Source organism: Schistocerca gregaria, chromosome 11 (genome assembly GCF_023897955.1).
Source record: "Schistocerca gregaria isolate iqSchGreg1 chromosome 11, iqSchGreg1.2, whole genome shotgun sequence".
Lineage (NCBI taxonomy): Eukaryota > Metazoa > Arthropoda > Insecta > Orthoptera > Acrididae > Schistocerca > Schistocerca gregaria.
Genome location: NC_064930.1, coordinates 22,692,262 through 22,764,350, shown reverse-complemented (window position 1 = coordinate 22,764,350; position 72,089 = coordinate 22,692,262). Strand labels below are relative to the sequence as shown.

The window sequence follows — 72,089 nt, the reverse complement described above, 5'->3', positions numbered from 1 at the left end:
GGTTCATAATGTTTGAATACAGTATATGCTCCAAAACCCTACTGCAAACCGACGTCAATGATATAGGTCTGTAGTTAAATGGATTACTCCCACTACCCTTCTTGAACACTGGTGCGACCTGCACAATTTTCCAATCTGTAGGTACAGATCTATCGGTGAGCGAGCGGTTGTATATGAGTGCTAAGTAGGGAGCTATAGTATCAGCGTAATCTGAAAGGAACCTAATCGGTATACAATCTGGACCTGAAGACTTGCCCGTATCAAGCGATTTGAGTTGCTTCGCAACCCCTAAGGTATCTACTTCTAAGAAACTCATGCTAGCAGATGTTCGTGTTTCAAATTCTGGAATGTTCCATTCGTCTTCCCTGGTGAAGGAATTTCGGAAAACTGCGTTCAATAACTCCGCTTTAGCGGCACAGTCGTCGATAACAGTACCATAGGCACTGCGCAGCGAAGGTATTGACTGCGTCTTGCCGCTTGTGTACTTTACATACGACCAGAATTTCTTCGGATTTTCTACCAAATTTCGAGACAATGTTTCGTTGTGGAACCTATTAAAGGCATCTCGCATCGAAGTACGTGCCAAATTTCGCAGCGTCTGTAAATTTTAGCCCATCTTCGGGATTTCGCGTTCTTCTGAACTTCGCATGCTTTTTACGTTGCCTCTGCAACAGCGTTCGAACCTTTTTTCTGTACCACGGGGGATCCGTTCCATCTCTTACCAAGTTATGAGGTATGAATCTCTCAATTGCTGTTCCTACTATATCTTTGAATTTGAGCCACATCTCGTCTACATTCGCATAGTCAGTTCGGAAGGAATGGAAATTGTCTTTTAGGAAGGCTTCTAGTGGCACTTTATCCGCTTTTTTAAATAAAATTATTTTGCGTTTGTTTCTGATGGGTTTGGAAGAAATGGTATTGAGCCTAGCTACAATGACCTTGTGATCACTAATCCCTGTATCAGCCATGATGCTCTGTATCAGCTCTGGATTGTTTGTGGCCAAGAGGTCAAGTGTGTTTTCGCAACCATTTACAATTCGCGTGGGTTCGTGGACTAACTGCTCGAAATAATTTTCGGAGAATGCATTTAGGACAATCTCGGAAGACGTTTTCTGCCTACCACCGGTTTTGAACAAGTATTTTTGCCAACATACCGAGGGTAGGTTGAAGTCCCCACCAACTATAACCGTATGAGTGGAGTATTTATTTGTTACGAGACTCAAACTTTCTCTGAACTGTTCCGCAACTCTATCATCGGAGTCTGGGGGTCGGTAGAAGGAGCCAATTATTAACTTAATTCGGCTGTTAAGTATAACCTCCACCCACACCAATTCGCTCGGAGTATCTACTTCGACTTCACTACAAGATAAACCACTACTGACAGACACAAACACTCCACCACCAATTCTGCCTAATCTATCTTTCCTGAACACCGTCTGAGACTTCGTAAAAATTTCTGCAGAACTTATTTCAGGCTTTAGCCAGCTTTATGTACGTATAACGATATCAGCTTCTGTGCTTTCTATTAGCGCTTGAAGCTCAGGGACTTTTCCAGCGCAACGACAACAATTTACAACTATAATTCCGACTGTTCCTTGATCCAAGCACGTCCTGTAATTGCCAAGCACCCTTTGACATTGCAGCCCATCCCGCACTTTCCCGAGGCCTTCTAACCTAAAAAACCGCCCAGTCCACGCCACACAGCCTCCGCTACCCGTGTAGCCGCCAGCTGAGTGTAGTGAACTCCTGACCTAATCAGCGGAACCCGAAACCCCACCACCCTATAGCGCAAGTCAAGGAATCTGCAGCCAATACGGTCGCAAAACCGTCTGAGCCTCTGATTCAGACCCTCCACCCGGCTCTGCACCAAAGGTCCGCAGTCGGTTCTGTCAACGATGCTGCATATGGTGAGCTCTGCCTTCATCTCGTAAGCAAGACCGGCAGCCTTCACCAAATCAGATAGCCGCCGGAATTCAGAGAGAATTTCCTCAGATCCAAAATGACACACGTCATTAGTGCCGACATGTGCCACCACCTGCAGCTGGCTGCACCCTGTGCTCTTCATGGCATCCGGAAGGACCCTTTCCACATCAGGAATGACTCCTCCCGGAATGCACACGGAGTGCACACTGGATTTCTTCCCCTCCTTAGCCGCCGTATCCCTAAGGGGCCCCATTACGTGCCTAACATTGGAGCTCCCAACTACCAGTAAGCCCACCCTCTGCGATTGCCCGGACCTTGCAGGCTGAGAATGATCCTCTGAAACAGGGCAGGCAGCTGCATCTGGCTCAGCCAGAGACAGTGCCTGAAACCGGTTTGTCAGACGCACCGGGGAGGCTTTCTGATCAGCCTCCGGGGACGCCTTTCGCTGCCTGCCACGCCTTGGAACGACCTCCCAATCAACCACAGGCGAGGGCAGCAACCGGGGCAACCACAGCGGCAGACCGATCTGGGGACAGACGGGACGAGGTTGACATCCCCGTGATACCCGAGTCCGGCTCCCCACAGTGGTGCCCATTGGCAACATTCCATCCTGGATTTTCCACTGTTTCAGTTTTACGTACTGCATAGGTATTTGTACCAATTCAGAGAGACGCACCATAAAGAAAACCCATAGGGGGACCAGGGGTTGTGAGTAAGAATTTCAATATTTTAAGTGGTTTCTGCCATGCCCAATTTAATTGCCAGTAAACACTGTTTGGCACTTAAGTTTAAGTTTACCAATCATGTTATCTTAGAGCATGCTGAATAAACTATCATTTTTGTCTTCAGTACAGAAATGAGAAATGAGTGGAAATAATTATGAAGAGACTAAGCAAACCAAGACCAAGTTATTACTATCACCATTCTCACAGCATTACAAGACACACAAACTGGGATAAAAATGACAAGGCTCATACTGAAACCAGTTCAGGTGCTTTTCACACATCACAAATCTGAAAGCATTAGACAACTTCCAGTTTATGTCATTCAAATAAAATTGTGACATGTTGCAGTACTAAATTCAATGATTGTTGCTACTGAAGTTTAGACTGCATGAAAATGTTAAATTTTAAAAGCTTTATTTACTGGTACAATACTGGGTGCCCTACATTAATGTGTATAGATCCTTTAAGATTTCAGTTACACAGGAATTAGGCTGCAGTCAGAGGCATGTTTATAAGCTTGCTGCTGCATCTTTTAATGCTATGGACGTCCTAAAAAGGTTATAAAGACATTTCTGAAAATCCGTGCAAGCTTCTTTGAGTTTTATAAGGTCTAACAATGTCTTCACAACCTCTGAGGATGTCTGGCATTAAGAGACAAATGGATAAAAGGATGATAACAACACACTGCTACTTCAAGAAAAAGTACCCTACTAAAGGTGTAATGTGCATTAAATGTAAGTCAGTGCACCACTACAGCTGCGTGAATGTGGAATGCAAACAAAAAACCTGGAATGTTGCTTGGAATGTGGCCATGACAATTTAGGCCTAAAATTTTGCAACACAGGTGACAAATCTGAAATTATATCTGTGCTAATTGAAGAAATACATAATTTAAAGCATCAGTGTGAATTATTATGGAACAGAAAAGAGAAAAGCCACCTGAAGAACAAAGTTAATGCCTCAAAGAGCAAAACACTACAATTGACAAATACAGTCCTACACAAATCAGAGAACTTGGTGTGAAAAAAAAAAAAAAACAGTAAATAATGTAAGCAAAATTATAGTGTTGGTAGTCATGAGTGTGAACTAGTGGATATTCTTAATCAGTGTAAACAGCTAAAAGCAACCTGTTTTATTGAGCCAAATGCCTCACTATCAGAAGTAGGGAAGGTAACACAATCTGCTGAGAGTGCAGAGCTGAATCAAAATGATTTTGTCGTTCTGTTACGGGGATTGAACAATGTAAAGAAAAATGAAACTAATGAGGCCACACAGAATCTGAAAAGATACCTGAGGCACCTTATCCACACAAATGTAATAGTTTGCTATTTACCTCACAGGCATGACTTACTTCAATGGTCGTGTGTTAATAGTGAAATCACAGTAACAGAAAAACAATCTACAGGCATTTGCAAATGTTTCAGAAATGTGCAAATTATTGGCATAAATTATATTGGTCATAGATTTTATACAGAACATGGGCTATATCTAAACAAGTTGGGAAAGCAGGTAGTAGCCAATTAAATAGCTAATACTGTTTCAGAAAAACAGTATAAAACATCTGAGAAGACACTGGCACTCAATTAGTACTACCCAGCCAATCAATATAGTGTTACACCAACTGTGGAAACACCATCAGATCAAAATTTAGTAGCAGCTGAACCACCATCTTTAACAAGGATGGCAGCAACACCGCCTGCAAAAACGATAGCAGCAAGGTCTGCTGCAGCACCTCTAACAGCAGCAATAGCAGAAGTTCAGCCAGCAGATTGAGCAGAAATGCCAACAGCAACAACTGCAGTACCAACATAAGCAACAATAGCTGTAACAACAGTATCAGCAGAAGCTCCAGCAAGAGCAATATTAGAAAGTACATCTGCAGAATCAGCATCAATGACAGTGTATACAATAAGAATCAGTGAGAAAGAAAATGTGACCACCTTGCAAACCATGGAAAACAGTGCCTCCCATCACCTGAGTAATTTTTTAGTTGGAAGCAGGATAGGGAGGAAAACCAGAAGAAAACAAACAGCAGAAGTTGCCTAAGGTAAGTGATGTGTCAGAAATGAGGAAGATGTGTCAAACTGACAGCCAGTGCCAGCTGTCAATCAAAATTGTCTACTCTTTTTGCATGCTAATATCCAGTCAATGAAAAATAAACTCTCGGAACTCCAAAATCGACTAGAAAAACTTAATTGTATTGTGCTTTTGGTAAATGAACATTGGCTATGTTATACAGAAATAGATTTGACTGCACCCAATGGTTATGAACTAGCTATAGGGTACTGTAGAATTAACATGAAGCATGGTGCTGTAGACATATATATTTGTAAGAGACTGAAATTAATATATGAAGCTACAGATATAAGTAGTTTCTGTACTGAAACATATTTTGAAACAGCAGTTGTATTGTTTCCAAGTGTTGATATATTAGTTGTAACTGTGTATCACACCCCTAATCGAAATGAGGACTTGTTTATACAGAGTCTTGAAGAACTCATAGTATTGCTCCTTAAGAAGAAAAAGTGCAGAGTTTTGATATTCAGTGATATACACAAATCAAAAAAAGTTTTGCATCACGCCAGTTCCCAGACCTCCTGAAGATAGACATTGAGTGTGAATAATGTATCACAGACACAGTGCCTTTCACAGTTCAGAGATGTCACTAAACCTGGCTAAAGATGTGAAAAACCATGCACGAGCAGTGCCAATTAGACGGAGGGGTTCAACAGCTGATCAGCTCCAGTCATTCCACCAGAAAAGAGTTACACAGCTCGTGTTGCCTGTAATTCAACCATGCCTAGACAGTCAGTACTGTGGTTTAATTGCATTCACATTGTTATTTTGTGCCTGGAATGGCTCTCAACAAGGGAAGTGTCCAGCCGTCTCGGAGTGAACCAAAGTGACGTTGTTCTAACATGGAGGAGGTACAAAGAGATAGGAACTGTCAATAAGATGTCTTGCCCAGGTGACCCAAGGGCAATTACTGCAGTGGATGACCGCTACCTATGGATTATGGCTTGGAGGAACACTGATGGCATCACCAGCATGTTGAATAATGCTTTTTGTGTAGCCACAGGACTCAAACTGTGTGAAATAGGCTGCATGATGCACAACTTCACTCCTGACATCCATGGCGAGGTACATCTTTGAAACCATGATACCATGCAGCGTGGTACAGACAGACCCGACAACACGCCGAATGGACCGCTCAGGATTGGCGTCACGTTCTCTTCACTGACGAGTGTCGCACGTGCCTTCAACTGGACAGTTGTCGGAGATGAGTTTGTAGGCAACATGGTCAGGCTGAATGCCTTAGACACACTGTCCAGTGAGTCCAGCAAGGTGGAAGTTCCATGCTGTTTTGGGGTGTCATTACATAGGCTGATGAACGCCACTGGGTGCCACGGAGGCCCCCTAATGGCGATACGATACTTGAACGTCATCCTCCGACTGATAGTGCAAACATATTGGAACCATACTGGTGAGGCATTTGTCTTCATGGACGACAATTCGTGCCCCCATCATAAACATCTTGTGACTGATTTCCTTCAGGATAATGACATAGATCGACTAGAGTGGCCAGCATGTTCTCCAGACATAACCCTGTCAAACATGCCTGGGATAGACTGGAAAGGGCTGTTTATGGACCATGTGACCCACCAACCATGCTGAGTGATCTACACCGAATCGCATTTGAGGAGTGGGACAACCTGGACCAACAGTTCCTTGATGAACTTGTGGATAGTATGCCACAACGTATACAGGCATTCATCAAGAGGACGTGCTGCTGGGTATTGGAGGTACCAGTGTGTACAGCAGTCTGCACCACCATCTCTGAAGGTCTCACCGTAGGATGGTACAGTGTGCTGCGATGTGTGGTTTTCATGAGCAATAAAAAGGGTGGAAATGATGTTTATGTTTATCTCTATTCCAATTTTCTGTACAGGTTCCAGAACTCTCGGAACTGGATGATGCAAAACTTTTTTGGATGTGTCTAAATATAGACATTAGAATTAAAAGCAAAACTGTAAACTGTCTACTTAACACATTAAGAGCACTTAACGTTTACTGCATAAACAATACACCCATGAGACAGAATGTATGTCTTGACAACATAATCAGTAATTTTCAAATAAATGAAATTCAGAGCATGATAATTAAATTAGGTATTTCACATAATGATGGGCTTTGGCTTAAACTTCCACTAAATAATAAAATAGGATGCTATTCAGATGAGCCAGGTAGAGCAATAAGATGATTACATGAAAAAAAGCTCTTTTATTTAAAATCCAGGTCAAAACAAATAGGCTGGGATGAAGTAATCACAGAAGCTATGAAAGCTAATGAATCAGCCATTCAATTCCTAGAAGTAGTAGTTGAAATATTTGAATAAATCTGCCCTAAACAGTACCAAAGAACCCAAAAGTATAACACCCACCACAAAACCAAAAGAATGAAAGAATAGTACACACCACAATTAAACAATTTGTGAACAGTTATGCTCATGTATTGTGACAGGTCTCACCACAGTGAAGCAGATGAAAATATGTACAAATTAGCAATAAAACACTGTAGTCCTGAAATCAAGATAGCAAAATGCAAAGCCAATGACACATTCATACTCAATTCCACAAATAAATTCAAAGCTGCATGGAAAGTCTTTAAATAAGAAATAAACTGTCAAAAGAAGAAATCAGTATACAAATTCCTCCACATATATTAAATGCACATTTTGCCAATCCGGTCTCTGACATTAAGATAGATGAAGATGTGAGGAAGGCAGAAGCACTGCTACCTACAGTACACAGAAAGCTGAGCGATAAATTTGAATGGGCATTAGTAACTCGTAGACAGGTCAGTGAATCAATAGCCAAGCTCAGTAACTCCAGACTACTATGGTTTATCTAATTATGTTATAAAAAATATAAGAGAAGAAATAATAATCCCCTTAACAAGGGTAATAAATAAGATATTAAATGAAGGTGTTTTTCCAGATTGTTTAAAAATTTCTGTTATCACACCTTTGTATAAGAAAGGTGACAAAGATTTACCAGACAATTACTGATCCCTCTTGCTAGTTCCCATAATTTCAAAAATAATGTAATACTGTATCCACCAGCAAATGAGTCAGTATTTTGAATCAAATAAACTGCTATATTCCGCACACTATGGGTTCAGAACTGGTTTCTCAACTGTGAAGGTAGCAAAGAGCATTGTCACTAAAGTATATGAATCCTTTGAGAATAAATCCATAATCATTGTGAGACTGTTGGACCTTAAGAAAGCATTTGATACTGTATCCCACAGTATTATTATAACAAAACTACAGTATCACAGAACAGGGCAGAGTACTCTCTAGGTATTACAATTTTACTTATGCAATAAAAACAAACAGTGGCTATAAATGAAGAAAGATACAGTTTCTTGCCAATTACCAAAGGAGTACCACAGTGCTCCATACTAGGACCTTTTCTTTTTGTAGTCTACATAAATGATTTCCCTTCTTCATTACCTTGTGGCACGGCACTGTATGCAGACGATACAATGCTAATTTCTCAGGGAAACAACTTGGATGAATTATAAAATAATAAAAGAATAGCAATGAACAGATGCACCAGCTGGTTTCAGGCAAATTCATTACAGATAAATAATAAGACAGAAGGTATTGTATTTAATTTGAATGCCTCCAAACATGAAAACAAATCTGTAAAACTACTAGGGTTACATATCAACCAAAAACCTAACTGGGAAACACACACAGGCTTGTTATATAAACTGAGATGCTCTGTCAGTAGAACACTCCTACTTGACAAATTCTTTGCCTTCTTCCACTCTCATCTTGCTTATGGGATTATACTATGGGGAAACTGCTCAATTTATAAGACTGTGTTTAAATGACTAAAAACAACAATCAGATACCTTGTAGGACTACCACCCAGAGACTCATGTAGTCAGCATTTTAAAGAATTAAATATAATGACAGTCCTTGGCTTGTATATTTATAGTTGCCTGATATATTCCAAAGAAAACATAAATAACTTTGACCTTAGGATGGCAATGCACTCATATAATACAAGAAATGGACATACAATTGACATTCTGTTTTCCAGACTATCAGAGATTCACTGCAGTTACAAGGATTTAGCACCCACATTTTTTTAACAAATTACCCAAAAGTGCACATACTGTGCCCATGGACAAATTTAAAGTAAAAGTAGCAGAATGGATAAAAAGGAAAGTATTTTATACAGTTCAAGAATTTCAAGAGAGTGCAATAAATGATAATGAATTCTGATGGTACATTTTGTGAAAGGAGTACATATTACAAAATTATAAATATACTATTATGCAGTCAATTTGTCTTGTCAGATATATATGTATATAGATGTATACAATCTGTAACTTTTGTTACTATATGACACCCATTACATGTAAGATGTTTAAAGGCGAATAAATATGAATATGAAGTTATTCTCCATCTGATATAATGAATTGCACTGTTTAATCCGTGCCATTACCTTGCGGAATTATGTGTTAATTTCTGTACAGCTAATGCACCAGTGTGCGGGTTTAAAAACACTGAACCTCGAAAGAAAGTGGTATAGGCATGCGTATTCAAATACAAAGATACGTAAAAAGACAGAATACAGCATTGTGGTTGGCAATGCCTATATAAGACAAGTGTCTGGCACACCTGTTAGATCAGTTACTGCTGCTACAATGGCAGGTTACCAAGATTCAAGTGAGTTTGAACGTGGTTTTATAGTCGGCAGATGGGACACAGCATCTCTGAGATAGTGATGAACAGGTACGACCATTTCACGAGTGTACCTCGAATATCAGGAATCCGTAAAACTTCAAATGTCTGACATCACTGTGGCCAGAAAAAGACCCTGCAAGAACAAGACCAAAGACGACTGAAGGGAATTGTTCAAAGTGACAGAAGTGGAATGCCTCCACAAATTGCTGCAGATATCAATGCTGGGTCATCAACAAGTGTCAGTTGTGGGGCGGCGAAGAAGTTGTCGAATGAGTTGTTTGAATGTTCATTTCACGTAACAGACTATTGCCGATGCAACATATGTGGGACGGCGAAGAAGTCGTTGTTTAATGTTGAATGAAAGTTGAACATTGCCACCTTAAATCACGCGAGCCTGGCAACTAATTTGGTGGCCAGTCAGAAAGCGAAGGGAAACTTACTGACCTTAGTTCCCAGTCTGCACGGCCACATTCCTGTACAGCCCAGCTAAACGAAAAATATCCATAGTTCTTCACGGGATTAGGGCTGCTTCAATAAAATTTAAAGTTCCAAACAAGATTTTATTATCTTAAAGGCTCACACAAATTACTCGAAACTTCTGAAAATGCTAAAGACATTAAATATTGTTAATTCAGCCAATCGTTTAATAGTTCAGAGGCGACTTCTACAGCAAGTTCCTCCCGAATAGTTCATTACTCTAACTAACGGTGCTCTATTAATAGTTCGCAATAATGTTAAAAAAAAAAGATTAATGCTCGCCTTAAAAGTGGAGTTAGTCACCACTTGCCACGCGGAATTATACTTCACACGGACGGCACAATAACAGTTTGTTACCGAAGTCTAAACGATCCAGGACGGTGTACAGTCCTCGCGATTTTCAATATCCGTTTACATTGCTAAGTACGCGCATGTCACAGCCCGCTATGACGTCACCCGAGGCGAGGCGCGATCGGACGTTAAGCTCGCGTGGACTAGGCGTTGGTCTAATGCGGAGTGAGCTTCCTACTGCCTCTGCCGCTCTTTTTATATAGCTCCGGCGCGTACCGCCAAGAGAGCATCTGTTCTTTCCGTTCCTATGCAGATGCCTGCAGCCTCCAAATGATCGCTATCTCAGGCACATAATCTTAAATATCACATTTAATAATAGCTTTACAAACTTCTCAATTTTTGTATACATACATCTGAGCAGTACAGAAGCACGTAGAAAATCTCAGCCCGCTAAAATTAAAACTTTACTCTCTAGAATTTTTACAATGGAACTAACGGTAGATTGTTACCTCTGAACTATAGCTTTATCAAGACTTGTATCAGCTGTTAATTATGCTACAAGACTAAAACTTGGTGTAGCTTTGTTAGTTGTCCTATCTGATCATTGGTCTTAAAGAATTTGTTTTATCATTAAAATTTAAAGTACTTAATCTATAATGCTTATGTACATTTTACTCACAAAAGTAGTTTTTACTAAATTACTAAAAAACTAGAAGAGGTAACTGATTGTGGTATTTCCATTATTATTATTAGGGTGAACTGAAGCATCCTACCAATTTTCAATATTGTAGCTCTATTATTTCGCGCCTCTGATTTTTCCGAAAAACGCGGATTCTGGAGTCAATTTTAGTTTTATGGTTTTGGAAACCAGCACCACTCATTAATGACTTCTTACTGCACCTTCTCACCAAATTTTGGCTTCCTAGCGTCATTATTTAGCGCCTCCTATTTTTCTTTTAAAACGTGAATTTTACGTAAACTACTAATTTTATAACATTAAGATTTGTTACCTGAAACATTATTACATAGAACTATACTTTAACAAAGTTTTACACACAAATCTTAATTTTTACTTTTATGTTAAATGTGGTGCAATACTATATGCAGGCGCGTTACGATGACGTGACGCTACTAGCAGTGAACTAGGGTAAGTCCCGTGCACTCGCTCGCCTCTGTATCTTATACATGATACAGCGCTTGCTTTGCTTCATCACCCCCTTTTTAATTTTCGTGAAAATCTATTTTTGAACAAAATTAAATTTCTAAAAGAACAAACAAGCGATGGATTACTTTAGTATACCTCTTTCAACTTAAGTTGCTTCTTCTTAGGAAATTCCTTATTACTACATACACAAAATAACCATACTCATATACACATAGAAAACCTAGTACAGAAGACATTCACAAATTATTTACATACATTTACATGGAAATATAAATTTTTCAATGGTTACAAAATAGTTATTTTTTTTTCTTTAAAATCAGTCTCTTCCTGAAAAAGAAAATACACACGACTTTTATCACTGCAACGCACTCACATTTTTCTTTTACTATAATACTCGGCACTGTGGTGGGTGTCCTATTGTAACACTCATTTAATTTCACTGATTGACAAAATTGTGGGAGGAAATTGTATTCACAGTGGTTTGCGTCTCTACTTCCAATCTCCCTACCGCTTGTTGTCAGTCATTCATGCAGCCTGCATGTCCCTGAGAAACAGACAATACAGTCTAAGTTTCTGTTTTCAACTTATATCTAAGGTAGGACAAAGTACATTTTATAGTTTATATTCTGGCACTATTTTACTAATTGTGAAGTTGTCAGAAAGACATTTAGCACTAAGTCGTATCTGATACAATAGCTCCTACTTTCTTCTTTCATAAATAATCTTTTAGGTTCCTAAATAGTGAAAATTCTTTTAGCAAATTAATATATTAAGATCTTGCTTCAACTTAGAAAATTGAGTAACCTTTTAGTTTTAATGTACTCTGGCTTAATTATCGTATGGATTAGTTCATCAAAGAAGTCATTTGCTGACCAGCACTTTGCTTTATTGTATGAATTACTAAAGAAATTAGTTATTTTCAGTATACCGATTCCAAATTTCTGCATTTTCCAATATTTGTGTGTTTCTGTTGTCTGTTTAACTATTTATTTGCCTCAAGCAAGATTTAGCGTTTTTCACCATTTCACGAGACGTGAGGGAATTATTCTTTAATCCTACATCATTTACTTCAATTTACTTACTTCACTTCTTCACCTTATTCATTTTCTCCCTTTTCCTTTTGTCAGCCTATTGACGTCCTGTTTCTATATATTTGGTGCGATCCTCACACCACTTCCACACATCTCCATTTATTTAATTCTAAAACGCCATTGCTTGCCTCTATGAGCATTACCTTCTTATGCTGTTTTCCTTCAGACAACCTTATTTCTAGCAACATACTACCTTCTGCATAATCTCATGGATTATTCATATTCATACCGTACTTCGTATACTGCAAAGTGTCTCTCTTAGTTGTAGTTTCTAACCCTTTACAATTACATGAAATATTTTAATTTATTTATTTTAGCCATGTTTGCCTCTTATTGGTACTCAGACTTTTGTTTTGCCATTCACTAGGTAGATCCTTACTAAGAATACTTAAAACCTAATAGCATATATACAACATGAAGACATATGTGATTCTTACCTGTTATGATAGACCAGAAGAAGGGAATGAAACTTGAAAAGGAAATAAAGTTTCACCCAGCTGGGACTGCACGGTACGCCAAACCGTGTATCCGCCAAAGAGTGGCAGACTCCCTACAGTAATTAATTACTGTTAATTTTAAATTCCTTTAGATCCACAATATTTCTTAGACCTAGTTCTCTCTTACTCTTTGGATATTCCAAACGATAGGCATTTGCATGAGGTTTACTTACTATTCTAAATGGTCCATGATATGCATGCATAAACTTTTTAGTTTCTGCAGAAATTTTCTTTGATTTTTCTTTTGTTTTGACCAGCACTAGCTCACCAATTTTAAAACTAGTGGGGGAAGCCCTTGCATCATGTATTGGATAAGGCTTCTTAAAAAATACCTTCCCAGGCTTGATATTCAAATGGCATTCATAACCTTTAACTTCACCAGGTGCGTTTGAGAATACATTACTATGCTTAGTTAACACACTCTTTAACTCTGATCTTTGTTCGTCAGCAATTTGCTTTGTTGATTGTACCTTTTCCTCTATTTCCTTTAGGATGTGTCTCTCTTCAACCTTAGCACTTTCCTCATTCTCACTGAAAACCAAATTTTCCTGCAAGTATCCTTTATTCTTTATTACTCTAATAGGCAGTTCCCAAGTTTCATTACTACCGCCTATATGACTTCCTATAAAAGACTCTCTTATCACTTTAGAGTCAGGTAAAGTTAAAATTAAGTTGTTCTGATCAAAATTGATCTTTCCCTGGTACTTTGATAAGAAATCAGTACCAATCAACATATCAACACTTAAGCCTAGCACAATCAAACAAGGATGATCTATTACTACGTCATTTATACCAATGGGTATCAAAGCTTCGTGTTGAACTGGTCTAGAGACTTTTCCAGTAGCACCTATAATCTTTAAGCCACTTACTTTCATAACTGTTAACTTCTCTTTATTGGGTATGGTGTCAAAAAATGTTTGTGATAAAGCACTTGCTTCACTGCCACTGTCAAGCAGACAACGCACAGTGACTCCTGATATGTTTACTTTGATAACAGGGTGAGTTATTTTACATTGAACAGGTTGCTCACACACCTCGTCTAATAAATCTCGTTCTATGTTCTTCCAGCTAAAGTAATTCTGATCAGTTGCAATTACATTTACATTTACATCCTGGGGCTCATCATGCTCTATAAACTTAGCTGCTTTCTCTAATCTGTCCACTAACTTTAAATCGAAGCATCTGACGACTTTTTCTACTTTTGTTTGCTGCACATCAGCCAAACTATCCTCTACCTCTGAGCAACTGCGTCCCTGCGCAATATTGCTGTTCATAAGAATGTCGTCACCTTCAACCATTTGTGGCACGTTTACACAGCTACTAGATTCTTTCACCTCGTTACTATTTCTACCCCCTTCATTCATCATTTCCTCCTCTCTAAAGTTTTGCAGTACTGATTCTACTTCTGCTACTTCTACTTCAGCTTTTAGATTGCCATTTTCATTGAAGATGTAAGCTTTTACTTCATCATTATTCCCATCAGACTCAAACCCATTATCTATTTCTTCCCCATTATCTACCTTGAGTTCCTGTTCTTCCTTGACCCATTTTTCTAGTGTATCCAAAATACTATCCACTATTTTGTGAGAGTGGCTTAACACATCACTGGTATTATCTGTATTTATTTCGTCATCCATGTTGTCTGTCTGTGTATGTTGGCTGATTGTCTGTGTTTCCGTTACTGGCTGTGTTACTGTTACCGCCTGGTGAGCTCCAGTTTCCTCATAGACGGGATTTAGTTTCCCACACGCGGCCTGTTGTGTTCATCTGTGACACCACTAGATATAGTAGCATCATGACTCCCTTCTTGTCTTAATGGCATAGTATTTACTTCTCCACTTTCGTCATAGTAGTTGTTACGAAAGCGTGGTGAGTATCTACCCCCTCTTCCTCTGCCACGGCTTTGGTTTCGATAGTTTGTTTTGGTGTGCCTAACTTCCATATTTCTAACGTTCACGTTTCCATTATTTTGTACGTGATTGTTAGAAGATTTGTTATTCTGCTGCACCTGCTCCTCAGCAGCAGCTACTCTTTCCACTCTTTCCAGATATTCAATAAATTTGTCTATATTATCTCTAGGGGCGGAAATGATCCTCTTCTGCCAGTACCACGGCAGCTTACCTTCTAAACCCATAATGATCATATCTGGCTTCATCTTTTCTGTCAAATGTGACAGTCTTGAAACCCACTTCCTAGCGAAATCCTTTACTGATTCACGCCCTGGGAAAAACTTCTTACCACTCCAGAATTCCCTTAACACATCATTTTGTTTGTTATGTGACCAGTATTCGTTGAGAAATGCAGACTTAAATTCAGATAAAGTTTTACATTTGATCATTACATCCGCTGACCATCGCAAAGCATCACCTGACAAATGACTTCTTATAAATGAAATTTTTTTCTTTCTGACCAAGTGTTGGGGAGAACATCCTCAAAGTCATTCCAAAATTCAAGAGGGTGAATGTACTTATCAGGATCAAAGCGCAAAAACTGTCGACACCCTATAAAAGCGGCGTCAACTGAAGTCACATGCTGTACAGTAGAATGACTAGAATTAACAGAGGTTACTCTATTTTCTAGGTTAGCAATGTTAGTATTTAATTCCTCTACTTGTGACTCTACTGCTTCTATCCTGGCAGAACATCTTTGTTCCACTGCACCACGAATTTCGGTACAGGTTTCTTTTACTTTCTCAATGTTTTTCTGACAAGTATCTACTTTAATTTGTACCTCTTTAACTTTGTCAGAGCAAAGTTTGGACTCGTTGCTCAATCTTTCGGACAACCTCACTTCCAAAAGTTCATCTGCCTCTTGATAATTTTTTTGAATTTGATCTATTTCACATTTGAAAGTACTATGCATTTTAGTTAACTGTTGCCCTACTTTTACTTGAATGTCATGATGAATAGCATCTATCTTATAATTCAAACTATTCCATTTTGATTGCAGTTCTTCTTTTAGTTCTTTATTACTATCCTCAATTTTAGCCTCAATTTTATTTTGGTTTGATTCGAGTTTGGCAAACAGTATTTGCATCCAATCCGGAGCTTCTACCTTGATACTTTGTATCTCTTGACTTGACTGAGCTGGAGATATATTGAGCTCAGTTTCACTACCTGACAAAGTTAGCAACTCTACTGGCTCCCTTTTGATTTCTATTTCACTTATTGATTGCATCCCTGCACTCTCATTTAAATTAAAGTCACAATTTACTGGTGACAAATTACGTTCTAGTTCAATATTTGAGGGATTAATGGAACCATCCTCATTAAACTCAATTCCTGATCCTGAGGATTCTTGGTCAGAGACCGGTTCCCTTCTGAAATGTACACTACTTTCCATATCTTTTAGTTTGTTAGCAGCAGTTAATAAATATTTTAAAAGTCTTTGACTTAACTTAAATGCTTGATTTCGACGAATGATGTCGTCGCAGTGTACCAGCAACCGTGATGCGACGCGTCGCGACGTATTGAAGGCAGCAGCAGCAGCTGTAGCGTCGAGTACCGCCACAGGAATCGCCTACTGCAATAGCTCCAGGGGGGGGCAGCAAGGCACCATTGACCGCTCGGCGCAGCCGGCAGCTGTCTCGCAGATCAGCGGAGCTCCGCGATGACGCACCGTCTTCCTTTAGTCTCAGCGCCGTCGGCAGCCGCGATCCAGCACCGTCGCCTTCCGCACCATCGTCACTAACCAACGTACAGCGGTAGACACTTATTGTTTATACACTACACCCGCCTTTACTGGTAACACTGTTCCCACACTAGTTCAATTCAGTGTCCTGTTATTGCCTACCGAGTTCGTTAATTTATACCAATCGCTTTCACACATCGAGCACTTTTATTTGCTTTTAATTCAGTTTTCCCGGCCGATAAGCACCATATGTGGGGCGGCGAAGAAGTTGTCGATGAGTTGTTTGAATGTTCATTTCACGTAACAGACTATTGCCGATGCAACATATGTGGGACGGCGAAGAAGTCGTTGTTTAATGTTGAATGAAAGTTGAACATTGCCACCTTAAATCACGCGAGCCTGGCAACTAATTTGGTGGCCAGTCAGAAAGCGAAGGGAAACTTACTGACCTTAGTTCCCAGTCTGCACGGCCACATTCCTGTACAGCCCAGCTAAACGAAAAATATCCATAGTTCTTCACGGGATTAGGGCTGCTTCAATAAAATTTAAAGTTCCAAACAAGATTTTATTATCTTAAAGGCTCACACAAATTACTCGAAACTTCTGAAAATGCTAAAGACATTAAATATTGTTAATTCAGCCAATCGTTTAATAGTTCAGAGGCGACTTCTACAGCAAGTTCCTCCCGAATAGTTCATTACTCTAACTAACGGTGCTCTATTAATAGTTCGCAATAATGTTAAAAAAAAAAGATTAATGCTCGCCTTAAAAGTGGAGTTAGTCACCACTTGCCACGCGGAATTATACTTCACACGGACGGCACAATAACAGTTTGTTACCGAAGTCTAAACGATCCAGGACGGTGTACAGTCCTCGCGATTTTCAATGTCCGTTTACATTGCTAAGTACGCGCATGTCACAGCCCGCTATGACGTCACCCGAGGCGAGGCGCGATCGGACGTTAAGCTCGCGTGGACTAGGCGTTGGTCTAATGCGGAGTGAGCTTCCTACTGCCTCTGCCGCTCTTTTTATATAGCTCCGGCGCGTACCGCCAAGAGAGCATCTGTTCTTTCCGTTCCTATGCAGATGCCTGCAGCCTCCAAATGATCGCTATCTCAGGCACATAATCTTAAATATCACATTTAATAATAGCTTTACAAACTTCTCAATTTTTGTATACATACATCTGAGCAGTACAGAAGCACGTAGAAAACCTCAGCCCGCTAAAATTAAAACTTTACTCTCTAGAATTTTTACAATGGAACTAACGGTAGATTGTTACCTCTGAACTATAGCTTTATCAAGACTTGTATCAGCTGTTAATTATGCTACAAGACTAAAACTTGGTGTAGCTTTGTTAATTGTCCTATCTGATCATTGGTCTTAAAGAATTTGTTTTATCATTAAAATTTAAAGTACTTAATCTATAATGCTTATGTACATTTTACTCACAAAAGTAGTTTTTACTAAATTACTAAAAAACTAGAAGAGGTAACTGATTGTGGTATTTCCATTATTATTATTAGGGTGAACTGAAGCATCCTACCAATTTTCAATATTGTAGCTCTATTATTTCGCGCCTCTGATTTTTCCGAAAAACGCGGATTCTGGAGTCAATTTTAGTTTTATGGTTTTGGAAACCAGCACCACTCATTAATGACTTCTTACTGCACCTTCTCACCAAATTTTGGCTTCCTAGCGTCATTATTTAGCGCCTCCTATTTTTCTTTTAAAACGTGAATTTTACGTAAACTACTAATTTTATAACATTAAGATTTGTTACCTGAAACATTATTACATAGAACTATACTTTAACAAAGTTTTACACACAAATCTTAATTTTTACTTTTATGTTAAATGTGGTGCAATACTATATGCAGGCGCGTTACGATGACGTGACGCTACTAGCAGTGAACTAGGGTAAGTCCCGTGCACTCGCTCGCCTCTGTATCTTATACATGATACAGCGCTTGCTTTGCTTCACAGTGTGTGAACAATTCAACGAAACACCATTGACATGGGCTTTCAGAGCCAAAGGTCCACTCGTGTACACTGACAGCAACATGACACAAAGCTTTACACCTTGTCTGGGCCCGTCAACACTGACATTAGACTGTTGATTGCTGAAAACATATCACCTGGTCGGTCGAGTCTCGTTTCAGATTGTATGGAGCAGATGGATGTTTACAGGTATGGAGACAGCCTCATGAATCCATTGACCCTGCATGTCAGAGAGGGACTCTTCAAGTTGGCAGAGGCTCTCTAATGGTGTGGGCCATGTCCAGTTGGAGCAATATTGGAGCCCGGATACATTTAGATACGACTCTGACAGGTGACACGTACATAAGCATCCTGTCTGATCACTTGCATCCATTCGTGTCCATTGTGCATTCCAACGGACTTGGGCAACTCCAGCAGGGCAGTGCGACACCCCACACATCCAGAATTGCTACAGAGTGGCTCCAGAAACATTCTTCCGCGTTTAAACACTACCGCTGGCCTCTAAACTCACCAGACATTAACATTACTGAGTATACCTGGGATGCCATGAAACGTGCTACTCAGCAGAGATCTCCACCCCATCTTACTCTTACGGGTTTATGTAGAGCCCTGCAGAATTCATGGTGTCAGTTCCCTCCAGCACTACTTTACACATTAGTGGAATCCTTCTGCATGCTCGCGCGGGCCCCACACGATATTACTCAGGTGTACCACTTTCGTTGGCTCCTCAGAGTATATGTACTGACAACACAAAGTTGTAGGCATACATCCTGTCACGTTCGGGCTTTAGTGTGAGCAGCCAAAGTGGATTTACCATTCCAGAGTCAGCTGTGTGGAGTTTATTAACAAGTTAGCAACTTGCAAGTTCATGTGCAGCAAATTGTCACAAGGTTGCACCTTTTGATACACGAATGAGTGTGTTTCCACGCCATGGCGTATGTTTTTATCGTGGTTACATTCGTTGTAGAGTTCTGAGCTGTTATTTGTGTTTGCTAAGGGACCTGTGAGGACCAGTGGATTTTACACCCGCTGCGGTTCCCGGATATGACGCAACCGTCAGGCGCTGCAGCTGTACACAACTTGCCGAGAAACAGTTTTGTTTGCCACCTGTTGACAGTTTGCTTGTATAAGAAATTATTCTAAACTGAAATTGTTATGTAGAGGTCATCTCTGATGACCCAGTAATAGAAGGCTGTCAGATTTTTTTTTTTTTTTTTTTTTTTTTTTTGATTGCGTGGTTGTATTTAAATTGCCAGATGTCGTAGAGATCAGAAAAATGTGGATGGGTTTAATTAAAGTTATATACGCCATTGGACGTGCAGTGTTCTCTTGAAAATTGCATAAAGCGGCATACCGACCCTCGCTCAATTAACGTCAAGTAATTCAGTAAAACGTGATGATTACTTTTCTTACCAGTCAATTTTCGTGGGTCTTTTGCCTAATACAAATTCGTTAATTAAACGAACTATCTTTCCCTGTAACCATTTGTGGCCACCAGCCATGCTAAAGTTGCTTAAGCAACTAGTTTTCCCTTCTCTTTTGGGTAAATGAGGTTTTAAGAGCCTTTCGTTGCTGCTCAAAATCCTCTTTTCTTAACCCCTGAACGTGTAAAAGATATCAGTCGTTGTTTAAAATGTGCCTTTATAGCTGGGATTTTGTTGGTGGTAAAATTTTAAAGGCCGTCGGCCTTTCTATCTTGAATATTTCAATTATAAAATATCAGCCCCTCCCCCCATGAACCATGCACCTTGCCACCGGTGGGGAGGCTTGCGTGCCGCAGCGATACAGATGGCCGTACCGTAGGTGCAACCACAGTAGAGGGGTATCTGTTGAGAGGCCAGACAAACGGGTGGTTCCTGAAGAGGGGCAGCAGCCTTTTCAGTAGTTGCAGGGGCAGCAGACTGGATGATTGACTGATCTGGCCTTGCTGTACTCGTACTGTGAACAGCTGAAAGCAAGAGGAAACTACAGCTGTCACTTTTCTTGAGGTCATGCAGCTCTACAGTACGGCTTGATGATGATGGCGTCCTCTTTGGTAAAATATTCCGGAGGTGAAATACTCGCCCATTCAGACCTCCAAGAGGGTGCTACTCAGGAGGATGTTGTCATCAAGAGAAACAGAACTGGCGTTTTACAGATCGGAACGTGGAATGCTAGGTTCCTTAATCGGGTAGGTAGGTTAGCAATTTTAAAAAGGGAAATGGGTCGGTATAAGTTAGGTATAGTGGTAATTAGTGAAGTTCGATGGCGGGAGGAACAGAACTTCTGGTCAGGTGAATACAGGTTTCTAAATACAGAATCAAATAGGGCTGACGCAGGGCTAGCAGTAATAATGGAAATTAGAATAGGGGTGCACGTAAGCTACCGCCAACAGTGTGGTGGATGTATTATTGTAGCCAAGATAGACACGAAGCCCACACTCAGCGCAGTAGCACAAATTTATATGCCAACTAGCTCTGCAAATCATGAAGAGACTCAATAAATGTATGATGAAAGTTATGCAGATAGTTAACAGAGACGAAAATTTAATAATCGTGGGGGGACTGGAATTCGATAGTAGGAAAAGGAAGAGAAGTAAAAATAGTAGGTGAATAGGGACTGGGGAAGCCATTTTGTAGAATTTTTCACAGAGCATAATTTAATCATACCAAACAATAGGTTTAACAATCATAAAAGATTATGTATATGCGGAATAGATCTGGAGACACCAAAAGGTTTCAGACTGATTATATAATGGTAAATCAGAGATTTAGGAACCATATTTTAAATTCTAAGACATATGGAGGGGCAGATAAGGCCTCGGGTCACAATTTATTGGTTTTTAACTGTAAATTATAACCAAAGAAATTGGAAAGCGGTAGGAAATTTAGGAGATGGGACCTGTATAAACTGAAAGAACCAGAGGTTGCTGAGAGTTTCTCGGGGAACATCGGCCAACATTTGACTAGAACAGGGTAAAGGAATACAGTAGAAGAAGAATAGGTAGCTTTGAGAGATGAAATAGTGAAGATCAAATAGGTATTTAAAAAAAAACAAGGCCTAGTAGAAATTCTCGGAGAGTAAAATAGATATTGAAATTAAATGATGAAAGAAGAAAATATAAAAATGCAGCAAATGAAGCAGGCGAAAGAGGATGATCAGTTCAAATTCCAAAGAAACGTAAGAACACGTGTGGCAATACTGACCCTACGACTTATCTTACAAAGTACGTTAAGAAAAGGCAAACCTACGTTTGTAGCATTTGAGCAATGTTGACTAGAATACTCTCATTGAAATTCTGAAGTAGTTGTTGTTGTTGTGGTCTTCAGTCCTGAGACTGGTTTGATGGAGCTCTCCATGCTACTCTATCCTGTGCAAACTTCTTCATCTCCCAGTACCTACTGCAACCTACATCCCTCTGAATCTGCGTAGTGTATTCATCTCTTGGTCTCCCTCTACGATTTTTAACCTCCACGCTGCCCTCCAATACTAAATTGGTGACCCCTTGATGCCTCAGAATTGTCCTACCAAATGATCCCTTCATCTAGTCAAGTTGCGCCACAAATTTCTCTTTTCCCAAGTTCTATTCTATACCGCCTCATTAGTTACGTGATCTACCCATCTAATCTTCAGCATTCTTCTGTAGCACTACATTTCTAAAGCTTCTATTATCTTCTTGTCTAAACTATTTATCGTCCACGTTTCACTTCCATGCATGGCTACACTCCATACAAATACTTTCAGAAACGACTTCCTGACACTTAAATCTATACTCGATGTTAACAAATTTCTCTTCTTCAGAAAAGCTTTTCTTGCCATTGCCAGTCTACATTTTATATCCTCTCTATTTTGACCATTATGAGTTATTTTGCTCCCCATATAGCAAAACTCATTTACTACTTTAAGCGTCTCATTTCCCAATCTAATTCCCGCAGCACCATCCGATTTAATTCGACTACATTCCATATCCTCGTTTTACTTTTGTTGATGTTCTTATATCCTTCTTTCGAGACACTGTCCATTCTGTTCAGCAGCTCTTACAGGTCTTTGCTGTCTCTGACAGAATTACAATGTCATCGGCGAACCTCAAAGTTTTTATTTCTTCTCATTGGATTTTAATTCCTGCTCCGAATTTTTCTTTTGTTTCCTTTAGTGCTTGCTCAATATACAGATTGAATAACATTCGGGATACGCTACAATCCTGTCTCACTCCCTTCCTAACCACTGCTTCTCTTTCATGTCCCTCGATTCTTATAACTGCCATCTGGTTTCTGTGTAAATTGTGAATAGCCTTTCATTTAAATTCTGAAAGTGGTAGGGGTAAAATAAAGGGAGCAAGAGTATTCAAATGAACATTGTAAAAAGCTTTCTCTAAGTCTACAAAAGTTAGAAACGTAGGCTTGCCTTTCCTTAATCTATTCTCTAAGGTAAGTCGTAGGGTCAGTATTGCCTCACGTGTTCCAACATTTCTACGGAATCCAAACTGATCTTCCCCGAGGTCGGCTTCTACTAGTTTTACCATTTGTCTGTAAAGAATTTGTGTTAGTATTTTGCAGCCATGACGTATTAAATTGATAATTCGGTATTTTTCACATCTGTCAATACCTGCTTCCTTTGGGATTGGAATTATTATTTTTTTCTTGAAGTCTGAGGGTATTTCGCCTGTGTCATACATGTTGCTTGCCAGATGGTAGAGTTTTGTCAGGACTGGCTCTCCCAAGGCCATTAGTAGTTCTAATGAAATGTTGTCTACTCCCAGGGCCTTGTTTCGACTCAGGTCTTTCAGTGCTCTGTCAAACTCTTCACTCAGTATCGTATCTCCCATTTCATCTTCTTCTACCTCCTCTTCCATTTCCATAATATTGTCGACAAAAACATCACCCTCGTATAGACCCTCTATATACTCCTTCCACCTTTCTGCTTTCCCTTCTTTGCTTAGAACTGGGTTTCCATCTGAGCTCTTGATATTCATGGAAGTGGTTCTTTCTTCGCCAAAGGTCTCTTTAATTTTCCTGTAGACCGTATCTGTCTTACCCCTAGTTATACATGCTTCTACATCTTTACATTTCTCCTTTAACTAACCCTGCTTAGCCATTTTGCACTTCCTCTCGATCTCATTTTTGAGTCGTTTGTATTACTTTTTGCCTGTTTCGTTTACTGCATTTTTATATTTTATTTCATCAATTAAATTCAATATTTTTTTCTGTTACCCAAGCATTTCTACTATCTCTCGTCTTTTTACCTACTTGATCCTCTGCTGCCTTCACTAATTCATCCCTCAAAGCTATCCATTCTTCTTCTACTGTATTTCTTTCCCCCATTCCTGTCAATTGTTCCCTTATGCTCTCCCTGAAACTCTGTACAACCTCTGGTTCTTTCAGTTTATCCAGGTCCCATCTCCTTAAATTCCCATCTTTTTGCAGTTTCTTCAGTTTTAATCTACAGTTCATAACCAATAGATTGTGGCCAGAGTCCACAACTGCCCCTGGAAATGTGTTAGAATTTAAAAGCTGGTTCCTAAATCTCTCTCTTAGCATTATATAATCTATCTGACACCTTCCAGTATCTCCAGGCTTCTTCCATGTATACAAGCTTCTTTTATGATTCTGATTCAGCAGGGGTAAAATATAGGGAGTGAGAGGCCGTTTACAATTTGTACAAATACCAGACGGCAGTTATGAGAGTCGAGGGGTATGAAAGCGAAGCAGTGGTTGAGAAGGAAGAGAGACAGGTTTGTAGGCTGTCCCCTACGTTATTGAACGTGTACATTGAAGAAGCCAGAAAGGAAAGGAAAGAAATTTGGAGTAGGAATTAAAATTCATGGAAAAGAAATAAAAAATTGAGGTTTACATTATGACATTATAATTCTGTCAGAGACAGCAAAGGACTTGGAGGAGTAGTTAAACGGAATGGAAATTGGCTTGAAACGAGGATATAAGATGAACATAATCGAAAGCAAAACACGGATAATGGAATGTAGCCGAATTAAATCACGTGATGCTGGGGGAATTAGATTAGGAAATTAGACACTTAAAGTAGTGGACGAGTTTTGCTATTTGGGCAACAAATTAACTGATGCTGCCCTAAGTAGAGAGGATATAAAACGTAGACTGGCAATGGCTAGAAAAGCATTTTTGAAGAAGAGAAATTTATTAACATCGGATATAGATTTAAATGTTTGGAAGTGTTTTCGGAATGTATTTGCGTGGAGTGTAGTCATGTATGGGAGTCAAACACGGACGACAAACAGTTAAGAGAAAAAGAGAATGGAAGCTATCGAAACGACGTGCTACAGAAGAGTGCTGAAAATTAGATAGGTCGATCACGTAATTAATCAGGAGGTACTGAACAGAACTGGGGACACAAGATGTTTGTGGCACAACTTGACGAAAAGAAGGGATCGGTTGGTAGGACACATTCTGAGATATCGAGGGAACAGCAGTTTAGCACTGGATGGAAGTGAGAGGGTAAAAATCGTAGAGGGAGACCAAGGGATGTAGGGTGGAGGGCGCAGTAGTTATTCGGAGACGAAGAGGATAGAGTAGCATGGAGAGCTGCATCGAACCGGTCTTTCAACTGAAGGCCATAACAAGAACAAAATATCATTTGACATTGTTTATTTGTGTGCTCAAAGTACAGACATGTATTGTATGTGGAACTGTTGTCAGTAAATAAAACTGTTGAATGTTGTTTGATGTGTCCGACTGGTGGCTTTCTACACTCGGATTCCTGTACCTTACCTGTATGGACGATTGAAAGCGTGAAACGTATCAGTCGGATTGCCTCAGTGCCTCAGTACGTTATGATGAGGGTCAGTTCCCGCTTTGCTACAATTTTCTAGCATCACAGTTTCTTTATTAGAACAACATCGCCCGCAAAAAGCCTCACGGAACTCTGGACGTCATCCACTAGGACCTTTACAGTAGGGCAGTACCTGTTGTCTAGGGGTAGCGTCTTTGATTCATAATCAAAAAGTCTTCGGTCCCGGGTTCGATCCCCCCCCCCCCCGACACTGCTTAATTTTTGATAAATAATCAGCATTGGCGGCCGAAGACTTCCGGCATAAGAAGTCAGCCTCATTCTGCCAGCAGCATTGTCAAAGAGGGCGGAGGAGCGGATAGAGGTTCAGGGCACTCTCTTGTCCTAGGGGTGGGAAACTGCCCTTAAAGCGGAAGAATCAGCAATGATCAACGACATGAGGATGCAGAACGCAATGGAAACCACTGCATTAAAGTCACGTAACGTGTATCCACAGGACATGTGGCCTGTAGTTGAAGAAGTGTCATGATGATCTCTCCATTGGCAAAAGATTCCGGAATAGTCCGCCATTCGGATCTCCGGGAGGGGACTGCCCAGGGGGAGGTTACCATGAGAAAAAGATTGAATAATCAACGAAAGGGTAACGTTCTACGAGTCGGGACGTGGAATGTCAGAAGCTTGAACGTGGTAGGGAAACTAGAAAATCTGAAAAGGGAAATGCAAAGGCTCAATCTAGACATAGTAGGGGTCAGTGAAGTGAAGTGGAAGGAAGACAAGGATTTCTGGTCAGATGAGTATCGGGTAATATCAACAGCAGCAGAAAATGGTATAACAGGCGTAGGATTCGTTATGAATAGGAATGTAGGGCAGAGGGTGTTTCACTGTGAACAGTTCAGTGACCGGGTTGTTCTAATCAGATTCGACAGCAGACCAACACCGACAACGATAGTTCAGGTATACATGCCGACATCGCAAGCTGAAGATAAACAGATACAGAAAGTGTATGAGGATATTGAAAGGGTAATGCAGTATGTAAAGGGGGACGAAAATCTAATAGTCATGGGCGACTGGAATGCAGTTGTAGGGGAAGGCGTAGAAGAAAAGGTTACAGGAGAATTTGGGCTTGGGACAAGGAATGAAAGAGGAGAAAGACTAATCAAGTTCTGTAACAAGTTTCACCCCCCCCCCCCCCCCCCCCCCATGAACCATGGACCTTGCCGTTGGTGGGGAGGCTTGCGTGCCTCAGCGATACAGATGGCCGTACCGTAGGTGCAACCACAACGGAGGGGTATCTGTTGAGAGGCCAGACAAACGTGTGGTTCCTGAAGAGGGGCAGCAGCCTTTTCAGTAGTTGCAGGGGCAACAGTCTGGATGATTGACTGATCTGGCCTTGCAACATTAACCAAAACGGCCTTGCTGTGCTGGTACTGCGAACGGCTGAAAGCAAGGGGAAACTACAGCCGTAATTTTTCCCGAGGACATGCAGCTTTACTGTATGATTAAATGATGATGGCATCCTCTTGGGTAAAATATTCCGGAGGTAAAATAGTCCCCCATTCGGATCTCCGGGCGGGCACTACTCAGGAGGATGTCGTTATCAGGAGAAAGAAAACTGGCGTTCTACGGATCGGAGCGTGGAATGTCAGATCCCTTAATCGGGCAGGTAGGTTAGAAAATTTAAAAAGGGAAATGGATAGGTTAAAGTTAGATATAGTGGGAATTAGGGAAGTTCGGTGGCAGGAGGAACAAGACTTCTGGTCAGGTGACTACAGGGTTATAAACACAAAATCAAATAGGGGTAATGCAGGAGTAGGTTTAATCATGAATAGGAAAATAGGAATGCGGGTAAGCTACTACAAACAGCATAGTGAACGCATTATTGTGGCCAAGATAGATACGAAGCCCACACCTACTACAGTAGTACAAGTTTATATGCCAACTAGCTCTGCAGATGATGAAGAAATTGAAGAAATGTACGATGAAATAAAAGAAATTATTCAGATAGTGAAGGGAGACGAAAATTTAATAGTAATGGGTGACTGGAGTTCGAGTGTAGGAAAAGGAAGAGAAGGAAACATAGTAGGTGAATATGGATTGGGGCTAAGAAATGAAAGAGGAAGCCGCCTAGTAGAATTTTGCACAGAGCACAACTTAATCATAGCTAACACTTGGTTTAAGAATCATGAAAGAAGGTTGTATACGTGGAAGAACCCTGGAGATACTAAAAGGTATCAGATAGATTATATAATGGTAAGACAGAGATTTAGGAACCAGGTTTTAAGTTGTAAGACATTTCCAGGGGCAGATGTGGACTCTGACCACAATCTATTGGTTATGACCTGTAGATTAAAACTGAAGAAACTGCAAAAATGTGGGAAATTAAGGAGATGGGACCTGGATAAACTGAAAGAACCAGAGGTTGTACAGAGTTTCAGGGAGAGCATAAGGGAACAATTGACAGGAATAAGGGAAAGAAATACAGTAGAAGAAGAATGGGTAGCTCTGAGGGATGTAGTAGTGAAGGCAGCAGAGGATAAAGTAGGTACAAAGACGAGGGCTGCTAGAAATCCTTGGGTAACAGAAGAAATATTGAATTTAATTGATGAAAGGAGAAAATATAAAAATGCAGTAAATGAAGCAGGCAAAAAGGAATACAAACGTCTCAAAAATGAGATCGACAGGAAGTGCAAAATGGCTAAACAGGGATGGCTAGAGGACAAATGTAAGGATGTAGAAGCTTATCTCACTAGGGGTAAGATAGATACTGCCTACAGGAAAATTAAAGAGACCTTTGGAGAGAAGAGAAACAAGTGTATGAATATCAAGAGCTCAGATGGCAGCCCAGTTCTAAGCAAAGAAGGGAAGGCAGAAAGGTGGAAGGAGTATATAGAAGGTTTATACAAGGGCAATGTACTTGAGGACAATATTATGGAAATGGAAGAGGATGTAGATGAAGACGAAATGGGAGATACGATACTGCGTAAAGAGTTTGACAGAGCACTGAAAGACCTGAGTCGAAACAAGGCCCCCGGAGTAGACAACATTCCATTAGAACTACTGACGGCCTTGGGACAACCAGTCCTGAGAAAACTCTACCAGCTGGTGAGCAAGATGTATGAGACAGGCGAAATACCCTCAGACTTCAAGAAGAATATAATAATTCCAATCCCAAAGAAAGCAGGTGCTGACAGATGTGAAAATTACCGAACTATCAGTTTAATAAGCCACGGCTGCAAAATACTAACGCGAATTCTTTACAGACGAATGGAAAAACTGGTAGATGCAGACCTCGGGGAGGATCAGTTTGGATTCCGTCGAAATGTTGGAACACGTGAGGCAATACTGACCTTACGACTTATCTTAGAAGATAATCTGTATATTGAGCAAGCAGTAAAGGAAACAAAAGAAAAATTCGGAGTAGGTATTACAATCCATGGAGAAGAAATAAAAACTTTGAGGTTCGCTGATGGCATTGTAATTCTGTCAAAGACAGCAGAGGACTTGGAAGGGCAGTTGAACAGAATGGATAATGTCTTGAAGGGCGGATATAAGATGAACATCAACAAAAGCAAAACGAGGATAATGGAATGTAGTCAAATTAAATCGGGAGATGCTGAGGGAATTAGATTAGGAAATGAGACACTTAAAGTAGTAAAGGAGTTTTGCTATTTAGGAATTAAAATAACTGATGATGGTCGAAGTAGAGAGGATATAAAATGTAGACTGGCAATGGCAAGGAAAGCGTTTCTGAAGAAGAGAAATTTGTTAACATCGAATATAGATTTATGTATCAGGAAGTTGTTTTTGAAAGTATTTGTTTGGAGTGTAGCCATGTATGGAAGTGAAACTTGGACGATAACTAGTTTAGACAAGAAGAGAATAGAAGCTTTCGAAATGTGGTGCTACAGAAGAATACTGAAGATAAGGTGGATAGATCACGTAACTAATGAGGAGGTATTGAATAGGATTGGGGAGAAGAGAAGTTTGTGGCACAACTTGATTAGAAGAAGGGATCGGTTGGTAGGACATGTTTTGAGGCATCAAGGGATCACAAATTTAGCATTGGAGGGAAGCGTGGAGGGTAAAAATCGTAGAGGGAGACCGAGAGATGAGTACACTAAGCAGATTCAGAAGGATGTAGGTTGCAGTAGGTACTGGGAGATGAAGCAGCTTGCACAGGATAGAGTAGCATGGAGAGCTGCATCAAACCAGTCTCAGGACTGAAGACAACAACAACAAGTTTCAGCTAGTAATAGCGAATACCCTGTTCAAGAATCACAAGAGGAGGAGGTATACTTGGAAAAGGCCGGGAGATACGGGAAGATTTCAATTAGATTACATCATGGTCAGACAAAGATTCCGAAATAAGATACTGGATTGTAAGGCGTACCCAGGAGCAGATATAGAGTCAGATCACAATATAGTAGTGATGAAGAGTAGGCTGAAGTTCAAGACATTAGTCAGGAAGAATGAATACGCTAAGAAGTGTGATACGGAAGTTCTAAGGAATGAAGAGATACGTTTGAAGTTCTCTAACGCTACAGATACAGAAATAAGGAATAGCGCAGTAGGCAACACAGTTGAAGAGGAATGGACATCTCGAAAAAAGGCCATCACAGATGTTGGGAAGGAAAACATAGGTACAAAGAAGGTAGCTATGAAGAAACCATGGGTAACAAAAGAAATACTTCAGTTGATTGATGAAAGGAGGAAGTACAAACATGTTCCGGGAAAATCAGGAATACAGAAATACAAGTCGCTGAGGAATGAAATAAATAGGAAGTGCAGGGAAGCTAAGACGAAATGGCTGCAGGGAAAATGTGAAGCATCGAAAAAGATATGATTGTCGGAAGGACAGACTCAGCATACAGGAAAGTCAAAACAACCTTTGGTGACATTAAAAGCAACGGTGGTAACATTAAGAGTGCAACGGGAATTCCACTGTTAAATGCAGATGAGAGAGCAGATAGGTGGAAAGAATACATTGAAAGCCTCTATGAGGGGGAAGATTTGTCTGATGTGATAGAAGAAGAAACAGGAGTCGATTTAGAAGAGATAGGGGATCCAGTATTAGAATCGGAATTTAAAAGAGCTTTGGAGGACTTACGGTCAAATAAGGCAGAAGGGATAGATAACATTCCATCAGAATTTCTAAAATCATTAGGGGAAGTGGCAACAAAACGACTATTCACGTTGTTGTGTAGAATATATGAGTCTGGCGACATACCATCTGACTTTCGGAAAAGCATCATCCACACAATTCCGAAGATGGCGAGAGCTGACAAGTGCGAGAATTATGGCACAAGCAGCTTAACAGCTCATGCATCGAAGCTGCTTACAAGAACAATATACAGAAGAATGGAAAAGAAAATTGAGAACGCGCTAGGTGACGATCAGTTTGGCTTTAGGAAAAGTAAAGGCACGAGAGAGGCAATTCTGACGTTAAGGCTAATAATGGAAGCAAGGCTAAAGAAAAATCAAGACACGTTCATAGGTTTTGTCGACCTGGAAAAAGCGTTCGACAATATAAAATGGTGCAAGCTGTTCAAGACTCTGAAAATAGTTGGGGTAAGCTATAGGGAGAGACGGGTCATATACAATATTTACAACAACCAAGAGGGAATAATAAGAGTGGACGATCAGGAACGAAGTGCTCGTATTAAGAAGGGAATATAACAAGGGTGTAGCCTTTCGCCCCTACTCTTCTATCTGTACATCGAGGAAGCAATGATGGAAATAAAAGAGAGGTTCAGGAGTGGAATTAAAATACAAGGTGAAAGGATATCAATGATTCGATTCGCTGATGACATTGCTATCCTGAGTGAAAGTGAAGAAGAATTAAATGATCTGCTGAACGGAATGAACAGTCTAATGAGTACACAATATGGTTTGAGAGTAAATCGGAGAAAGACGAAGGTAATGAGAAGTAGTAGAAATGAGAACAGCGAGAAATTTAACATCAGGATTGATGGTGACGAAGTCAATGAAGTTAAGGAATTCTGCTACCTAGGCAGTAAAATAACCAATGACGGATGGAGCAAGGAGGCCATCAAAAGCAGACTCGCTATGGCAAAAAAGGCATTTCTGGCCAAGAGAAGTCTACTAATATCAAATACCGGCCTTAATTTGAGGAAGAAATTTCTGAGGATGTACGTCTGGAGTACAGCATTGTATGGTAGTGAAACATGGACTGTGGGAAAACAGGAACAGAAGTGAATCGAAGTATTTGAGATGTGGTGCTATGGACGAATGTTGAAAATTAGGTGGACTGATAAGGTAAGGAATGAGGAGGTTCTACGCAGAACCGGAGAGGAAAGGAATATGTGGAAAACACTGATAAGGAGAAGGGACAGGATGATAGGACATCTGCTAAGACATGAGGGGATTACTTCCATGGTACTAGAGGGGGCTGTAGAGGGCAAAAACTGTAGAGGAAGACAGAGATTGGAATACGTCAAGCAAATAATTGAGGACGTAAGTTGCAAGTGCTACTCTGAGATGAAGAGGTTAGCACAGGAAAGGGAAAGGAGCTCGTGGCGGGCCGCATCAAACCAGTCAGTAGAAAAAAAAAAAAACAGTAGCTGAGTACACGGCGTTGATCGGGTATGTATTTATTCCAGTCTTCCTCCTCACTCTGTTCATCTCTTCCTGCATCTCTGTCCTCCTTCCCCTTCACACTCTGCCCACCTTCTCCACCCCTCTCACTCTGCCCACCTTCTCCACCCCTCTCACTCTATCCATCTCCTGTTCCGCTTCTCTGTCCATTTCCTCTCCTCTTCCCCTATCTCACTGTTCAACTCTTTCACATTCCACTCTTTCTTTATCTCCTCGTCACATCAGGTCAAATGTCAAAGCGATGCTGACAGCTTTCTTTGACTTTGAAGGATTAGTTCATCACGAATTCGTACCACAGGGAAAAGGTGCTAGCCGGGGTGTGTTGCGAAGCCTGAGAAAAATGTTCGAAGGGAATGGCGTGAAATGTCGTGAGACAATTCGTTCGCGATAATGACCCGCACGTCCGTCCCTGTTGGCGCGTGACTATCGCACAAAGAGGAAATCGCTGTGCTGCCTGATGCTTCGTACTCTCCAGTCCTGGCCCCTGCGAACATTTTTTATTTCGAAATTTGAAAACCACGGCGAAAAGGAAGCAGATTTGCAACGGTAAACGGGAGAAAATAAAATTCGCGTACCGAGACTGCTCCCGGGAGTGGGAACGGCGTTGGGATTGGTGTACTAGTTCTTGAGGAGAGTACTTGAAAGGAGACTGTGCACGGTAAGTAGAAGGCAAACGTAGAGAAATGTTATGGAAAAAACTCCGGAATTCTTGTAACAGACTTCGTGTATGTAGGGATCGCTCCGAATAACATTCCAAAAGTTGATGAAATTAATCGCTAATTACACGGTATCAAAACATCCCTCCCCCCATTTAGGGGTCACCAAGGCAAGCCTAATGAGTGCACTGTTGTCTCTTGGGGAGGGAGGAATTTTCCGAGCCTCGGTTTAATTATTTGTAATAGTTTCCAACATGGCGACTAGACACAAAAGTTGGTCGAGCCGTTGTTGTGAGCTGCTGGCCAGCCCCGTGCTTTGGCAGGGCTGCCGGCCCTCTAGCATCGCCAGCCCTGCAGGGTGCGGCTGGGCCATGCTGCACACAACACATCCGAAGTGTGGCTGGGCGGCGCTGCACACAACACACCCATAGTGTGGCTCGGCCACGCTGCACACAACACACCCATAGTGTGGCTCGGCCGCGCTGCACACAGCACACCTGGAGTGTGGCTGGCCCGCGCTGCACACAACACACCCGGAGTGTGGCTGGGCCACGCTGCACACAACACACCCGGAGTGTGGCTGGGCTTTGCTGCACACAGCACATCTGGAGTGTGGCTGGGCCGTGCTGCACACAACACACCCGGAGTGTGGCTGGGCTCCACTGCACACAACACACCCGGAGTGTGGCTGGCCCGCACTGAACACAACACACCCGGAGTGTGGCTGGGCCGCGCTGCACACAACACACTCGGTGTGTGGCTGGGCCGTGCTGCACACAACACACCTGGAGTGTGCCTGGGCCGCGCTGCACACAACACACCCGGAGTGTGGCTGGGCCACGCTGCACACAACACACCCCGGCTGCAGCCCTGCCCACGGGAGCTCCACGCCACCCCTCCGTGCTCAGTAGCCCGCAGCTCTTCACTGCAGGCGGTCCGTCATCTTGAGCGGCGCAGGTGCTGCCCTGCTTGTTAAGCCCTCGGCCGTACTTACTGTTGTCGGCAGCAGCCACAGTTCCAGATAGTGCTGTTCCGCATTCATCATGATGCAGCGGCTATTATTTCTGTCGTGAAATGACACAAATGCAACAGTTTTCATCTAAACCTCTGCGAGCGCTGAAGCTAACCTGAGCTACAATCCGCTCTTGGCTATTAGCGGTTTTGACGAATCTCTCGGTGTGTTATTTCCCGATCAGAGGCTGGACGAGCTATCAGAAAGCTACTTTATGTTGAAAGTAGTAGTTTCTTTTATCTGATCCTGCAGCAAGGCCTTCCTGACTAGGTAGATCAGCTCTGTATAGGCAAGTCGTAATTAAGTGGTAATACACTATCTCAAATTTTCATTTTTTTGAGGAAATAGGCAAGTTTTTTATCAAATTTGTCAGTTTCCGGTCTGTAGAATTCCCCTGTAGCCTCCTCGAACTATTTGCTTCAGCAACCACTAACCTCCCCCAGACGAGATGTTGGACGATGCTGGCCGCATTTGAGACATCGGTAAATTAGCAGGTAAGGCTAAATGTACGTGTTAATTGGGAATCGGACTGGAGATTTCTGGAGAGAGATTTTATCTCTGCTGCGGAGTGTGCGTCGATATGAAACTCCCTGGCAGATTGAAGCTGTGTGCCGGACCGAGAGTCGAACACGGGACCTTTGCCATTCCCGGGCAAGTGCTCGCCTCGGAAGGTGGGACGCGAGATACTGGCAGGACTGAAGCTCTGAGGACGAGCAGTGAGTCGTGCTCGGGTAGCTCAGTCGCTGGAGCACTTGCCCGCGAAAGGCAAAGGTATCGAGTTCTAATCTCGTTCCAGCAGACATTTTTAATCTGCCAGGAAGTTTCAAAGTCAGGCTGTTTTCATCAATCCTAGAATCAGCATCGCGACGTTCGTTCATCAGAACACAGCAGCAGCTACAACTACACTCCTGGAAATTAAAATAAGGACACCGTGAATTCATTGTCCCAGGAAGGGGAAACTTTATTGACACATTCCTGGGGTCAGATACATCACATGATCACACTGACAGAACCACAGGCACATAGACACAGGCAACAGAGCATGCACAATGTCGGCACTACTACAGTGTATATCCACCTTTCGCAGCAATGCAGGCTGCTATTCTCCCATGGAGACGATCGTAGAGATGCTGGATGTAGTCCTGTGGAACGGCTTGCCATGCCATTTCCACCTGGCGCCTCAGTTGGACCAGCGTTCGTGCTGGACGTGCAGACCGCGTGAGACGACGCTTCATCCAGTCCCAAACATGCTCAATGGGGGACAGATCCGGAGATCTTGCTGGCCAGGGTAGTTGACTTACACCTTCTAGAGCACGTTGGGTGGCACGGGATACATGCGGACGTGCATTGTCCTGTTGGAACAGCAAGTTCCCCTGCCGGTCTAGGAATGGTAGAACGATGGGTTCGATGACGGTTTGGATGTACCGTGCACTATTCAGTGTCCCCTCGACGATCACCAGAGGTGTACGGCCAGTGTAGGAGATCGCTCCCCACACCATGATGCCGGGTGTTGGCCCTGTGTGCCTCGGTCGTATGCAGTCCTGATTGTGGCGCTCACCTGCACGGCGCCAAACACGCATACGACCATCATTGGCACCAAGGCAGAAGCGACTCTCATCGCTGAAGACGACACGTCTCCATTCGTCCCTCCATTCACGCCTGTCGCGACACCACTGGAGGCGGGCTGCACGATGTTGGGGCGTGAGCGGAAGAGGTCTGGCGGTGTGCGGGACCGTAGCCCAGCTTCATGGAGACGATTGCGAATGGTCCTCGCCGATACCCCAGGAGCAACAGTGTCCCTAATTTGCTGGGAAGTGGCGGTGCGGTCCCCTCCGGCACTGCGTAGGATCCTACGGTCTTGGCGTGGATCCGTGCGTCGCTGCGGTCCGGTCCCAGGTCGACGGGCACGTGCACCTTCCGCCGACCACTGGCGACAACATCGATGTACTGTGGAGACCTCACGCCCCACTTGTTGAGCAATTCGGCGGTACGTCCACCCGGCCTCCCGCATGCCCACTATACGCCCTCGCTCAAAGTCCGTCAACTGCACATACGGTTCACGTCCACGCTGTCGCGGCATGCTACCAGTGTTAAAGACTGCTATGGAGCTCCGTATGCCACGGCAAACTGGCTGACAGTGACGGCGGCGGTGCACAAATGCTGCGCAGCTAGCGCCATTCGACAGCCAACACCGCGGTTCCTGGTGTGTCCGCTGTGCCGTGCGTGTGATCATTGCTTGTACAGCCCTCTCGCAGTGTCCGGAGCAAGTATGGTGGGTCTGACACACCGGTGTCAATGTGTTCTTTTTTCCATTTCCAGGAGTGTACTTCGTGAAATACTGTCCCTTCATGGATGAAGGAAGTAGTTTGTAACATAGCGACGTGAGCTGTATAGTGGTGAGCTTACTTGAGCACCGCATGGCACGTGTCAGGAACAGCCTTTAGCCTGAGCTGTGGGTCTGGAGAGCTAGACGTCAGTGGCAGTCTGAGAGGCTTCCGTGCAGCGCTGCGCTTCGCCTACTGCCAAGGTTTGCTTACCGGAGGCGGCAGTACCCAGGACTGTCTGCAACAATTCACAGCCCGATCGCTACTCGCTGAATCTACGACTACGTCCAAAACCCTGCAAGCGACTGCGAGCTGCACTGGGTGGATACGTTCCACTGTAGCAGTCGTTAGATCTTCTTCCCGTGCCGCTCATGTATTGAGCGGCGGGAAAATGTCTGCGAGGGCTCCGTTTAGGCTGACACCGTCTTCACAGTCTGTATCGGGGCGGTAGGTAGCGCTTCGTAGCGTACTCCCAGAGTCATCACTTAACAGCTGGTCCTCGAACCTCTGTAGACAGATTACGTCTATATTCGGCCGTCTGTCGTCAGTTTCTCTGTGATACCTGAGCCGTAGTGAAGTCAGCTTTGAAAAGCGAGCCGCGGCGTGTAGCGTGAAGCAGTCGCCCTCCGTTTTCTGGCGGTGGCGCCGTTGTCGCAATTGAAGGCTTCGGTGTCTCCCTCCGGCGGGAAAGGGCGAAAGTGGGCTGTTCGCTTGGGTTTAAGGAGTGGCTGTACGGGCTCTCGTGGAGGGTTGGCAGTCGCGGCATCGAGAAGCGACTTCTGTGCCGGTGCCAGAGGGACAGCACGCGGACCGCCGGCCGCGAGGGGAATACTCTGCAGTTCGGCCGTATGCTGTCGACCGGCGAGCAGGCTCTGGAAATCGGCGCGCCTTCCTGCCGGCAGCGGGCGGCTCGGCAGAGCATTTGGAGGTGCTGCGGTGGTTCAGTCCTGGGTGTCGTAAAGCACCACAAGTTCAGTATTGATTGTTAACAGATTGAATTGGATTGAATTTACTTATTCAATTATACCAACCGTATTTTTGGGGGGTTTCCCGCCATTCATTGTCGTCTGCCCAGCCTCATGAAGGTGAGTCAAAACCTACGGGTTTATTCGACTGTTAGCCTCTGCCATGTCTGTGAAAGCCTAAGGCACCACTGATTGCACTGTTTAAGTGCAAGGCACTGAGACCTGATCCATTCTCTCGCCTGCCCTAGCTAGTGTTACTAGACTCACGTGTAGAAGGAAAAAAGGAAAAACTCCTTTTGCCTCGTGGTAAGAGCTAGTCTATTGAATAACGAATTCCTGCCCATCTGGAAGCTGTAACTTTACGTAAATTTGTGTTTATGTATATTTGGCTATAATCAAGCAAGGTTGATAATGTACGCCGTAGTGGATTTTTTTATATTATTTCTAGTCACCAAAAAACTGTTGTGTGGTTTTTTTTCCAATTCAATACCTTTTAAAGCTTTTACTCAACGTGCTTACGTGTTCTGTACAGCTAGTTGGTCATTAGTGTGTTTTCTTGCCATGCAAAAGTTTACCATTTCATTACGGGTAGGAATTGCTGCCTTGAATGTTGTAAAAGTTCGCAAGTCCGACCTTGCGAGCGTCTGTGTTTGCCGTAAGTTTACTGGCAGAAATTCCTAAAATTTCTTTTTTTAAATATTTTTCAAATGTTAATGTTATTAACTGTGAGTGTCCCCCCCGTGTGTATGACTCATGCGTTTTGGTTTTTCTATTTTGAGAACTTTTGTAAACAGGATTGTCTTTATATGTTTCAGACAAGTTAGATTCTGCGCCATTTAATGAGCCTGAGTGAGGAAGTTGTGGGCGGCCGTAGCTACGGCTGTTGTAACCAAATGGGAAATTTGTCTGCCCATATACTCAAATTGTATTCATTTATTAGTGGAGTGAAATTCACCTGTAATTTAGCTGAGCTTAAAATATTATACAGCGTCGCGTTGTATACGTTAAGTTGCTTGCCTGTACATGCCTCGGTGCGGGCCCCACACAGCACCCAGTCGGCCACTATTCTACGGCGCGCTGCACCGGTCTTTCGTAAGCAGTGACTGCATTCTCCCGATGCCCTGCCTACAGAGCAAAGCCTACTTTGTCTACGACTGAGGGTACGCCACCGTTCCATTTCATATCCCTACCAAGTGTTACAGCGAGGTATTTCTGTGAGCTGACTGATTCCTACCAATTACTAATATTTTTGTCACTGTATACTAAGATTTTCTCGCATCCTGGAGTGCACACATTATCTACATTTCAACAAAGGAATCAATCGCTGCAAGTCACTGACATCTTCTGAAACAACAGGGAATAGAAAGCAAAGAAGTGAAAGAAGCGCTGAGCTTGTAAAGGCACTGCCGTAATCATTCCCGCCTACTATTCAACTTTACATGTGAAAGCGTCAATTGAGTAAACGCAGGGAAATATTTAGAAGTGAGAAATCACAGTGAAACTATGTCAGTGATAAGGATCTCTAATGTCACTGCGAAGAAGAATTTCGGGACGAAAATCGACGAGCAAAATTCCCATCCTTACATCATGTACATACATAGACCCTGGTGCCGCTACACGCAGTGCACTATTATTTAGTCGTGGACGCGTCTGGGAGTGACTCGCTGAAGAAGAGGCTCAAGTCAGAACGCGCAGCGGTCACCCGTGGACAAGGCATGGATCCCATGGTCTTATAATTCAAGTTCCCTCACGAAATTTGAGTCTCATCTTTATCTACCATAATAATAAAAGCAGAAGAAATAAATTAACATTTATGCCACGGTCAGGTCTTGAACCCAGGTCTCCTTGTTTACTACACGGAAGTGGTAGCCATTAGACGACACTTGGCAGTAGTGCAGTGGTGGTGTAATTGCTAGCATTCTTATCTAGTAAGGAAGGAGACCTATGTTCAAGTCCTGGCAAGTCCTGGCTGTAGCATGAATTTTAATTCTTTTTTCAGCTTCCATCATTATCATAGATAAAGATGAGACTGAAATGTCTGGACGAAAATTTAATTACAAGATATGCAGATCGCCTACAGTTGAGGTAAAGCATTTCCTCATACATTCCAATGCTGGGGTGCTATTCCAGTGCCAGAGAACCTTGGGGATAGTGATGACCTAAGAAGGGAAAAACGAGCTGAGGACGTGAGCTGAAGTTTGTGTTGGGGTGGGCATTCGACTTGGGCAGTCCATGCAGCTATGTTAGCCGTAGTGCTGCGGTAGTGCGATGGCAGCGCTCCTGTTTAGTAAGCAAGGAGACACTGGTTCATCTCCTGACCATGGCATAAACTGTCATTCATTGTTATTGTAAATATCCTATGAGCCAAATATATTTGATCAGACTCTTTTCTGGGTAATATTCAGTGAGTTATTCGCAGTTGTGTCCATCACCAAGTGACAGGGCTCTACAAAGAGTGGAACAATAGTCGATGTATGTAGGTGATCTCAAGATGGCCGAAACAAGTTGTCTGCACCGTATCCGCCGGCCCATTTACATTTTCGAACGCGACGATCTGAATGGTTAACTTCGATGCTAATTAACTCGCCAATGACGCAACACACCGAATTTTTTTACCAGCAATTATTTCTCTGCAACACCCTAACACGCTTTGCAAACTGTTTTTGACCACGCTGCACACATTTATTTCGATCTAGACAAATAAACATATCCAGCAGGATGATTAAATGGTTCAAATGGCTTTGAGCACCATGGGACTTAACATCTGAGGTCATAAGTCCCATAAGAACTGCTTAAAACTAACTAACCTAAGGACATCCCACACATCCAAGCCCGAGGCAGGATTCGAACCTGCGACCGTAGCAGCAGCGCGGTTCCAGACTGAAACGCCTAGAACCGCTCGGCTCAGGAAGATTATATAATTCATATCCAGAGATCGCTTTCCTGCTGAGAGGGCAGGGAACCGTGAGATGAAATGGATTGAGAGTAACTACAGAAGCCGCTACGACAAATAAGATTAGGGCAAACTTGACATCAAACTTGGGGACGATGCAGAGGACAAAACGTGGGAATTCTACTGCTTGGGAACAAAATAATCGATGACGGAGCGTCGGCCTTAATATCAGGAAGAAACTTCTCAGACGTACGTCTGGAGCACAGCGTTAGTTGGTGGTGCACCATGGACCGCAGGAAAACCGGAAAAGATGAAAATCGAAGCTTTGGAGATGGGGTGCTACTGAAGAGTGTTGAAAACAAGATGGACCGGTAAGGCAGGGAATGAGGAGGTTCTCCGCAGAATCGGCGAAGAGGGGAACATATGGAAAAACTGACAATGTGAAGGGACAGGCTGATGGGATACATGGAAAGACATCAGGGAATACCTTTCTCGGTGGTAGGGGGAGCTGTGGAGGGTAAAACCTGTAGAGCAAGACAGAGACTGGATGGAAAACGTCCAACAAATAACTAAGGATGTAGGGTGCTACTCCGAGATGGCGACATGAAGAGTTTGGCACAGGAGAGAAATTCGTGGCGAACTAAGGAAAAAAAGGGGGATATAGATGGTGATACACGCGTCTGTGAGTCGGATTGAAGATGGGAGGATAGATTCTGTAGCTGATAAATGAAATTGTATGAAGCGTCGGTAAGCAAGAAATGTTCATTGAGGCGCTTAGGTGTGTTTTCACGAGTCTCGAACGTTATCGGATATTATAATAGCGTAGGCTTCCGCGGCCACAGTCAGTCAACATAAAAGTATTATTGGTATGGTACCGCGTCATAATGTATAAGACTACTGCTGCTGGAGAAAAACCAACGTTTCGGCCAAGTCCCAGAAGAAGGCCGCTGCATCAATGGCCGAAACGTTGGCTTTTCTCCAGGGTCAGTAGTTTTATACATAATGACCCGGTACCATACCCAGAAAACCTTTATGTTGTTATCGGATATCGTTAGGAAACTGTTGTATCTACCACTTTAGGGATTTGATTTAAATTGTCTGAATCGCTGGACGATTTCTGTTCAGTGCAATTTCAAGTATTCCTCGCACCTGCGGTGCAACCACTAGAATAGAGGCCCAGCAGAAAAGCCGCTGTTGGTATGCTACCGGCCAGACGCATCAGCTCGGCGGGCCTGCCGCATTTCAGGCGTATGCCGCAGACAGGCACCACGCTAAGAGCCATCCTAATGGTGAGAGCTCAGTATGAAAGCGACAATGGTAAACGAACAATATACGATATAAATATTCCTTCAGATTGGTGGTTGGTATCGGTTTCACTATTTGTCTTACGATTCAAACGTCTTCATCTGTTGATAAAGGAATACGGACTGTTTCTGTTTAGTGGACAGGCAAAAGAAATCCTTTTTGCTTCTTTTTCGCCTTTCTCATAATTGGTTCACTCTTCACCCGTACTTGTAAATGCGAAAGTAACTCCTTCTGTCACCGTTCCACATTCATCCCATGAACGAAATACGATAAAATTTGGTATGGAGGTAGCCTTAACCACAAGGAAGAACACAGCCAATTTTCAAAGCTGTTTACTACGACATATTTTTTCATTTGAAGAATATTACGTGAATTAGGCAAAATATTTACTCTTTGACTTTTGAACTATCGTATTTGTGGCAATGCATTTATTGGTTGGTAAGTTCTATTTCATACGATACAATGTAATTAATTTGATACTTATGTTGGTCTGGTGGATAAGTTCACAGTGCTTTTCCATAAGTTAAACAAACAAAACAGATATGCATGAGAGAGACTTCAGTGCTCAATAATATATTCCTCTTCACTGTTTATAATTCTGCTAACGCTGGGGTAACGTCCATAACGCTCGACTAGGAGCTACGTCATTTAGAGTCGATGAACTCATCGAGCCATGATCGGAGTGCATTTTCATCCGGAAGGCTCTACCTTAGAGTGCGGAAGAGGTGAAAATTTGAGGGCGCATGATCAAGTGAATATGGTGGGTCCAGAATGACTTCCCAACGGATCTCCTCTATAGTCTTCTTTTTTCAGTCGAGCAGAATGTGGGCGGGCGTTATCCTGAAGTGGCATCACTTCATTCTGTCTTCCTGGTAATTGTTTTTGGATCGCGGCTGCAAGACGTCTCATCTGTTGACAATAAATTTCAACACTGATGGATACAGCTCACCGAAGCAATTCGTAGTACACCATACTGTCGTTGTCCCACCAGATGCATGACACCATCTTTTGTCTTTGTACGTAGAGTTCTGAATTTTGTTTGGGTTCAACCATTCCTTTTTTTTTCTTTCTTCCGTTAGCATGGGAATGTAGATTGGGAATGGCAAGGGAAGCCTTTTTGAAACAGAGAAATTTTTTAACGTCGAAAATAGATTTAAGTGTCAGCAAGTCTGCTCCCAAAGTATTTGCATGGAGTGTAGCCTTGTATGGATCTGAAATGTTGACGATAACTAGTGTAGGCAAGAAGAGAATAGAAGCTTTCCAAGATGTGGTGCTACAGAAGAATGCTGAATATTAGATGGGCAGATCTAATAACTAATGAGGTGGAACTGAATAGAATTGGGGAGAAGAGAGGTTTGTGGCACAACTTGCCTAGAAGAAGGGATCGGTTGTTAGTACAAGTTCTGAGGCATCAAGGGATCACCAATTTATCACTGAAGGTCAGCGTGGAGGGTAAAAATCGTAGAGGGTAAACCAAGAGATGAATACACCAAGCAGATTCAGAAGGAGGTAGGTTGCAGTAGGTACTGGGAGATGAAGAAGCTTGCTCAGGATAGAGTAGCATAGAGGACTGCATCAAACCAGTCTCTGCACTGAAGACCACAACAACGACAGCATAAAGACACCATTTCTCGTCACCGGTAACGTTACGGGATAGGAATGGTCGGTGTTGTTCGCGAGCAAATTCATGACGAGCAAGCACAGATGCACATACGGTCACCTGCTTATTTTTGTGATTTTGGCTTAGAGTATGCCGTACGCGTATACCCGATTTTTGTACCTTGTCTATTGCATGCAAATGTCGCACGACGGTGGAATCATCACAGTTCATCACACGTGCCAATTCTTGAGTAGAATAAAGTGGATCACGGTGGATCAATGGGCTTAAACGATTTTCATCAGACACGAAAGTCTTGCTGCACGTGGGGAGTCACTAATGACAAAACGGCCTTCCTGAAAACGAGAAAACCATTTTCTTGCCGTGTTCTGCCCAGCTGCATTATCCTCACATACGGTGCAAATGTTTGTGGCAGCCTCTGCTGGTGCCAGCCTCTACTAAACTCAAGCGGAAGATATCTCGGAAAGTTGAGATTTCTTCACTCGGTACTCCATTTCGTAGCGTCCAAGGCGCCATTTACTATGACCCTCCGCCACACACCGTCAGGTGGCTTGCGGAGTATGGATGTAAATGTAAAATAAATGTAAATGACAAAGTGACACAATAGGTAAACTCAAGTATCAATAGTGAACTACAAATAAAGAATGACAGTCGATAAATAAACCCATAACAAGCTGAATAACAACATGCAAAACAAAAACGAAGCGAACGTATGAAGCATCCCAATATACGTAGTGTGAGTAAACAGCAAGTTGTCTGAATGTCTTTGCGACATAAGATCTCGGAATTTCGCGATTGGTTTGAAGAACAATCTAGACAGTTCAGCAGACTCCTCGACATGAGTCCGACCGAGCATTTATCGGACACAATCGACCGGTCAGTTGGTGAACAAAATCCTGCATCGGGGCCACATTTGCAAGTATGCGCGGCTACAGAGGCATCGCGGCTCAATATTTCTGCAGGTGGCTCCAGACGGCGTGCTGAGCCCGTGCCACGTCGAGATTCCACACTTCCTGCGAGCAGAGGAGCTCTGACAGGACGTCGCGAGGCGCCACACTTCCAACGAGCAGAGGAGCTCTGACAGGACGTCGCGAGGCGCCACACTTCCAACGACCAGAGGAGCTCCGACAGAATATACATATGGTGCACGAGTGCTGAGATTCAATAAAGTTGACAGTAACAGTAACTAAATATCAAGCATTAAAATTAACTATGTTTTTCAAAATGACAGTAAAATATTTTCTGATTGTTAAGGATATTTTTCGGATAATACATTTTCTATATTCTAAATTGTGCATTAAACAACATCATGTGCTACCTTTAAGATGATATTCCTTATAAATTCAACGTTCACCAACTGATTTCACAAAACGTTACCTTACCGCATTCTATTCAGTGCGATGGTCCGAATGGCAAATATGGAATCATTTCTTTGGAAAAACAAACAAAAAAACGTAAGAAATAATGTCAGTTAGGTTAAGCTACAAGGTGAGTTTTTATACTCTTCAAAAATGAAAAAAAATACCTGACACAACAGTATCGAGTGGTTTTCAAGTTATGAACGCTGGCTTATACTACGAGCTGATTTTTTACACCTTGAAGAAGTGTTCGAGCAGTTATTCGGTGAATTGCAGCCCATCACTCCAGGACATACAGCGAGTGAAGTCAGGGCGGTGTCCCACAGCTGCCCGGGACATCTCCAATACGTCTTCGGCCCAGAATGTCGTCGACTGGAGTGGAATTGTCTGGAGTACCGCGGCGAAGGCGTGTCTGGAGACAGCCCGGACGGCGGTGGGGGACCAGCCTTACGGTCGCCCCCCGTATGACCCGACAGCCAGCTGCCTGGCGGCCACTTCGTGCGGCAGCAGCTCCGCCCTGTTCTCGTCTGCCGCCCCTCACAGCACGGCTCTACCTCGGCGATGTTCTACGCCTCGTCTGGTCTCCCTTCGTGGCGGGCCATTCTGGGCTCACACTCCAGCAACGTGACGCTCGTCCACAGCCGGCGACAGTGCCTGCCGCTCGTCTTCGTATTTGCCGAGCCCTACCCTGCCAGCAAGGTCGCCGGTCCTGTTCAGAACTGTGAATGTATGGAGCACTGTGGGCAGTCTCGAGATTTTGACAGTCTCATGGACAGAGTTGGGAACGATATCCCTCAATAAGACATTCAACAACTCTATCACCCAATGCCAAGCGGAATAACTGCTCGAATAAGGGTGAGAAGTGGGCCAAAGCGTCATCAGGTATGTATATTCTGAATATTTAAATACGAGACAATTTATTTTTTATGAATATGTGTATTAACAGAATTATTTAGATCCAACTGGTATCGAAAGTTTCTTGTTGCGTTATTGACTCGAATTGTAAGAAATAAATTACCAGCTGGTAAAGTAAATATTGGGAAAACCACTCCGTTATCAGGCCACAAGTGGCCCATCGGGACCATCCGACCGCCGTGTCATCCTCAGATGAGGATGCGGATAGGAGGGGCGTGTGGTCAGCACACCACTCTCCCGGTCGTTACGATGGTTTTCTGTGACCGGAGCCGCTACTATTCGGTCGAATAGCTCCTCAATTAGCATCACGAGGCCGAGTGCACCCCAAAAAATGGCAACAGCACATGGCGGCCCGGATGGTGACCCATACAAGTGGCGGCCACGCCCGACAGCGCTTAACGTCGGTGATCAGACGGGAACCGGTGTATCCACGTTGCCAAATATTGGGAAAGATGGAGAGATAATCTCAGGGTACACAGAGGGGTAGTGAAGGGATAGGAAGAAAGAAAGAAGTAGTCTTGATTGCATTCACAAGTGCGCAACAGGCTGCTGCAGGGGCTACGATGCAACATGCAGAGCAAAGGTGTTCGGCGGGAAATCCAAACAGACAAGCGACGTAACAAGTTGGCGAGACATCCACCAACCAGAATAAGATTCCGCATTGTACAGCCTAATGTACCATCCACAGGGAAGAATGAGATGAAGAATACCGAAAATTACCTGGTTAGATGGGGTAAAAAAAGTCACGAGAGAAACAGAAACTGAAGAAGACGAGACAGGAAGGATAGGAAGGAAGGTTACGGTTTAACGTCCTATCCATATCGAGGTCATTAGGAATGGAACACAAGCTCCGAATTTTTCTCTTATGGAGAAGGAAATTGGCTGCATCCTTTCAAAGGAAACATTTGGCTGGAGCGATTTAGGGAAAGCAAAGAAACCTAAATGTGGGTGGCTCGACAGGGATTCGAACTGTCGTCCTCTCGAATGCGAGTCCAGTGTGCTGAGCACTGCGCACGTCGCCCCGTTCGAGGAAACCTGGGAAGACAGAAACCGATGGCGACAGATTTGTGGGCTACGGTGGCGGCCGCAGGAGCGCGATTAGGTCCGCTATAAAGAAATGAGCGGTGAGCACTACTGGTGTGTTAATCAACTTAGAATGACGTGGAGGGAGAACGGGAAAGCGGCCACTTGTGACGAATGTACGTGAGATTAAATATCTGGGGTGAATTCAAAATTTGTGTAACGCCACGACTCAAACCCGCACCTCCTGCTTGTAGGGATTATTGAAAGTCAGATTGCGTTGCGCTAAAAAATATTGTGTGTCAGTTTAAGCACAGTTATGTATAATTCTTCTAAGGGGACGTTTCACAGTTTCTTTAGCGCCTCAGTGTCTGCTTCGTTATCGTTGCCACTGCTCCGCCTCATATCGACACCACTAGCAGTGTGGCGCTGTTGTGTGTCGCTGGCCGACTACGCCGCCCATCCACGCTTCGTAGCCTCATGTTGTGCTTACCCTAAGATGCCTGCAGCCCCGTCCCCTGTTGCCAGTAGCAGCCAAGGCTGCGGTTGCGAGGTAGACACTATGTGGGGCGTCGAAAGCCGTAAACATCTTTGGCCTTTTGCAACCTCGAGCTCACGGGTTCCCTTGTCAGCGGGCTCTGACGGGCGAAAGGCAAACCTACTGCTGTCAATGAGATGTCAGCCACGCGAAGGGACTCTTCCTGTCGGAACTGGGTACAGGTGGGAGGCGTGTTGTTACCGCCCTGGCTGCGACAACTGTTTTTTCTGCTGTTCAGTAAAGGCTGTACAAAGAAGCTTCAGAGAAAAGATCGACAATGTTCTGCAGAAATTCCCATGCACCCAGAATGCAAAACAAGTCCTAACGACCGCGTGGGAGAGTGAAGGGTATAACCTGCCTTGAACAATCTTCTGTCACTGAGTTATGTGGAGTGAGCTGTGGATGAATAGCGGCGAAACATTTATTAATTCAAAAACGGAACTGATAAATAAGCGAATGTTTTAGAATGAGGCTTATTTGGACACAAATCAATTAAAAACGTAGAACTGGATAGTGAAATGATTTTAGGAAAGCAGGTTCTCTAGCCCGAAGAAAACAGTACTGAATTTGTACGAATGTCCTACTCCAACCAACTGCTGCGGTGGCTTCTCAGAAGGGGTCTGTCCACAGGATACAAGGTTCAGTGCTTAATTTCCATGCGGATCATTATAACAGATTACGTAAAGCTTCATCTCTGGTCGTGTAAAAAATAACAAATATTAGCATTAATCAAACCACGTCTGCATTTCGTATCGTACCAATTCCGACTTGTGCCTATTACACTAATGGCCATTAAAATCGGTACACCACGAAGATGACCTGCTTCAGACGCGAAATTTAACCGACAGGAAGAAGATGCTGAGATAGGCAAATGATTAGCGTTTCAGGGCATTCACTCAAGGTTGGCGGAGGTGGCGACACCTACAACGTGCTGACATGAGAAAAGTTTGCAACCCATTTCTCATACACAAACAGCAGTTGACGAGCGTTGCCTGATGAAACGTTCTTGTGATGCCTCGTGTAAGGAGGAGAAATGCGTACCATCACGTTTCCGACTTTGATAAAGGTCGGATTGTAGCCTATCGCGATTGCGGTTTATCGTATCGCGACACTGCTGCTTGCGGTGGTCGAGATCCAATGACTGTTAGCAGAATATGGAATCGGTGGGTTCGGGAGGGTAATACGGAACGCCGTGCTGGATCCCAACGGCCTCGTATCACTAGCAGTCGACATGACAGGCATCTTATCCGAATGGCTGTAACGGATCGTGCAGCCACGTCTCGATACTTGATTCAACAGATGGGGACGTTTGCAAGACAACAACCATCTGCACGAACAGTTCGACGACGTTTGCAGCGTCATGGACTATCAGCTCGGAGACCGTGGCTGCGGTTATCCTTGACGCTGCATCACAGACAGTAGCGGGTGCGATGGTGTACTCGACGACGAACCCGGGTGCACGAATGGCAAAACGTAATTTTTTCGGACGAATCCAGGTTCTGTTTACAGCATCATGATGGTCGCATCTGTGTTTGGCGACATCGAGATGAACGCACATTGGAAGCGTGTATTCGTCATCGCCATACTGTCGTATCACCCGACACGATGGTAAGTGATACCATTGGCTACACGTCTCGGTGACCTCTTGTTCGTATTGACGGCACTTTGAACAGTGGACGTTACATTTCAGATGTGTTACGACCCATGGCTGTAATCTTCATTCGATCCCTGCGAAACCCTACATTTCAGCAGGGTAATGCAGGACCGCATGTTGCAGGTCCTGTACGGGCCTTTCTGGATACAGCAAATGTTCGACTGCTGCCCTGGCCAGCACATTCTCCATATCTCTCACCAATTGAAAACGTGTGGTCAATGGTGGCCGAGCAACTGGCTCGTCACAATACACCAGTTACTACTCTCGATGATCTGTAGTATCGTGTTGAAGCTGCATGGGCAGCTGTATCTGTACACGCCATCCAAGATCTGTTTGACTCAATGCCCAGGCGTATCGAGGCCGTTATTACGACCAGAGGTGGTTGTTCTGGGTACTGATTTCTCAGGAGCTATGCACCCAAATTGCGTGAAAATGTAATCACATGTCAGTTCTAGTATAATACATTTGTCCAATGAATACACGTTTATCATCTGTATTTCTTCTTGGTGTAGCAATTTGTGTGACCTGTAGCGTATATTCTGACCGACACCAGCACGACAATATGCGAGTTCATTATCGGATATTTTTACCAGTTGCCCGATTACACCGTCACAGTTTTAGAATAATCCAAAGACAGTCTACTCTCAGTAGCACGAGAATACCCAAGTCTTGCAGTGTTAGTGAGAGGCGTTTTTAACCTGCCGAATATACAGTGGGACATCTAGGAATTCATTGCAGCGTGTTCGGCCCGAGAGTCTTGTGAAGTACTTTTGAACACATTTTCCGGAAAGATTCTTGAGCAGGTAGTTGGAGTTACCACACGGAATGTAGATATTTGAGACCTCGTAGCTACTAACAGGCGTCACGTTATCGACGGTGTCGGTGTTGGGAGAGGGATAAGTGATCGTGATCTCGCCACGAGCATTAAAGTTAATAAACCAGTCAAATAGGCTGGGGATCACTTATTCGGAAGAAGCATACCAGAAGTTGTGAGCAGCCCTCTGAGTGTCAGACGGCGGATGGGCGTCGTCGAGTTCCAGTGTGGCGGGCGCCGGAGGTGACGGCCGCAGCTCAGAGGGACTGCCGAGGCTGCGGAGGGCGGACCGCTGTCCGGCACCAGGATCCGGAAAAAAGCTGAACGAGCCAGCGCTGATGCGCCACCGGTTCAAAAGGGAACGTCCAAAGGACGGCAGCAAAGAGTTAGTAGAGACTCGTGCGGCTGTAGGAAGATCAAAGCGCGAACCGTGCAACAAGTGCCGCCGTCACACCTCAGCAGAAGACATGGCAGAGAACCCAAAGAAAGTTGTGATCCTGTGTAGAACGGCTAAGTGGGCATAACGCTTCCATGGCGGCACTCGTTGACCAATCTGGTATGGAAGTAGAAGAGAAGAAAAGCAGAGTTCAACTTTTTTAAAACCATTCACGCAGAAAGACTGTATAAACATGTCATCCTTTGGCAGTCGCACACACTATCCTATAGCAGTAGCCATCCCTGGCATAGAGAAGGAAACCGAAATAGTGGAAAACAATTGAGTCGCTAGGTCCGGATAGGATCCCAAAAGATTCAAATGGCTCTGAGCACTATGGGACTTAACTACTGAGGTGATCAGTCTCCTAGAACTTAGAACTACTTAAACCTAACTAACCTAAGGACGTCACACACACCCATGCCCGAGGCAGGATTCGAACCTGCGACCGTAGTGGTCGCGCGGTTCCAGACTGTAGCGCCTAGAACCGCTCGGCCACACAGGCCGGCCGCAGATGTAGGTGATGTGGATATTAGTCTCAGTGGTGTTAGATGAAATCCATAAAACTGAACAGAGCTCCTCATCAGAGTCTGTACTCAACTTGTGGCTGATTCAGCCACTTTTTGTGGTTCTGTATCCCAATCGTTAAAAACTGAACGGTTTACAGGATCACTTCGTTGTTTGCCTGGCTGATTGTTTACATCTCTCTTTCTCGGAAAGGGAGAGATGTAACAAGTACTGAGGTATGTGGCCCCTTGACTATGTAAAGCAGTGAAGCTTCTAAGTCAGTATAGTCAAAAGATGCGGCCATTTACGGCACATACCTTGCTGACTACAGAGTACGTCCCGTTGGTCTAGAATCATGAAACATGCAGAGAAGCAAGGATTTACTGTACAAGTAAAGGAAAACAAATCCGAAAACTGTGAATTTGTAATTACACTACTGGCCATTAAAATTGCTACACCAAGAAGAAATGCAGATCATAAACGGGTATTCATTTGACTAATACATTATACTAGAACTGACACATGATTACATTTTTACGCTATCTGGGTCCATAGATCCTGAGAAATCACTACCCAGAACAATCACCTCTGGCCGTAATAACGGCCTTGATACACCTGGGCATTCAGTCAAACAGAGCTTGGATGACGTGTACAGGTACAGCTGCCCGTGCAGCTTCAACACGATACCACAGTTCATCAATAGCAGTGACTGGCGTATTGTGACGAGCCAGTTGCTCGGCCACCATTGGCCAGACGTTTTCATTTGGTGAGAGATCTGGACAATATGCTGGCCAGGGCAGCAGTCGAACATTTTCTGTTTCCAGAAACGCCCGCACAGGTCCTGCATCATGCGGTCGTGCATTATGCTGCTGAAATGTAGGGTTTCACACGGGTCGAATGAAGGGTAGAGCCACGGGTCGTAACACATCTGAAATGTAACGTCCACTGTTCAAAGTTCCGTCAGTGCGAACAAGAGGTGACCGAGACGTGTAACCAATGGCACCCCATACCATCACGCTGGGGGATACGGCAGTATGGCGATGACGAATACACGCTTCCAATGTGCGTTCATCTCGATGTCGCCAAACACAGATGCGACCATCACGATGCTGTAAACAGAACCTGGATTCATCCGAAAAAATGACGTTTTGCCATTCGTGCAAGGAAGGTTCGTCGTCGAGTACACCAACGCAGGCGCTCCTGTCTGTGATGCAGCGTCAAGGGTAACCGCAGCCACGGCCCTCGAGCTGATAGTCCGTGCTGCTCCAAACGTCGTCCAACTGTTCGTGCAGATGGTTGTTGTCTTGCAAACGTCCCCATCTGTTGACTCAGGGATCGAGACGTGGCTGCACGATCCGTTACAGCCATGCGGATAAGATGCCTGTCATCTCGACTGCTCGTGATACGAGGCCGTTGGGTTCCAGCACGGTGTTCCGTATTACCCTCCGGAACCCACCGATTCCATGTTCTGCTAACAATCATTGGATATCGACCAATGCGAGCAGCATTGTCGCGATACGATAAACCGCAGACGCGATAGGCTACAATACGACCTTTATCAAAGTCGGAAACGTGATGGTACGCATGTCTCCTCCTTACACGAGCCATCACAACAACGTTTCACCAGGCAACGCCGGTCAACTGCTGTTTGTGTATGTGAAATCGGTTGGAAACTTGGTTCATGTCAGCACGTTGTAGGTGTCGCCACCGGCGCCAACCTTGTGTGAATGCTCTGAAAAGCAAATCATTTGCCTATCTCAGCATCTTCTTCCTGTCGGTTAAATTTCGCGTCTGTAGTACGTCATCTTCGTGGTGTAGCAATTTTAATGGCCAGCAGTGTATGTTAGCCTCCCTGGTTGTCAGGTAATAATTTTTCACGGAATGTAATGATCTGCACATTCCTACACTTCATTTGTTTACCAACATACGAGTAATTTTGTTTAATCTACCTGCTCGAACCGTAAAAGTCGTCTGTATTGAAAGTTCTGATATTTATGGCTCTGTTCTGGTTCTTGATTTAGTGACAATAGTTGCATATTAGTTTCATCAGTGTCGAACAAACCATCTTTATCGCTTTGCACATTTTTTCGTCATGTCTGTTATGCAGTTTTCCCTTCATAGAAAGCAGTAGGTTGGTACTGGTTCCAAACCACTTTCAGTCTATTTTACACATTTATAAACTGATTTAGCTCAAAATGTACCAAAAAATTCTCGATGTTATTCTGTAGCCACACCACGACATTTTGCGAAAGATGTTCTTTTCCACTGTATGCCAATCATTTCGTACACCTAAAAAGAATCTATATTACTGAGCCGGAACCCGGCTTAAGTTGCAGATTGCCTTATACTAGCAAAAAATATTTGATTTTCAACATTCCAGTAGATACTGACCGACTTTAAAATTTAAGATGTTGCCATCGTCTGTTTATTATAAGGTTGTGTGTTAAAAGCTTAACACACAAAGACAAATACCACAGTTAGAAATAGTGAGTTTGTCTTGAGCAGTGCAGCTGTCGGCTCACACATACCCACATTTATTCGCCCAGTATGTGAGAACGATAGGACTTAGCGACTTCTAACGAACGTTGAACGTAATTCCAAACCTTTCCTAAATGTGTTCCAGTTTACATGGTTAAGTCCAGTATTTAACAAGTTAATTCACTGGTAAAGTTTGAAACTGTTTTATACGTCGGAGTTGGAGTATTTTTTTTTAAATCGGTAGTTTACTGGTCCTCGTCAAATGCCTGTAGGTTTACAAGACAATGGTAAATAAAGAGTCACGTGATGTGATCATTCGTACCTCTCACAAGTCTTAAGGAACGTAAAAAATGAACGCTGTGGGTTCTGTTTGTTGTTACTGTAATTTGCACGCACGTTCCATTTTGTAATGAGACACCGCATTCAAAATTGTTGTTTAGTACCCGAGCGTGTTCTGAGATCACATTGTGTAACAGAAATTAACGGGAGTGTCAGGACCATCTGGTTTATTCGAAAATAGAAAAGAAGTTGCGTTAGGTTTTTGGCCATAGCACACTGTTTCAAGACCACCTTGAGCCACAAAACGCCACAAGAACGATGCAGGCATCATTCACAGCTTGCTACTGATCGCCGACAATCCTCGAGAGAATTTACGCCACCAAAACTTTTCGAAACTGCCTCGTAGTGAGACGTCACTACGAAACGCTGTACATACCTCGCCCCTCTTTTCCAACAAGAACGCGACGGGTGAAAAACGAGAAATGACATAGGCTGTCAGGCTTTAATTTGGTCAGCTATGTCTTCAGATTGCAATAAGGACTCTGAGTTCATAATTAAGAGATCGGTCGGAAGCGGGAATGCAGCACAGTTTAAGTAGTTCTCCCGCCGCCCGACAGAGGTCAGAGCTGTCAGCCTTCACGCTGGGGCAGCTTCCTCTCGCTGCCTACTGATGTCCTTTGCTTCGCACCAACACACGCCGGTGCTCACGATACGGAATACGTTTTTCGCACGGTATATTGATAATTTTTGCTTCTGGACCGTCTAACTGCAATGGAATGAAACATAGTTTTCGTGCCAAACGCATTTCGCCTTGATTCTATGCAAGGTATTTTCAGTGCCCTGGAATACGTCATATTTTTACTATTTAGTTTACATTTTGGGGCAATGTACAAATAGGTTATAACAGTTCTGGCGAGTGATTTTTCTATTACGTAGTAATATTTTAAATTCTACTTACAGGTTGCATGGACGATTTTCTATATATTATGTTTTTTTCCATTATTGGAATTAGTGAAGTTCGGTGGCAGAAGGAACAAGACTTTTGGGCAGGTGAATACAGGATTATAAATACAAAATCAAATAGGGGTAATGTAGGAGTAGGTTTAATGATGAATAAAAAATAGGGGTGCTGGTGAACTACTACAAACAACATAGTGAGCGCATTATTGTGGCCAATATAGACACGAAGCCCACGCCTACTACACTAGTACAAGTTCATATGCCTACTGGCTCTGCAGATGGCGAAGAAATTGATGAAATGTATGATGAAATAAAGAAATTATTCAGATAGTGAAGGGAGATGAAAATTTAATAGTCATTGGTGACTGGAATTGGATAGTAGGAAAAGGGAGAGGAGGAAGCATAGTAGGTGAATATGGGTTGGGGGGAAGAAATGAAAGAGGATGCCGCCTACTAGAATTTTTCACAGAGCATATCTTAAACATAGCTAACACTTGGTTCAAGAATCATGAAAGAAGGTTGTATACATGGAAGAAGCCTGGAGGTAGTAGAAAGTATGAGGCAGAGGGTTAGTAACCAGGTTTTAAATTGTAAGACATTTCCAGGGGCAGATATGGACTCTGACCACAATCTATTGGTTATGAACTGTAGATTAATACTGAAGAAACTGCAAAAAGGTCAGAATTTAAGGAGATGGAACCTGGATAAACTGACTAAACTAGAGGTTGTACAGAGTTTCAGGGAGAGCATAAGGGAACAATTGACAGGAATGGGGGAAAGAAATACAGTAGAAGATGAATGGGTAGCTTTGAGGGATGAAATAGTGAAGGCAGCAGAGGATCAAGTAGGTAAAAAGACGAGGGCTAATAGAAATCCTTGGGTAACAGAAGAAATATTGAATTTAATTGATGAAAGGGGAAAATATAAAAATGTAGTAAAAGAAGCAGGGAAAAAGGAATACAAACGTCTCAAAAATGAGATCGACAGGAAGTGCAAAATAGCTAAGTAGGGATAGCTAGAGGAGAAATGTAAGGATGTAGAGGCTTATCTCACTAGGGGTAAGATAGATACTGCCTACGGGAAAATTAAAGAGACGTTTGGAGAAAAGAGAACCCCTTGCATGCATATCAAGAGCTCAGATGGAAACCCAGTTCTAAGCAAAGAAGGGAAAGCAGAAAGGTGAAGGAGTATATAGAGGGCCTATACAAGGGCGATGTACTTGAGGACAATATTATGGAAACGATGTAGAGGTAGATGAAATGGGAGATACGATACTGCGTGAAGAGTTTGACAGAGCTCTGAAAGACCCAATTCGAAACAAGGCCCCGGGAGGAGACAACATTCCCTTAGAACTACAGACAGCCTTGAGAGCCAGACCTGACAAAAGTCTACCATCTGGTGAACAAGCAGCAATGTTGCGATACGATTAACTGCAATCGCGATAGGCTACAATCCGACCTTTATCAAAGTCGGAAACGTGGTGGTACGCATTTCTCCCCCTTACACGAGGCATCACAGCAACGTTTCACCAGGCAACGCAGGTCAACTGCTGTTTGCGTATGAGAAATCGGTTGGAAACTTCCCTCGCGTCAGCACATTGTAGATGTCGCCACCGGCGCCAACGTTGCGTGAATGCTCTGAAAAACTAATCATTTGCATATCACAGCATCTTCTTGCTGTCGGTTAAATTTCGCGTCTGTAGCACGTCATCTTCGTGGTGTCGATTTTAATGACCAGTAGTGTACATCTGAAAGGTGATGTCGGTTCAAATTTCGCGCCACTCGCGTAAGAGTGGAGCTAGCAGGTTGGAGGTCGGGTTTGCTTCAGATTAACGGTCACGAACGTTGCTTACCGTTGAGATTGGACGCCGCCTTTCAGGCTTCACAGGCGGCTCCCGCTCACATCGAACGAGGTCGTGTAATACGGCTACGAGAAGCTGGACGTTCCTTTCGCAATACTGTAGAATGACTTGGCAGGGATTTCGCCACTGTACGTGGCTGATGGCAGCGGTGGTCGCGAGAATGTGAGACGGGGCTCCGGATGGAGACGTCGAACTACCGAGGGGGAAGGCAACCTTGCTCGGCGTACGGCTCTGGCGCCTCGTGCTGCGTCTGCGGCATCAATCTGAGCGGCAGGTGGCTCCACTGGACACAACCAACTGTTGCTATCGGACAGTCCGAGCCAGGCGCGTTGTAGCGTGCATTCCACTGACCCCAAACCGCCGCCACTTGCGACTTGTGTGGTCTGGTCGGAGGCCAGGGTGGAGGTGTGCCGTGTTTTCCGGTTGTGCCCGGGGGCCGGTGCGTCGGCTACGAGGGCCCGGCTGAGCGCTGCGTGCCGGGCTCGCCGGAGCTCCACCTGCTGTTACGGCGTGCGGCAGCGGCTCCTGGCTATCCCACGCACCCTCGCCTCAGTCTGCTGGACCCGTTCTACTGCCACTGGCGAACTGCGTCCCAGGGGCCGTCTTCCAACGCGATAACGCTCGCCCACGTACCGCTGTTGAACCCGACGTGCTGTACCCAGCGTCGGCGCGTTGGCTGCGCCTGCTCGGCCGCCAGATGGAGCCTGTGAGGGGCGCCGCCGGGCAACAACATTACCTGCCCCCGTAGCGACCGACCAAGTGCGACGTGCACGGAACTGCGTGCCACAAACTGACATCCGGCACCCCATATACTAATGCATTCCCAAAAAGTCATTGCTCTAATTACCATTTGGTGTTACGATTTCATTTCCGTCTATATATCCGCCCCTTTCTGTGCTGGTCGTTATGCAATGAATGGGAATTATTATATTTAAAAAGGGTGTAAAACGGGGATGCAGCCTTCGGTCTCTGCTGTTCAGTCTATACATCGAAGAGGCAATTACGGAGATAATAGAGAGATTCGAGAGTGGAATTAAAATTCAAGGTGAAAGCATATGAGTGGCAAGATTCGCTGATGTCATCGCTATCCTGAGTGAAATTGTTCAAGAATTAGGGGGTCAGCTGAATAGAAGGATGAGTTTAATGAGTAGAGAATATGGATTGACAGTAAACCGAATGAAAGATGGCAGTAACACAAGTAGCAGGAACGAGGAGAGCGTCAAACTTGACATCGCGATTGATGGTCATGAAGTAAAGGAATTGTTACTTAGGCAGCAGAATAGCCAATGGCGGACGGAGTGCGGAGGACATACACAGCGGACTAGCACTGCCAAAAAGGGCATTTCTGCCTCGGAGAAGTCTACTAGTCTCAAACAGAGGTCCCTACTTGAGGAAGAAACTTCTGAGAATATGCGTTTGAGTGCAGCGTTGTGTGTTAGTGAAAAGTGCACTGCGGGAAAACCACAACAGGATAGTGAAGGCATTTGAGATGCGCTGTTAGAGAAGAATGTTGAAAATTAGCTGGATTGATAGGGCAAGAAACGAGGAGGTTCTGCAGGGAATTGATGAAGAAAAGAATATACGGAAAACACTGACATGAAGAAGGGGAGGATGTTGGAACATGGAATAAACTCCGTGGTACTAGAGAGAGCTGAAGACCGTAAGAACTAAAAAGGAAAATAGAGACTGGAATACATCCAGCTAATAACTGAGCACATGGGTTCCAGTTTTTACTCTAGGATGGAGAGGTTGGCGCAGGAGACGAATTGGAGACGGATCGCACCAAACGAGTCATAAGACTGATGACACAAAAAGAAAAAGAAAAATATATTTATGACAACTCTATTTTAACTACATATTGTAACAAAGATGGAATTATACTTCAATCTTTAGTTGCAAGAATCTCATACCACGTAGAATAATAAAACGGCAGTTGTATTTTTGGCATCGGCTAAGCTGATGCCTACAAACAAAGCAGAAAAAATTGTTGTATCTATGCTTATTACATGTGGAAGTCGGCGTACACTGGTGTGTGAAACTTAATGAGTGGAGTTAGTTTGGGATACTGTGTGACTGCCAAATAACATACCTCGATGAAACTCTCGCCGTACATACAAACAACTGCTGCAGTGCCGGTGCGCGAGGCGATATACGCAATGAGACAGACGGAAATGACACTTTCATTCAAATGAATAAATGCATGGAACTTACCACGATTCGTGGTCGTCCCCTGGACATTGGATAGGCGGGAAGTGTTTGTTAGTGGGGTACGTGATCACCACGGGCGGAGCCCGGCCGGCTAGCCGCGCGGTCTGACGTGCTGCTTCGCGAGCGGGAAGGCGTGCCGGCGGATCAGTGTCGAGGCCCGGTGTGCCGGCCAGCCTGGGGACGGCTTTTAGGCGGTTTTCCATGTGCCTCGCCGAATGCGGGCTGGTTCCCTTTATTCCGCGTCAGTTACACTGTGTCGGCGATTGCTGGGCAAACACTGTCTCCACGTACGCGTACACCATAACTACCCTACCACGCAAATACTGGGGTGGGGTTAGACTCGTCCGGTATGAGACGCTCCCGGGGGGGGGGGGGGGGGGGGGGAGGGCTACGGCGGGGCGAAGCCTCTCCGTCATTTCCAGGTCCCCGGTTTAATGCCCAATACACACACACACACACACACACAGCACGGACGGCGATGCCTGCTCTCATGCTGGCCACAACGTGGATGAGATGAGGAGCACACTTGGTAGGACGGACCATTCCTGCACAGCTGATGGACGGTGGGTGGTGGCTGTGGACGCACTACAGTACGTCTGCCCAACGTGTTCCGCACGTGCTCGGTGGGATTTAAACCGGGGAGAATGGGCAGACCAGTCCACTGGTCGAATATCTTCTAGATCCATTACTGTGTCCACCTGCTGTCCACGGCGGAATGTACCCTGAGAAGACGCACGTGGTGAAGAAATCAGACCAGTGAGAGTTTGGGACGCCAGTACGCCCGTGCAATGCTGTCCCCCCCACCCCACTCCACAACAACTGGACCACCACGACGACCGTCCTGGACTTCCAGCTGCCACTGGACAGGAAATCAGTGCTCATCACGTTGTCAGGCCGTCACCGGGCACGGCCGTAAACAGGAATACAAAGAAAGGTAAGTAACGCGTGTCCGGGGAAGTAACGACGAATTTCAGTTTTTATGATGTCACTGTTGGCAGCCGTGGTTTTTCCGTGTTTGTCAGCTGCGCTCCGTATTAGTACCCTGGTAGCTTTACTTGTCGTTTGGTGTTTATATTCGTCATAGAGCAGATGGCAACAGAGCAACGTATCCAAGTGACAAAAAGTTATCACAGAAGCAGTGAAGTAATGCTGCTGCACCCGAATCACCATTTCGGAAGTTGATCCGGAAGTCTGAACCCAGGCGTTCTGTTTCAAACGTTAAGAGAACGGGACGACCGCGTTCTGTTCGAAAACGAGAAAACATTGCTATCGTGCGTGACAATGTGACGGTAAGCCCCAGAAAATCGGTTCGTAGGCGAGCTCAACAATTGAATGTATCTGCAAGTTCACTGCATGAAATCCTTTCAAAATATCTGAAAATGCATGCGTAAAGATGTAAAGTCTGCGGATGACAGAGGTGGACATCGATTCGCTCAGTGTGTCTCGGCTCGAAGGGTGGACCACGACGACACCGCAAAAAGAATAATTTTCTGAGATGAGGCGCCAGCAAGGAGAACTGCGGAATCCGGCGAAATGAAGAGCCGCGAGTGGCTCTGTGGTGTGGCTTCTGGGAGGGAGCAGCGGTCGGGCCGCTCTTTTTTCAAAATGATGACGGGGCTGTCGCCACTGTGAACGACGACACTTTTGTTTCTTTCCGACGGACCAGTTTCAGTCTAAGCTTTCTGTGTCAGTAACTGCTCTTCCTTGTATCGCATAACGAAGGCCGCGCGGAGTGGCTGCGTGCTTTGAGGCGCCATGTCACGGATTGCGCGGCCCTTCCTGCCGGAGGTTGGATTCCTCCCACGGGCGCGGTTGTGTGTGTTGCTCTTAGCGCAAGTTAGTTTAACTAGTGTGTAAATCTGGGGACCGATGACCTCAGCAGTTTGGTCCCTTCATTCATCATAATGGACGCTTAACGGATTAGCAATTTTGAGTATTAACTTCACTTACTTAAAGTAACATAATATTTTACTGAGAAAACCAATAACCAAAGAAACAGCACAAATTAATAGTGTACAATTTCATTTATTCTGTACTTAGCGAGTGACTTCTGCTGACCTTATTGTTCTTATGGTAAAAGTAAAATCACTTACTCATTTCTTTAATATAAATTCGATTCAATCTTTCACTAATTAAAAGTAAATTTCCTGCATTTTTCCAAATTTGGTATTCCGTTATGCTGAGGTTATTGAAATTCATTTTTTTACGAAACAAAGTTTCAGCTACAGTGAGTAATTTATTTAACCAGCAACATCATTTGACTGTACTTTAAAATTTTAGTATTTCAGGATAAGTAACTGGAAACTGATGTCTGACTCATTATTTTCCCGACAACTGTTAGGTTGTGGAAAAGTGTGGCAAACTCCTGCTGCCGCGCCCGTCATTATCAGCTTAGTTTTCTTTGCCATAACCTTGCTTCTGATTCTGAAGGTTCATTGCCCTAGCCGGATGGCGATGCTTCAATTGTCATCTTTTTGCTGATCACTATTACCTCTGAATTACGTATTACGGGGTACCCATTTCCCCCTGTGTGGTTCCTGAGCGATTGCACTAAATTTCCACTCACTTCAAAATTATTATCAGTATTCAGATTAGATTCATCCTTCAGAATGGTCTGTTGTACACGCTGCTCCTACTAACCGGTATTATTTTCCTCCGGTAACGATAGCTTGACTCGCTATAAAATTTCATTAGCTATACGCGATTACACCACACTGAAGGCAAAGAAACTGCTATAGGCATGTCTACTCAGATACAGATAATATGTAAACAGGCAGCATACGGCGCTGCAGTCGGCAACGCCTATACAAGGTGGTCCATTGATCGTGACCGGGCCAAATATCTCACGACATAAGCATCAAACGAAAAACTTTCAAAGAACAAAACTCGTCTAGCTTGGAGGGCGAAACCAGATGGCGCTATGATGGGCCCGATAGACGGCGCTCCCAAGGTCAAACGAATATCAACTGCGTTTTCTCAAAATAGGAACCCCCATTTTTTATTACAGATTCGTGTAGTATGTAAAGGAATAATAATGTTTTAGTTGGACCACTTTTTTCGCTTTGTGATAGATGGCCCTGTAATAGTCACAAATATATGGCTCACAGTTTTAGACGAACACTTGGTAACAGGTAGGTCTTTTTAAATTAAATTACAGAACGGAGGCACGTTTGAACATTTTATTTCGGTTGTTACAATGTGATACATGTACCTTTGTGAAATTATCATTTCTGAAAAAGCATAATGTTACAGTGTGATTACCTGCAAATGCCACATTTATGCAATAAGTGCTCAGAATGATGTCCATCAAACTCAATACATTTGGGAATACGTGTAACGACATTCCTCTCAACAGCGAGTAGTTCGCCTTCCGTAATATTAGCACATCCATTGACAATGCGCCGACGCATGTTGTCAGGAGTTGTCGGTGGATCACGATAGCAAATATCCTTCAACTTTCCCCACAGAAAGAAATCCGGGGAAGTCAGATCCGGCACCACGGTATGGTGCTTCGATGACCAATCCACCTGTCATGAAATATGCTATTCAATACCGCTTCAACCGCACGCGAGCTATGTGCCAGACATCCATTATGTTGGAAGAACATCGCCATTATGTGATGCAGTGAAACATCTTGTAGTAACATCGGTAGAACATTAAGTAGGAAATCAGCATACATTGAACCATTTAGATTGCCATCGATAAAATGGGGGCCAATTATCCTTCCTCCCATAGAGTCGCACCATACATTAACCCGCCAAGGTCGCTCATGCTTCACTTGCCGCAGCAATTGTGAATTTTCCGTTGCCCAATAGTGCATATTATGCTTGTTTACGTTATCGCTGTTGGTGAATGACACTTCATCGCTAAATAGAACGCGTGCAAAAATTTGTCATCGTCCGTAATTTCTCTTGTGCTCAGTGGCAGAACTGTACACGACGTTCGAAATCATCGCCGTGCATTTCCTGGTGCATAGAAATATGGTACGGGTGCAATCGATGTTGATGTAGCATTCTCAACAGCGACGTTTCTGAGATTCCCTATTCTCGCACAATTTGTCTGCTACTGATGTGCGGATTAGCCGCGACAGCAGCTAAAACACCTACTTACGCATCATCATTTGTTGCTGAACACTTCCTGTTTGCTTAAATACCGTAAATACCCGGCGAATCGTCTGGACCCTTGGATTATGTCGTACAGGATCGAGCAGCCTACATAGCACACGTGCGTTGGGCATTTTGATCACAATAGCCATACACCAACACGTTACCAACCTTTTCCGCATTCAGTGATGTTTATAGACTGAAATGCAAAGGATCAATCTAGATATAGTAGGAGTCAGTGATGTGAAATGGAAAGAAGGCAAGAATTTCTGGTCAGATGAGAAGAGAAAATGCAAAAACGGGAGTGGGGCTCGCTATGAATCGAAAGGTAGGGCAAAGAGTGTGTTATTGTGTACAGTTCAGTAATGGGGTGGTTTTTATCAGAATCGGCAGCAAACCGACACCGACTGCGATAGTTCGTGCATACATGTCGACATCGCAAACTGAAGAAAAGCTAGAGAAAGTATAAGAATATACTGAAAGAGTAATACAGCACATAAAGGGAGATGAAAATCTAATAGTCATGGGGGAATGGAATGCAGTTGTAGGAAAAGGAGTAAAAGAAAACGTTACAGGAGAATACGGGCTTCGGAGAAGGGACAAGAGAGGAGATAGACTTATTGAGTTCTGGAATAAATACTCTGATCAAGAATCACAAGAGGTGCCGGTATACGTGGAAAACACCATGCGGTTAAAGAAAATTTCCACTCAAATAAAACATGGTCAGACAAGAACTCCGAAATGAGATACTAGATTGAAGGCGTACACAGTAGCAGATATAGAGACATGCCACAATATAGTAGTAATGTAGAGTAGGCTGAATTTCTACTAGAGATTAGTGAAGAAGAATCAATACGCAAAGAAGTGGTATACGAAAGAACTAAGGGATGACGAGACAGGATAAAGTTCTACAGATTAGTAGAGAGGAATAAATACGCAAAGAAGTGGGATACGGAAGAACTAAGGGATGACGAGACAGCATTAAGTTCTAGACATTAGCAGAGAACAATCAATAAGCAAAGAAATGGGATACGGAAAAACTAAGGGAGGACGAGACAGGATAAAGTTCCAAAGATTAGTAGAGAAGAATCAATACACAAAGAAGTGGGATACGGAAAAACTAAGGGATGACGAGACAGGATAAAGTTCTAGAGATTAGTAGAGAAGAATCAAGACGGAAAGAAGTGGGATACAAAAGAACTAAGGGATGACAAGACAGGTGAAAGTTCTAGACATTAGTAGAGAGGAATCAATATCCAAAGAACTGGGATACAGAAAAACTAAGGGAAGACGAGACAGGATAATGTTCAAGAGATTAGTAGAGAAGAATCAAGACGACAACAAGTGGAATACAAACGAACTAAGGGATGAGGAGACAGGATAAAGCTCTAGACATTAGTAGAGAAGAATCAATATGCAAAGAAGTGGGATACAGGAAAATTAAGGGATGATGAGATAGAATAAAGTTCTAGACATTAGTAGAGAGGGATCAATACGCAAAGAAGTGGGATACAAAAAAACTAAGGGATAACGAGACAGGATAAATTTCGAGAGATTAGTAGAGAAGAATCAATACACAAAGAAGTGGGATACGACAGAACTAAAGGATGACAAAACAGGATAAAGTTAAAGACATTAGTAGAGAAGAATGAATACGCAAAGAAGTGGGATACGGAAAAACTATGGGATGACGAGACAGGATAAAGATTGAAAGATTAGTAGAGAAGAATCAACACACAAAAAAGTGGGATACGAAAAAACTAAGGGATGACGAGACAGGATAAAGTTCTAGACAATAGTAGAGAAGAATCAAGACGCAAAAAAGTGGGTAACAAAAGAAATAAGGGATGACGAGACAGGATAAAGGTCTAGAGATTAGCACTGAAGAATCAATGCGCAAAGAAGTGGGATACGAAAGAACTAAGGGATGACAAGTCAGCATAAAGTGATAGAGATTGGTAGAGAGGAATAAATAGGCAAAGAAGTGGGATAGGAATGAACTAAGGGATGAGGAGACAGGATTAAGTTCTAGACATTAGTAGAGAGGGATCAATACGCAAATAAGTTGGATACGGAAAAACTAAAGGATGACGAGACAGGATAACGTTTGAGAGATTAGTAGAGAAGAATCAATATGCAGAGAAGTGGGATATGTCAGAATTAAGGAATGACGAAACAAGATAAAGTTCTAGACACTAGTAGAGAAGAATGAATACGCAAAGAAGTGAGATACGAAAAACTATGGGATGACGAGACAGGATAAAGTTTTAAAGATTAGGAGAGAAGGATCAATACGCAAAGTAGTGGGATACGACAGAACTAAGGGATGATGAAACAGGATAAAGTTCTAGACATTAGTAGGGAAGAATGAATACGCAAAGAAGTGGGATACAGAAAAACTGTGGGATGACGAGACAGGATAAAGTTTTAAAGATTAGTAGAGAAGAATCAATACACTAAGAAGTGGGATACGGAAAAACTAAGGGATGACGAGACAGGATAATGTTCTAAAGATTAGTAGAGTAGAATCAAAACGCAAAGAAGTGTGATGCAACAGAACTAAGGGATGACAAGACAGGATAAAGTTCTAGACATTAGTAGAAAAGAATCAAGACGCAAAGAAGTGGGATACAAAAGAACTAAGGGATGACAAGACAGGACAAATTTCTAGACATTAGTCGAGAAGAATCAATACGCAAAGGAGTTGCGTACAAAAGAACTTAAGGATGACGAGACAGGATAAAGGTCTAGAGATTAGCACTGAAGAATCAATGCGCAAAGAAGTGCGATACAAAAGAACTAAAGCATGACGAGACAGGATAATGTTCAGGAGATTAGTAGAGAAGAACCAAGATGCAAAGAAGTGGGATACATAAGAACTAAGGGATGACGAGACAGGATAAAGTTCTAGACATTAGTAGTTAAGAATCAACACGCAAAGAGGTGGGATACGAAAGAACTAAGGGATGATGAAACAGGATAAATTTCTGGACATTAGTAGAGAAGAATCAAGACGCAAAGAAGTGGGATACAAAAGAACCAAGGGATGATGAGGCTATATAAATTTCTAGAGATTAGTAGAGAAGAATCAGGACGCAAAGAAGTGGGATACAAAAGAACTAAAGGTTGACGACACAGGATAAAGTGTTAGAGATTAGTAGAGAAGAATCAAGACGTTCAGAAGTGGGATAAGAAAGAACTAAGGGATGGCGAGAGAGAATTAAGTACTATACATTAGGAGAAAAGGATCAATACGCAAAGAAGTGGGATGTAAAACAACTAAGGGATGAAGAGACAGGATAAAGTGCTAGACATTAGTAGAGATAAATCGAGACGCAAAAAAGTGGGATACAAAAGAAGTAAGGGATGACGAGACAGGAAGAAGTTCTAGAGAATAGTAGACAAGAATCAAGATGCAAAGAAGTGGGATACAAAAGAACTAAGGGATGACGAGACAGAATAAAGTTCTAGACATTAGTAGAGAATAATCAATATGGAAAGAATTGGGATACAGAAAAACTAAGGGATGATGAGACAGGATAAAGTTCTAGACATTAGTAGAGAACAATTAATATCCAAAGAATTGGGATAAGGAAATACTAAGTGATGATGAGACAGGATAAAGTTCTAGAGAATAGTAGCAAAGAATCAAGACGCAAAGAAGTGGGATACAAAAGATTTAAGGGATGACGGGATAGGATAAAGTTCTAGATTCTAGTAGTGAAGAATCAATACGCAAAGAAGTGGGATACAAAAGAACTAAGGGATTTCGAGACGTACTAAAGTTCTAGAGAATAGTAGAGAAGAATCAAGAAGCAAAGAAGTGGGTTACAAAAGTATTAAGGGATGACGAGACAGGATAAAATTCTAGACATTAGTGGAGAAGTATCAATACGCAAAGAAGCGGGATATAAAAGAACAAAGGGATAACGAGACAGGATAAAGTTCTAGAGATTAGTAGAGAAGAATAAAGACGCCAAGAAGTGGGATACAAAAGAACTAAGGGATGATGAGACTACATAAATTTCTAGAGATTAGTAGAGAAGAATCAGGATGCAAAGAAGTGGGATACAAAAAAACTAAGGGTTGACGACACAGGATAGAGATCTAGAGATTAGTAGAGAAGAATCAAGACGTTCTGAAGTGGGATACAAAAACAACTAAGGGATGGCGAGACTGGAATAAGTTCTAGACATTAGTTGAAAAGGATCAATACGCGAAGAAGTGGGATGTAAAACAACTCAGGGACGAAGAGACAGGATAAAGTTCTAGACATTAGTAGTGAAAAATCAATACGCAAAGATGTGGGATACGAAGAGCTAAGGGATGATGAGACAGGATAATTTTCTAGACATTAGTAGAGAAGAATCGAGACGCAAAGAAGTGGGATACAAAATAAATAACTGATGACGAAACAGGAAAAAGATCTAGAGAATAGTAGACAAGAATCAAGATGCAAAGAAGTTGGATTCAAAAGAATTAAGGGATGACGAGGCAGGAAAATGTTCTAGACATTAGTAGAGAAGAGTCAATATGCAAAGATGTGGGATACAGGAAAACCAAGTGATGAAGAGATAGAATAATGTTCGAGACATTAGTAGAAAAGAATCAATACTCAAAGATGTGGGAAACGGAAAAACTATTGGATGGCGAGACAGTATAAGGTTCTAGACATTAGGAGAGAAGAATCAATATGCAAAGAACTGGGATACAGAAAAACTAAGGGATGATGAGTAATGATAAAGTTCTAGAGCTTAGTAGAGAGGTATATAGACGCAAAGAAGTGGGATATAAAAGAACTAAGTGATGACAGGACAGGATATATTTCTAGAGTGTAGTAGAGAAGAAGCAAGACGCAAAGAAATGGGATACACAAGAACTAAGGGATGACGAGACAGAATAAAGTTCTAGACATTAGTAGAGAAGAATCAATATGCAAAGAATTGGGATACAGAAAAACTAAGGGATAATGAGACACGATAAAGTTTTAGACATTAGTAGAGAAGAATCAATATGCAAAGAAGTGGGATACGGAAAAACTAAGGGATGATGAGACAGGATAAAGTTATAGACATTAGTGGAGAAGAATCAATACACAGAGAAGTTGGATACAAAATAACTGAGGGATGACGAGATAGGATAAAGTTCTAGAGATTAGTAGAGAAGAATCAAGACGCAAATATGTGGGATACAAAAGAACTAAGGTATGATGAGACAGGATAAAGTTCTAGAGATTGGTAGAGAAGAATCAAGACGCAAAGAAGTGGGATACAAAAGAACTAAGGGATGACGGGAGATGATAAGTTCTAGACATTAGTAGAGAAGAATCAATATGCGAAGAAGTGGGATACAGAAAAACTAAGGGATGACGTGGCAGGACAACGTTCTAGACATTAGTAGAGAAGAATCAATATGCAAAGAAGTGGGATACAAAAAAAATAAGGGATGATGAGACAGGATAATGTTCAAGAGATTAGTCGAGAAGAATCGAAACGCAAAGAAGTGGGATACAAAAGAACTAAGGGATGAAGAGACAGGATAATGTTCTGGCGATTAGTAGAGAAGAATGAAGATGCGAAGAAGTGGGATACAAAAGAACTAAGGGATGACGAAACAGGATAAAGTTCTAGACATTAATAGTGAAGAATCAATACGCAAAGAAGTGGTATGTGAAAGAACTGAGGGATGAGGAGACAGGATAAATTTCTAGACATTAGTAGAGAAGAATCAAGACGCAAGGAAGTGGGATACAAAAGAACTAAGGAATGACGAGACGTACTAAAGTTCTAGAGATTAGTAGAGAAGAATCAAGACGCAAAGAAGTGGGATACTAAAGAATTAAAAGAAATCGACACAGGACAAAGTTCTAGACATTAGTAGACAAGAATCAATATGCAAAGAAGTGGGATACGGAATAACTAAGGCATGATGAGACAGGATAATATTCTAGAGATTAGTAGAGAAGAATCAAGACGTACTGAAGTGGAATACAAAAGAACTAAGGGATGGCGAGACAGGAATAAGTTATAGACATTAGTAGAAAAGGATCAATACGCAAAGAAGTGGGATGTAAAACAACTAAGGGATGAAGAGACAGGATAAAGTTCTAGACATAACTAAGGGATGATGAGACAGGATAATTTTCTCGATGTTAATAGAGAAGAATAGAGACGCAAAAAAGTGCGATACAAAAGAAGTAAGGGATGATGAGACAGAAAAAAGTTCTAGAGAATAGTAGACAAGAATCAAGATGCAAAGAAGTGGGATACAAAAGAATTAAGGGATGACGAGACAGGAAAATATTCTAGACATTAGTAGAGAAGAATCAAGTACGCAAAGAAGTGGGATACAGGAAAACTAAGGAATGATGAGATAGAATAATGTTCGAGACATTATTAGAAAAGAATCAATACGCAAAGACGTGGGAAACGGAAAAACTAGGGGATGGCGAGACAGTATAAAGTTCTAGATATTAGGAGAGAAGAATCAATATGCAAAGAAGTGGGATATGGAAAAACTAAGGGATGATGAGACAGGATAATGTTCTAGACATTAGTGGAGAAGAATCAATACACAGAGAGGTGGGATACAATATAACTAAGGGATGACGAGACAGGTTAAAGAACTAGAGATTAGTAGAGAAAAATCTACATCTACATCTACATGACTACTCTGCAATTCTCATTTAAGTGCTTGGCAGAGGTTTCATCGAATCACAATCATACTATCTCTCTACTATTCCACTCCCGAACAGCAAGCGGGAAAAACGAACACCTAAACCTTTCTGTTCGAGCTGTTATTTCTCTTATTTTATTTTGATGATCATTCCTACCTATGTAGGTTGGGCTCAACAAAATATTTTCGCATTCGGAAGAGAAAGTTGGTGACTGAAATTTTTCGTAAAAAGGTCTCGCCGCGACGAAAAATGTCTTTGCTGTAATGACTTCCATCCCAACTCGTGTATCATATCTGCCAAACTCTCTCCCCTATTAAGTGATAATACAAAACGGGTTGGCCTTTTTTGCACCCTTTCGATGTCCTCCGTCAATCCCACCTGGTAAGGATCCCACACCGCGCAGCAATATTCTAACAGAGGACGAACGAGTGTAGTGTAAGCTGTCTCTTTAGTGGACTTGTTGCATCTTCTAAGTGTCCTGCCAATGAAACGCAACCTTTGACTCGCCTTCCCCCAATATTATCTATGTAGTCCTTCCAACTGAAGTTGTTCGTAATATTAACACCCAGGTACTTAGTTGAATTGACAGCCTTGAGAATTGTACTATTTATCGAGTAATCGAATTGCAACGGATTTCTTTTGGAACTCATGTGGATCATCTCACACTTTTCGTTATTTAGCGTCAACTGCCGCCTGACACACCATACAGCAATCTTTTCTAAATCGCTCTGCAACTGATACTGGTCTTCGGATGACCTTACTAGACGGTAAATTACAGCATCATCTGCGAACAATCTAAGAGAACTGCTCAGATTGTCACCCAGGTCATTTATATAGATCAGGAACAGTAGAGGTCCCAGGACGCTTCCCTGGGGAACACCTGATATCACTTCAGTTTTACTCGATGATTTGCCGTCTATTACTACGAAATGTGATCTTCCTGACAGGAAATCACGAATCCAGTCGCACAGCTGAGACGATACCCCATAGGTCCGCAGCTTGATTAGAAGTCGCTTGTTAGGAACGGCGTCAAAAGCTTTCCGGAAATCTAGAAATACGGAATCAACTTGAGATCCCCTGTGGATAGCGGCCTTTACTTCGTGCGAATAAAGAGCTAGCTGCGTTGCACAAGAGCGATGTTTCTGAAGACATGCTGATTACGTGTCAATAGATCGTTCCCTTCGAGGTGATTCATAATGTTTGAATACAGTATATGCTCCAAAACCCTACTGCAAACCGACGTCAATAATATAGGTCTGTAGTTAATTGGGTTACTCCTACTACCCTTCTTAAAGACTGGTGCGACCTGCGCAATTTTCCAATCTGTAGGTACAGATCTATCGGTGAGCGAGCGGTTGTATATGAGTGCTAAATAGGGAGCTATAGTATCAGCGTAATCTGAAAGGAACCTAATCGGTATACAATCTGGACCTGAAGACTTGCCCATATCAAGCGATTTGAGTTGCTTCGCAACTCCTAAGGTATCTACTTCTAAGAAACTCATGCTGGCAGATGTTCGTGTTTCAAATTCTGGAATATTCCATTCGTCTTCCCTGGTGAAGGAATTTCGGAAAACTGCGTTCAATAACTCCGCTTTAGCGGCACAGTCGTCGGTAACAGTACCATCAACACTACGCAGCGAAGGTATTGACTGCGTCTTGCCGCTTGTGTACTTTACATGCGACCAGAATTTCTTCGGATTTTCTACCAAATTTCGAGACAATGTTTCGTTGTGGAACCTATTGAAGTCATCTCGCATCGAAGTCCGTGCCAAATTTCGCGCGTCTGTAAATTTTAGCCAGTCTTCGGGATTTCGCGTTCTTCTGAACTTCGCATGCTTTTTCCGTTGCTTCTGCAACAGCGTTCGGACCTTTTTTGTGTACCACGGTGGATCCGTTCCATCTCTTACCAATTTATGAGGTATGAATATCTCAATTGGTGTTGCACTATATCTTTGAATTTGAGCCACATCTCGTCTACATTCGCATAGTCAGTTCAGAAGGAATGGAAATTGTCTTTTAGGAAGGCTTCTAGTGACACTTTATCCGCTTTTTTAAAATAAAATTGTTTTGCGTTTGTTTCTGATGGATTTGTAAGAAACGGTATTGAGCCTAGCTACAACGACCTTGTGATCACTAATCCCTGTATCAGTCATGATGCTCTCTATCAGCTCTGGATTGTTTGTGTCTAAGAGGTCAAGTGTGTTTTCGCAACCATTTACAATTCGCGTGGGTTCGTGGACTAACTGCTCGAAATAATTTTCGGAGAATGCATTTAGGACAATCTCGGAAGACGTTTTATGCCTACCACCGGTTTTGAACAAGTATTTTTGCCAACATACCGAGGGTAGGTCGAAGTCCCCACCAACTATAACCGTATGAGTGGGGTATTTATTTGTTACGAGACTCAAACTTTCTCTGAACTGTTCTGCAACTGTATCATCGGAGTCTGGGGGTCGGTCAAGGAGCCAATTATTAACTTAATTCGGCTGTTAAGTATAACCTCCACCCATACCAATTCGCACGGAGTATCTACTTCGACTTCACTACAAGATAAACCACTACTGACAGACACAAACACTCCACCACCAATTCTGCCTAATCTATCTTTCCTGAACACCGAGACTTCGTAAAAATTTCTGCAGAACTTATTTCAAGCATTAGCCAGCTTTCTGTACCAATAACGATATCAACTTCTGTGCTTTCTATTAGCGCTGAAGCTCAGGGACTTTTCCAGCGCAACTACAACAATTTACAACTATAATTCCGACTGTTCCTTGATCCAAGCACGTCCTGTATTTGCCATGCACCCTTTGACATTGCAGCCCACCCCGTACTTTCCCGAGGCCTTCGAACCTAAAAAAACCGCCCAGTCCACGCCACACAGCCTCCGCTACCCGTGTAGCCGCCAGCTCAGTGTAGTGAACTCCTGACCTATTCAGCGGAACCCGAAACCCCACCAAGGAATCTGCAGCCAACACGGTCGCAAAACCGTCTGAGCCTCTGATTCAGACCCTCCACCCGGCTCTGCACCAAAGGTCCGCAGTCGGTTCTGTCAACGATGCTGCAGGTGGTGATCTCTGCCTTCATCTCGTAAGCAAGACCGGGAGCCTTCACCAAATCAGATAGCCGGTGGAATCCAGAGAGAATTTCCTCAGATCCAAAGCGACACCCGTCATTAGTGCCGACATGTGCCACCACCTGCAGCTGGTTGCACCCTGTGCTCTTCATGGCATCCGGAAGGACCCTCTCCACATCAGGAATGACTTATCCCGGAATGCACACGGAGTGCACACTGGATTTCTTCCCCTCCTTAGCCGCCGTATCCCTAAGAGGCCCCATTAGGCGCCTAACATTGGAGCTCCCAACTACCAGCAAAGATGTGGGATACAAAAGAACTAAGGTATGACGAGACAGGATAAAGTTCTAGAGATTAGTAGAGAAGAATCAAGACGCAAAGAAGTGGGATACCAAAGAACTAAGGGATAACGAGAGGATAAATTTGTAGACATTAGTAGAGAAGAATCAATATGCAAAGAAGTGGGATACAGAAAAACTAAGGGATGACGTGACAGGACAAAGTTCTAGACATTAGTA

General features: G+C 43.2%; 1 protein-coding gene across 1 annotated transcript; it reads left to right on the top strand.

Moving 5' to 3' along the window:
* The first annotated feature begins 32,826 nt into the window (after positions 1-32,826).
* LOC126295001 (sialidase-like) lies at positions 32,827-33,548 on the top strand. The gene is made up of 2 exons (XM_049987255.1): positions 32,827-32,966; positions 33,065-33,548. Exons 1-2 carry the CDS (start codon positions 32,827-32,829, stop codon positions 33,546-33,548), a joined length of 624 nt encoding a protein of 207 aa, XP_049843212.1.
* The last annotated feature ends 38,541 nt before the right edge of the window (positions 33,549-72,089 follow it).

Excerpts from the sequence above, each read along its gene's own strand:
- LOC126295001 (XM_049987255.1), top strand. The coding sequence starts at position 32,827 with ATGGCGACTAGACACAAAAGTTGGTCGAGCCGTTGTTGTGAGCTGCTG. Across the intron at positions 32,967-33,064 it reads CTGCACACAACACATCCGAA|CACACCTGGAGTGTGGCTGG; the intron begins GTGTGGCTGGGC and ends CGCTGCACACAG.